This window comes from Miscanthus floridulus, chromosome 7 (assembly GCF_019320115.1).
Source record: "Miscanthus floridulus cultivar M001 chromosome 7, ASM1932011v1, whole genome shotgun sequence".
Taxonomy (NCBI): Eukaryota; Viridiplantae; Streptophyta; class Magnoliopsida; order Poales; family Poaceae; genus Miscanthus; species Miscanthus floridulus.
Window position 1 is genome coordinate 55,697,423 of NC_089586.1, and position 72,089 is coordinate 55,769,511.

At 47.9% G+C, this 72,089-nt stretch overlaps 3 protein-coding genes and 1 long non-coding RNA gene across 4 annotated transcripts; 2 read left to right on the plus strand and 2 right to left on the minus strand.

Annotated features, from left to right (window-relative positions):
• Positions 1–24,393: 24,393 nt before the first annotated feature.
• On the plus strand, positions 24,394–26,586 carry LOC136465539 (uncharacterized). Its single transcript, XM_066464226.1, has 6 exons — positions 24,394–24,804; positions 24,927–25,047; positions 25,169–25,276; positions 25,426–25,612; positions 25,695–25,850; positions 26,324–26,586. Exons 2-6 carry the CDS (start codon positions 25,042–25,044, stop codon positions 26,584–26,586), a joined length of 720 nt encoding a protein of 239 aa, XP_066320323.1. The 5' UTR covers positions 24,394–24,804; positions 24,927–25,041.
• Positions 26,587–27,549: 963 nt separating this feature from the next.
• LOC136463268 (uncharacterized) lies at positions 27,550–34,252 on the minus strand. The gene is made up of 5 exons (XR_010760960.1): positions 33,911–34,252; positions 33,218–33,333; positions 32,624–32,752; positions 28,492–28,616; positions 27,550–28,188 (listed from the first exon to the last, which is right to left on the minus strand). It is a non-coding gene; the product is annotated as an uncharacterized lncRNA (long non-coding RNA).
• A 6,747-nt stretch (positions 34,253–40,999) lies between these two features.
• Positions 41,000–41,563, plus strand: LOC136465540 (uncharacterized). Its single transcript, XM_066464227.1, has one exon. It carries the CDS (start codon positions 41,000–41,002, stop codon positions 41,561–41,563), a length of 564 nt encoding a protein of 187 aa, XP_066320324.1.
• Positions 41,564–47,303: 5,740 nt separating this feature from the next.
• On the minus strand, positions 47,304–48,592 carry LOC136465541 (uncharacterized). Its single transcript, XM_066464228.1, has 4 exons — positions 48,284–48,592; positions 47,905–48,208; positions 47,662–47,766; positions 47,304–47,590 (listed from the first exon to the last, which is right to left on the minus strand). Exons 1-4 carry the CDS (start codon positions 48,590–48,592, stop codon positions 47,304–47,306), a joined length of 1,005 nt encoding a protein of 334 aa, XP_066320325.1.
• Positions 48,593–72,089: the final 23,497 nt, after the last annotated feature.

Here is a 72,089-nt window from a genome sequence, read left to right on the forward strand (position 1 = left end):
ACCGGGAGTATAGCTAGGTTCTGCAGTGGTGCTCGTCTGCTGGCACATTCCTCATCCGCCCACCGCCGCCTCAATCTCCACCTGGATCTTCAGATGGTACATCAGATTCAGCGATTGATGCCATGTAAGTATCTGCCAATTTGTCATCAGGTTCGGCCATTGAACATTTTATCCGAGCCCAACTACAGTGATTGTGGGGTCACTTCAGCCTGTCACCCTCGCTGGGAATCACACGGGGAGAGGCCGAAGGTTTTCTACAGGGAGGAAGTTGACCGAGCGAGCGCGTGCGAGAGAGCGGGAGAGCAAGGGTGATTGAGTTCAAGACAAAAGATAAATGCGGATTAAATACTCATTAAATTATCCGGAAAAGATTGATCCCGTTTTCTCACACGAGCGTCCCAGGTATTTATAGATCATACCCAGGGTCATAGTAAAATTATACAAGGGTTACACTAAAAAAGGCTATTGCTGAACAACGGCCAAGGGTACGGCGGTAATCTCCTCCCCTTGACCAACCACTCCGAACCCTAATTGCCTCAGTGGGGCCGCCGCTGCCTCTCAAACAGTTGCTTTCCGTGGCCGGCGTCGAATCTTCGCACATTCCAGGCGAGGGTCCACCGTTCGCCACCGATCAGTGCTTCGCTTGCCGCAATCCCTCAGCGAGGTGGGCCTTCACACATGACACCTTCACACACAGGACGAATCAAGACAAACAGAAACCCTCACGGCGGGGGGTGAGTACCCGCAGCGAGGTTGGTTAGACAGGCCAGCAAGAGGTCGAGTGCCAGGGTAGGAGCTGTGCCGGGCAAGCCTCCCCCAACAGTGATTTTTATTGTTTGCGTTGAACTACCCGCCATGTGTGATTAGGAATGGAGGATTTCTGTGGAGTGTATACATCTTCAATTCTTTAGTCTATGCAACCATTTGTCTCTATACTGATCAAGAATTCACCATTTTTTCTTGTTGTCATCAAACTCAAGATTTGATTTTGTTGACCATAAGAAAGCAAATACATAGTACATTGCAACTAACTGTTATAATTATAGATTATGATTTATTTCATCCAGCTTGATGAGTACGTAGCATTTGTTTCCATCTCTATTAACTATGGAAATTTGCTATAACTGTGTTCATTTAGGGCTTGCACTTTAATTGTACTCTACATCTTGGGTGCCCTTACAATGACTTCAAGAATAAGCGCTATATTCAATGCTTGGTAGACATGGCTTATAACTAAACGGTAACGTTAAGATGTAAGGAAACATTGATATATATATAGTCATTCTCACCATCGCCATGGATCGAGTTATATTCATTAGCACCTAAGATCAAGCATATCGTACCAACATATACAAGCACAAATCTCCATTACTATGAAGAAAAAATGGTGAATTCTTGATTAGTATAACTCATTGTTGCAATATAAACGGTATCGCACATTGCCCGTGTATTTAATTAAAATTCAGCTATATCGATCGGTATGGAATTATCACATTGCACATTTTATTCATACATAGAATTAAATCTAGTGCTAATATTTCTCAATTTCTCGATGACAAAATTCGGTATAAGATTTCTCAATTTCTCGATAACATCTGGCATGGAAAGAAATTTGCCACATTGCACACCTACCAAGAAAATCATGCCTATACATATATAGTAGTAACAACTTTAGATATTATATCCAGTGATTGTACTATGCTCCTCTGTTCCAAACTATAAGAGACGTATATGGCCCGACGAAGTGTATATAGATGGAGTATATCATCATACTAGACCATCTAAGGTGCTATGTATAACAAGTATGTATGTATACTTAGAGTATATGGTTATACTCGTTTTATATGCTACTGTCATAGTATTATATAATATATTAAAAAATATGTGCTCTTTTGAAAAAAAAATCACATAGTAAAGATCTAGAGTATCTTAATATGAGTATGTCAACATACTCAAACCGATAAATGAGTGTGTACGCATATGCAACGTGATTTATTGATTATGGAAGTAGCTGCTCTCGAGAGTATATAAAATGCACCATATATATATATATATATATATATATATATATATATATATATATATACATATATATATATAAAGAGAGAGAGAGATTTTGTTATACACTTAGATATACACAATGTCTTAATACATAGTAAAAACAATGTATCTAGAAAAGCTAAAACGTCTTAGAGCAACTCCAATAGAGTTGGTAAAAATAGATGGCTAAACTCATGATTTAGTCCATCTCTAAAATAGAAATCCATGCAAAATAATAGAAAACTCCAACAGTATTTCTACTACGGCGAGACAGATGGTTAGCAGCACATGCAAGCTATATTTACTATGTGAGAATTCCGGGATAGATGGCTTGCTATTTTAGAAAGGCAAATGCAATTGTTGGACTCTCTTTTCTTTCTAAAATAGTTAAATATAGATTACACAACATGGATGACTCTTCCGTTAGAGTTGCTCTGGAATAGAGGAAGTAGTTGATTTTTTTGTTGAAGCAGTTGTGCATGCGCTGCCTGACCGAATTTTTTACAATTTAGCCTTTTTTTTAAAGTTTCTCACAAATAGACCCCTAGCGGAAAGAATTCAGAAAATGGACCCTTAGCTCGGCGCCATTGATGCTGGCGTCGAGGTAGGCGCTAGCATCTCTGGCGCCGAGCTCCTGGGCACAGTGGATGACATGGTAGGGAGCTCGACGCCAGTCACTCTAGCACCGAGCTCGGCGCCAAGATCTACGGCGCCGAACTCGGCGCCATAGTGACTAGCGTCGAGCTCCCTGCATTTAACCCTGGCCCAACCTTCCTGCCCGAGCGTTCTTCCTCTTCTTTCTCCTCCATCTCGGGTTTTTTTCTCTCCCCACTTCACCCTACCTCACGAATCAGCATATTGGACCTTGAAAACCTTGATTTGATCCGTAGATCTTCGAGAGCAAGGTATCCTCGCTCCCCTCCTAGTTTTTTTTCGCATCGATTCGGTATATATTAGTCGGATTTTTCAACCTAAGAATCGTCATCACTTAGGGTTTCATTGTATCCCTCAATATATATATTATACAACCGTTGGATGATGCCAAGGCGTGGAAAAAGCTAGCAAAGCTAGGCGCATGTAGTTATGTTATGGGTTCATTGTTGTGCATCAAATGGGAAACCCTAGGTTTAGGGTTTAATGTTAACTACTTTTGTTTCTTAGAACGAAATTGGTTGTATTATAGTTATGGTTCTCATTGACATTTATTTGTGATGTTTTGATTTATGTTTGTTAAATTACATCCGTTTTGTTAGATGCAAGAAATGTTTCGGAAGGAGTTTTGGTGAAAACGGGGTCGTCCTCGAGAATTATACCCCGACGCGTCTAGCAAAGATGCCCCCGTTCCTCCTGACCTCCCTGTCCCTAACTGTGACTATGGTTTCCCGATCCATGTTTTTCAATCGAAACATCCAGACACAGCGGCGCGTTGCTTCTACACATGCAATCGTTTTAATGTAAGAAATTGTTTTCACTATCCTTTTTCTTTATTTGTGTAAGTATGCTACTAATATTTTATTGGAATCTCGTTGTGTAGGACCATGAGAGGTGCTTTTTCTTTCAGTGGATCGACGGTGCAGACAAGTTTGATCCTAGGTACCTCCTTTTTGACGATTGGTTTAGAGGGAGACATCCACGTGAGCACTTCAAGTGGTGGGTTCCACCCCCCCTAACCCTCCGCTAATGACGGCTAAGGAGAAGCACCTAGCCACAGTTAGACGACTCGAGGAACCTCCTCTGTGCGATTGCGGAGATCGAGCTGTGATAAACCCTAAGAATACGTTGGAGTTTGTGTGTCCAAACAAGCACGAAGTAAGTGCAAAGTGTATGTGTTCAAATCTTGAGCTATATGTGTTCATGTACTAATGTCTCATTATTTAGGTGTTTTCAATGGTGAAGTGTCATTTCAAGGAATGGTTGTATGGTCCTAAGAACCAATGGCCGGGAGAACCTCGGAGGGTTAAGGAAAAGAAGAAAGAAAGGGTAATCTACAAAGCACCTCCTGTCATGTGCGAATGTGGTGTTAAATCCAACTATGGCCTAGTCCCTTCGGAGCTTGGAATAGGCCATTATTGCGGCCATATGATTGAGTATGATGAGGTTCGTTATTTTTGTGGTAAACATGGAATCGTATTTTGTTTCTTTTGCTAAGACATATATGATATAATATTTCTTTTGAACAGAGGAGACATGGAGAGGTGGATGACATTAGAGGAGGAGAGGGCAAGGAATGAGGCAAGGGAGGAGACAAGAGTACAGATGCAGGTCTTGAACGAGCATGTTGCTACATTATGTGCCAGTGAGTGCTTGAAAGCCTTTTTTTCGTTGCCTGATTTTAAATGTAATATAATCGCGTTGCTAACTGATTGCATTTTATACATGAAGGGATTGGTTGCAGCGAGGAACATGCCGCAGAGGTGGCTCATGCAAGGTATGAGGAGAAGAAGTTAGATGAGCATAGATCGTGAGCTGGTCACACCGTTCAATCATCGATTGTGTTGTCTGATGAGGGGGACGAGGATGAGGATGACACTAGCAGACTGAGTGAGCTCATTGCTCTAACAGAGGCGAGCATACAAACACAGGAGGCTGAGGATGACACTGGCAGACTGAGCGAGCTCATCGCTCTAGAAGAGACGGGCACGCAGGCGAAGGAGGCTGAGGATGACACTGGCATACTAAGCGAGCTCATCGCTCTAGCAGAGGTGGGCTTATAGGCAGAGGAGAATGACAATGCGTTCTTCACTCAAGCCGCAGTGACCGCAGATGAAGCGGAGGCCTCTTACTATAGGCGATAGGTAGGTTAGAGCAACGCAGGTGATCCTAGCCACAGCAACAGGGTTATGGTAGAGGACTGGTACTCGGATGATGAGTTGCTTACTCAGTACGTTTTAGACTGAGGATTTAAAAGTGCATTTGCCCCTATGTCTACTATCGGCACGTACTCCTAGTATTAATATGTTGTGTAATGTGGCATAGTATTGAACTTTTTATTATGTGGTTGTTTTCATTATTTATGATCTTAATATTCCGCTTAATGATACGGACGTATTGAAATGTGAACACTTGCTACAAAAAAACCTAACGATGCATGACATTATATAAATCAACACACGAAACACATGAAATGGCATGTGACTACATGTACCAAACCTGGGTACAGAGTTTCCTTCGACTAAACCTAACATGCCTTAGGTAATTAAACTAAACAACAAACACATAGATATGGTATGTGAAAAAGATAAAGTCATCCTAGTAGTGTGGCCACATAGCAAATTGTGTTGCACCTTCTCCATAGTAGCCTCCCGTTGTTGTTGGTGGTGGTGGCGGGGGTGACGGGGGAGGTCCCTTGTTGTTGTGGTTAGGGTAGGTGCAATATGGATCATTGCAGAGTGCCTCCTGTGAATCAGCACCATTGTTGTTGTCGTCCTATCCGTCGTCCTTGTAACCGCTGCTAACTTCCCTTTCTAGATCGAAGATATGGTCCTGTAGGTAGTAGATGTACTCCACATGCAGATAAATTGGTCGAGGATCGACCCACCTACTGAACCCATAGTTTTCTTTGGCCAAGGAAGACTACAATAAGTATGTCATGTAAGTTATATACAAGAGAAACATATTGAAGAAACAAAAAGCAATAGCAATTACCCATGCTCGCGGGCATTTGAAAAAATGACGACCTCCATCTATTCCCTCGGTGAACATCTGCACTAGGCAGTCCTCACCATGCATGCATTTTGGCCACTCTTCTTTCCTTTCATCGTATCCTCTTAGTGGTGCCTCTTTGGTGAAATCACTTTTGCTCTCAATTGGGAACCTCTCATAAAGAGCTTCCTCAAAGAAATCAGGACTAAGAGGACCCTCCCACCCCCAGGTAGTTCCCTTCCCTTTCCTCTCCCTCTGGACGACCCTCCAAACATTGGTACTGCAACAAAAGAAAATGCTGAGGAGTGTTCTTCTTCCTTGTTGTGTGTGTGAATGAGAGGGAGTGAGTGGTTATTTATAGGTTGAGAGGAGGAATGGAGGCCTCTCAGTGTGCCATGTTTGTGCTTCCTTGCATGCCAGTACTATGTTAGTGATGTGATAAATCGCTATTGTCCCTATATCTGAAAAGTCTATTTTTATTATTTGAAAAGCATAGAATCATTCACTGTTGCTTGGTAACCCTAGATTCATCTACAAAGCATATGTACGATACGTTTGGATTATACACTTTCTAATAAATTTATAGTTAATTTGTGTACTACATTCACTGTTATTTGGATCATTCACTGTTATTTGGATTATTGTTTCACAAAAAAATTCACAAGAGTTTCCCTTATTTTAGGAGCATCCATAGTTACAAATAGAGACATCATTATATATTCCAAACATTTAATCATCCAAGGAGCAAAATGCAACCACATCGAACATCACAACCAACATAATATATCATGCGTAGTCCAAATAGTCCACAATGTCTATACAGTCCCAAATAGTTACAAAAAAGTAAATACAAAATCCATAATAGTGCATACTAACAACTACCACATCCCTCACTGCCTCCTACTCTTGCCCTTACCCTTGTGACTGAGAGCACTCGTACCTAGAGTGTAAGGGTCACGCGGACGGCGTCGCCTAGTTCCTAGAGGCGGTGTAGGATGAATCGAGCGAGCATCATGGAGCTAAGAGGGACCAAGCTCCTCGTGCCTCTTGTCCACGTCGTCATCGTCGTCGTCTTCCTTGTCCTCGTCCCCATCCCCTGTAGCTGCTTGACTAGAGGAACCCAAGCCTCCTCTACCTATGGAAGGAATGCATGTTGCATCGTGTCTATCCTACAACCACAATGACCAGCCACACGGCGTTGACGATATGATAGCCTCTGTTGTACAAAACTATGTTAACTAAAAGAATCTAACGTATTAATGATATGTTTGAAAGAATATTTTTAATCTTACGTCTAGGAAGCCAAGTATGTAGTCATCATTGACTCTCGGCCAAATGCGCTCGATCTCTTCAACTGAGCATTTGAGTGTATTGCCCTACAACAAAGTTCTCAAAAATAATACTTCTGAACAAATAGAAATAGGTTTTGTTTTCTTTTGTACAAGAATCTAACGTATTATAAGGGTTATACGGCTCGAAGGTTGCACTAACTACAATAGATAACTCCTAATGTCGGTCCAAGAATGCCTAATGTATTGTTATGCAACTTAACGTACAAAAATAAGGCAATTGGCTTACCACTCTGTCCAAGATCGGTCCTGCCTCCACCTGCCTTCCTGCATGAGTCGACTGGTCGTACGCCGTGTCTTCATCGTCGGAGGACTCGATGTCAGTGTAGTTAGCTTTGGTCCACTGTAGCCTCAGCCTGCACCGTGTCGCACGCTAGTACCAAGCTTGGTACCACCTAAACTCATGGTTCATGTGTGGCTTGTTGTTGTTGTCCACATTGTCGTGCATCTCCTCCCATTCCTCAATAAAGGACTAGTGGTGCCTCTCCTAGTCAAAAATCTTCTTGTTCCTCTGACGATCCAACCTGCACGTATGTCATCGTTACTTGAATCCATGTACATGTCACCATATTAATAGAAATGGACCATCATCATGAGACATTTGAAATATCAAAACACTTACTTATGTAAGTCAACCCCAGTAGAGAATAGAGCCATAGGCCAAAGCTGTCTCACTCCAAATTAGCGTGCAACCCTATCTGGCAGATGGTACTCGATAGCATAGAAGCAAATTAGAGGGCACCTCATCCTATATAAGTTGTCATCGGCCCCACAAATGTTGCTCAGCTGAAAAGGAAGTGCGTCCTCTCCACCATACGGCTCCCACTCCACCTACAACATGTCCAAACAAGATGTTAGATGGTATACTAATCCTTTTCAAACCAGCATGGGAAATAAAATTTACTTACACTAGATGCCAAAAGCATGTCTAGCTCATGGGTGAACTCAATGTACGCCCGGTCTAACCTCGCGTACGAAACCCTGGCCTGGTCCCAAAGGTATGCCCACATCGGCTGCCGTCTTGGAGGCTGACCTTGGAACCACTCACGATGATCCAGAACCTCAGGATGGCCAACTGGAAGATGAGCCCACATCCACAGCTATAATAGGTACACGCAACCACCAAGTGATGGGTTTGATGAAAACCGATGACACCCCTTGCACAACTACCGATATAGAAAACACAAGACTGTAGAGCCCCGGCTATAGTGACCCGCCTGGTCCTAGTCACCGAGGCAGTGGATCCACATCCAGGATGCACTGTCACCCATGGCGTCAGGGAAGAGAACGCAGGCAAACAGGTGTAGGATCCACGCCCTGTAGTAGTACCCAATTGTCTCCTCATCTGCCTCCTCGGGGCACTATGCGAACTCTTCCCATAGCCAGGAGATGGGAACTCCAGAAGTGCGAGCCACTTGCTCACCAAGCTCATGCCCAAGGAAGGCCTCCACTCATGCTCTCCAGCCCTCTAACCTGCACTACCCGATGACTAGGTTGCCGTGAATCCTTAGGCCTAGCATCTTCTAACAGTCTTGGAGTGTGACTGTCATCTCCCCAAAAGGTAGGTGGAAGCTGTGAGTCTCCGACCGCCACCTATATTTAAGACAAAGCAATATTAATTGTCAAAAGGTCAATTGCATGAACAAATGGCCATGAATGGAGGCAATGATTCAATTTAATACCTGTCAACCAGTGTAGTTATGGCTGCAGAGTTGAAATTGGGCAACCCACAACAAACCTGAAAAGAGATGACATCCAGGCCAGCTCTTTGCAGGAAAGGAGTGTACCTGTCGTCGTACCGCATGTCCAAGACCCACTGTGGGTTCTAGGACGAAGGAGCGGAAGGTCCTGTATCGAATAAAACATAGTCTCCTATTACTTCACGAACACATGTACGTTCACCAAATTTTGAACAAAACTTATAGATTATTACCTGCCCCAGCGCTATGAGATGTCCTCAGTGGGTTGCCTCGTACGTCGGGTCGAGCAGGTGGAATTGCTCCATCCTACAAAAAAGTGAATGAATTAGAATTTCAATATACAATGAAACATGAACTTACAAATGTATAAGTAATTGACACAAATACAAGCACAAAAAGAGACATGCATAATTAATTAAATGAAGACGACAAATAGAAAATAATAAAATGAACCAATAGTCGCACCTCACTAATCTGCTAATGGCAACTTCATGAATTGTGGCCAAGTCTACCGCACTTGCCGCACTCGTACTGCTCGGGGTCAGTAACAAATGGAGTTCCTCTCCCATGCCTCATTCTTCCGGGTATCTGATCCATAACCATCATGTGCCTCATCCTCTGCCTTGATCCACGCTTGTTCCAACGGTAAGCTAGATCCATGTGGGGATATTAACCCCTATACCCTTACGGCTAGGCCTGGGCCGGCCCAGACCAGAGGGCTTGGCCCGTTAGAAGCCGACGCGTGGCCCAGCCAATCTATTCGGAGTCCCACGCAAGGAATCAAGGTAGATTTGGAGATCAAGCAAGATCCTAGTTGGTTAGAATAGGAATCCTTATCCGGCCACCTATGGCAATTATAACTGGTTAGGATTAGTTTCTAGATCTGTAACCCTGCCCCCGGGTTATATAAGGTGGGCAGGAGACCCCTCTAAAAAACATCTCTCATTGACATACAATAATACAATCAGACGCAGGACATAGGTATTACGCCTTTACGGCGGCCGAACCTGGATAAAACCTTGTGTCTGTCTTATGTCACCATCTTGTTTATAGCTTGCGCATCTGTCTGCCAATAATCTACTACCTTGGGCATACCCCTAGGTAGATTGCCGACCATATTTCATCGATAGTGGCACGCTAGGTAGGGGGTATGCGTACTGCTCTCTAGGCGAACAAGATGGTCATCGTCCCTAGTTCCATGGCTATGCCGAATGGCCTCATGTTCACCATCGGCCAGATCACCTAGACCACTGGATCCGATGACTTCATCGCCATGACCCCAAAGGAGGAGCGGGTTCAATCTGCGCCGACCACTGCTTCACCTGCATCAGCTACGGCTCCGACCACGGTGGATCTAGCTTCGACCACAGTGGATCTGGCTCCGACCACGGTGGATCTAGCTCCAACCATGCCAGCGTTGACTTCATCTACATCGACAACCCATCATCTGCTTCCTCGCTACAAAAGGAGGTAGATCGACAACACCGACCTGCTCGACTCCATCGATCGGGTCAGCACCAAACTTGCCGAAACCCTGGCTCTGGTAAGTTTGATTCAAAGTCAACCTAATGAGAAGATAACTATGATCCACAATAGATCTACCCGACCAGCTTGGGCTAGTCGTCCTGCATGACTCGGTACAGATCTCATGGTCACATCTACTCCTAAAGGGCGCTCTGTTCGCCGCCGGCCAGCCCCTGCGATGGGTCTTCGGCTCTACGAGTATGAAGCCTCGATGGAGAACCCCTAGGCCTAGCCCTATGGCTTGCACAACTTCATCAACATGGTCCGGATTGAGGATTATCAAGAAGGATCGGTCCACATAGTTCAAGAGGGTGGCTCAAGCTCCTCGTCCGGCATCGCATCTAAGGCCTCCGTTCACACTGAGCTCCAGCATCATGACGATGAAGGCGTTGAATACGATCTGGATATCCCAGACCATGCCCCAAGATTCCCACGATTTCCATCCTTCCCACCAAGGTGAGGAGGCTTGATCAATGTTGTTAGTAATGACGAACCACCGACAGTCGGCAAAACAGAACAAGAAAGGCTAGCACGCGAAGCACGCAATATTGACCGATTTAATTGCCGACAAATTAAAGCCGAGGCAGAAGAGGAGGCCCAACGCATAAGGGTCCAGCCACGCGACCTTAACAATGCCTTTGATAGGGTGGGGGACAAGCAGGTCTTTAGGACTCCAAGCGCCAACGTAGCTATTGCTATGGCGACAATGCAACGACTACCCAACACCCCAGAAACACAGGCAGTTCATGATGATATACAAGCTTACCTAACGGCTGCTATGGCCTAGACCGCAGAGATTGTAAATCAAGACTGGGCTCCATCCATCTCAGTCGAATCAAGCCACAGCCGCTAGTACTCAAGTCGCTCACAGCCACCCAACCAACGTGGCTCACGCAACAACGACCCATCAGACAACCATCAAGGCGGAAATGGTGGCCATGATGGTGGTCGGGATGACAACCGCCGTCGGGATGACAACCGTCGTGACTTCTGGGACGACAACCGCCAGGACAACCATGATAATTGCCACGATAACCACGGTCATAGGGTTAATCAGGGTGACAACCGAGCCGTGATGGCAATAACGATCTCCGCCATTACCTCAGAGAATGCGATCTGCGTGATCGCATCAACCAAAGAGCCAATGATCGTGCATCCCACGAAAGCTATCGCCGTATGGAATATGATACTACCCATGGCCCTCCAGGGTTGAAGCAGTTTACTCTGCACCTTCGCTAAGTCATATGGACCAAGAACTTCAAGCTCGAAAAACTTTAGAAGTACGACGGCAAGGAGAACCCCAAATTATGGGTCATGCTCTATGAAACTGCATGCAGATCAGCCATGGCTGACGAGCACGTCATGTCTAACTACTTCCCAGTCACTGTTGGCCATGCAGGTCACCAATGGCTGGTCAGCTTACCGGCGAACTACTTTGATTCTTGGCAAGAGCTCAAGCAAGCTTTCATCGACAACTTCATTGCTACTTGCGAGCAACCCAGCAACAAATATGATCTGCAGCGGATTCAAGACCGGAAAGATGAGCCACTACGTGAGTACGTCTGGTGTTTCTCAAAGATGCACATCAAGGTCCCGTCAATCTCCGACAACGAGGCAATTGAGGCTTTCATCACTGGTCTCCATTTCCACGATGCCCTACGGGACAAGCTCCTCCACAAGAGGCCTGAATCAGTCACAGCGCTCCTGGCCACTGCTAAGAAATGTGCGGATGCCGATGATTCTAAAAAGATAATCATCAAAGAAGCAGCAAGGGTTCCACGCTCCGACCACCCCCCACACCGCGACGACTACCGCAGCAACCGTGGTCGGAACGACAATTTTGATCGCCGCAACCAGCGCAACGACCCCCGCGACCACCGCGACCAGCGTAATCAGCGGCGTAATCACCAAGACGATTATAGGGGCAAGCGTGCTCGGGAAGACGACAACGAGGTCAACACCATTAAGAAAGGTGGCGGGCGTCACAATTACGAAGAAGACTACGCTAAAGCATTGAAAGGACCTTGCCAGCTCCACTCCAAGTCGAACCATACCATGGAGAATTGTCGCGTTCTCAAATCTATCTACACGCGTCAATAGGCTCTGGATACGTCCGACAAGCCTAACGATGCAGGGGAATAGCGCAATGAGGACAATGATGATGAAGACGCAGATCCCCGTCACAAGTACGTCAAGCCAACCGATCGTGTCCACACCATCATTGGAGGCAAAGTGTCCATCGAGACCAAATGGGAACGCAAGCTGCTCGCCCGCGCTTGCTTGAACGTGGCCAACGCCGACAACCTCATCGCTGATCCATGGCTCCCTCCTTGGTCTCACCATGAGATCTCCTTCAGCAAAAAGGACCAATGGGCCACAATACCTGAGCCAGGATGTTTTCCTCTAGTCCTCGATCCTTGTATCAATAGGGTCCAGTTCGACAGGGTGTTGATTAACGACGGCAGCTCTATTGATATACTGTTCAAGAATAGTTTGCGAGCTCTAAAGATAACCCAGGCTGATCTCAAGCCATACGAGGCATAGTTCTGGGGTGTTCTCCCCGGACAGAGCTCTACTCCTCTCGAGCACATCACGCTACCTATGCAATTTGGTACCCCAGACCACTTCCGCACCGACTACGTCAACTTTGTGGTCGCCGACTTCGAAGGCACCTACCATGCTATCCTTGGTCGACCAGCGCTCACCAAGTTCATGGCCATATCTCACTATAGGTATTTGGTGCTCAAGATGCCTACTGAGAAGGGGGTTCTAACTCTCAAGGGCAACATGTACGCAGCTTACACCTGCGAGGATGATAGCTTCAAAATAGCAGAGACTCACGACCTCTCTATTTGCATGGCTGAGACCACGCTCGATGCCAAGAAGACCCTAGCCAACCACCTAGAGATCCCAAAGCTTGAGGCCCCATGCAAGAATGTCAAGTCCAAAGAGCACAAAGTGATCTAGCTGGTCGACGGTGATCCCAGCAAAACGGCCCTTATCGGGGCCAACCTGGATCCTAAATAGGAAGATGCGCTCGTTAGGTTCTTGAGGAGCAACGTGAGCGTGTTCGCATGGAAACCTACTAACATGCCCGGTGTACCTCGGAACTTGATCGAGCACTCCTTAAATGTCGACAGCAAGGCCAAACCTATCAAGCAGAAGCTATGACGGTTTGCTCGCGACAAAAAGGAGGCTATTAGGGTAGAAGTTACATGGCTTTTGGTAGCCGGATTTATTAAAGAAGTGTATCATCTGGAGTGGTTAGCAAACCCAGTTCTTGTACGCAAAAAGAATAATGAATGGAGAATGTGCGTTGATTACACTGATCTCAACAAACACTTCCCTAAAGACCCCTTTGGCTTACCTCGCATAGACGAGGTCATAGATTCAACTGTCGGTTGCGAGCTGCTTTCTTTTCTCAATTGCTACTCTGGTTATCACCATATTGCTCTCAAAAAGGACGACCAGATTAAGACATCCTTCATCACGCCTTTTGGCGCTTACTGCTACACAACCATGTCATTCGGGCTCAAGAACGCTAGGGCTACCTACCAACACGCCATACAGGCCTGCCTCAAAGACGAGATAAAAGATGACCTTATCAAGGCTTATGTTGATGACGTAGTTGTCAAAACCAAGGAAACATGTACCCTTGTTGACAACCTCAAACGCACCTTTGCAGCCCTTAATACATTCCAATGGAAATTAAACCCAAAGAAGTGCATCTTTGGTGTTCCTTCTGGTATACTACTTGGCAACGTCGTCAGTCACAATGGCATACGCCCTAACCTAGAGAAAGTCAAAGCTGTCTTGGACATGAAGCCGCCCAAAAAGGTGAAGGATGTTTAGAAGCTTACCGGATGCATGGCTGCCCTCAGTCGTTTCATAGCAAGATTAGGCGAAAAAGGTTTACTATTTTTTAAGCTGCTCAAAGCATCCGAGAAAGTTTGAGTGGTCAGAGGAAGCAGATGCTGCCTTCACATAGCTGAAACAATACCTTACATCACCTCCGGTCCTCACTACTTCTAGAGAAGATGAAACTCTCCTGCTTTACATTGCGGCAACTAATCAAGTGGTCTCCACTGCCATGGTGGTCGAGCGCGATGAGCCTAGCCATGTCTACAAGGTACAACGACCAATCTATTTTATCAGTGAGGTACTTAATGAATCCAAGACCAGGTACCCACAAGTCTAGAAACTGATCTACGCCATATTGATAGCATCTGGAAAGTTGAAACATTACTTCGATAGATATCGTGTGGTGGTCATGACCGAGTACCCTCTAGGAGACATCATTCGCAACAAGGATGCGAATGGGCGCATCATCAAATGGGCAATGGAGCTATGCCCTTTCTCCTTGGAATTTGCAAGCCGTACTACAATAAAGTCTCAGGCACTTGTCGATTTCATCGTCGAGTGGACAGACTTAAGCACACCTGCCCCTCAGGGGCCCAATGAGTATTGAAAGATGTACTTTGACGGCTCTCTCAACATTGATGGCGCAGGAGCAGGAGTCCTTTTCATGTCACCATCCAAGGAGCAGCTCTGATACGTCCTCAGGATTTATTTCTCGGCGTCTAATAACGCCGCCGAGTATGAAGCATGCCTGCATGGTCTACGCATTGCGGTCAAGCTCGGTGTCAAACGTCTCTATGTCTATGGAGACTTGGCCCTGGTCATCAACCAACTCAACAAGGACTGGGATACGACTAGCAAAAAGATGGATGCATACTGCAAATCGATCAGGAAGCTAGAAAGCAAGTTCTATGGCATTAAGTACACACATGTGGTCCGGGACAAAAATCAAGCAATAGATGCGCTGTTAAAGTTAGAATCATCCTGAGCTATAGTCCCACATGGCGTATTCGTTCAAGACTTGCTCATGCCTTCCATCAAAGAGGAAGATCCCATTGTTGACAAGCCTCCAGACTAGCTTTTGGTGGCTATGGTTCCAGCGTCAAACACCATCGAGTCACCTCCGACCACTAAGGAGCCTGACTAGAGAGTACCTTTCATCAAGTACCTGATAGATGGTAGCGGTTACACTGATCGGACAGAAAACGAATGACTGATGCATCGCAGTAAGCAGTATCTGCTCATTGATGGCAAATTGTGGCGCAAGAATGCAAAGGAGGAAATCCTGATGAAGTGTATAACCCAGGAGGATGGCGAACATCTTCTGGACCAAATCCACTCTAGCTCCCATGGCAACCACGCTGCCTCGAGAACACTGGTCGGTAAGGCTTTCCGAGCAGGGTTCTATTGGCCATCCGCCATAGCCGATGCAGAGAAGCTAGTCCGCCATTGTGAGCGCTGTCAGTTCTTCGCCAAGAGAATCCATGTACCAGCACATGAGATTTAGACAATACCAGCCTCTTGGCCCTTCACATGCTGGGGACTGGATATGATCGGGCCCTTCAAGCCGGCTCCTGGGAAATTCACATGTGTCTTTGTCCTAATCGATAAATTTTCTAAGTGGATAGAGTACATGCCTCTGGTACAGGCATCTTCTAAAAAGGCTATGATGTTCGTCGACCAGGTCATCCACTGCTTCAGCATACCCAATAGCATCATCACTAATCTAGGTACTCAGTTCACCGGGAACGCTTTTTGGGACTTCTGCGATGAAAGGAGCATAGTAGTAAAATACGTCTTGGTGGCACACCCTAGAGCTAATGGACAGGTCGAGCGACCAAATGGTATGATCTTGGATGCACTTAAGAAGAGGATGTATAGAGAAAACAATAAAGCTCCCGGAAGATGGCTCAAAGAGTTACCAGCCATAGTCTGGGGCCTCAGAACCCAGCCCAGCCACAATACCGGCGTATCACCATACTTTATGGTTTACGGCGCTGAGGCGGTGCTCCCAGCAGATATAGCCTTCAGATCAGCATGGGTAGAGAACTTCGATAAAGATAAGGCCAATGAAGTGTGGGAGCTAGAAGTGAACAGTGCAGAAGAGAAGCGGCTCGATTCTTACGTACGTACAGCCAAATACCTTGCTGTTTTACGTAGGTACTACAACAAGAACATTAAGGAGCAGTCCTTCATGGTTGGGGACCTGGTCCTGAAGTGGAAGACGAATCAGGCTAGTGTCCACAAACTTGCAACTCCATGGGAAGGGCCCTTCATGATCAAGGAGGTTACACGACCAATGTCTTACAGGTTAGCTCACCTAGACGGTACACACGTACCCAATTCATGGCACATCGACAAGCTTAGGCGTTCTATGCTTAACTCCTAAGATATGTACCCCTCTTGTACTTTCAATTTAATTCAATAAAGCTATTGTGATTTTTCTGACCACTCTAATGTGTCACTTTGAAGTCTATTGTTATTCTAACTCAACCAGTCAAAACCGACCACCATTCCTTCTTGGGTTTTTGGAGCAGGCCCTATCTTTGGTTCCTCCCAATGCGTGCATAGGATCTGCTCTCTATGCTATGGGTGATCGGTAGGTCCCCTCTGGTTTGACTTGTGTGCATCTACGCGTGCACAGGCTACACACCTCACACTCTAACCACAGGGCAAACCAGATCCATACAAACCTTTTAGGATGACATGTCAACTAAACTGGTACAACTAAACAGAATGCTAACATGTTCTCACTTAGTTACACCAACACGAGATCCAAGCTTAAATATGTTTTCTATAAAACAAACAAGCTTATGTAGATATACAGTTACGTTATTACAAGCTTGCCTAAAAAGGTCCAAATTTACAATAACACAACTACATCTTCTTCTACAGCTATAGCCTATACTATTAGCTAGTCGGGTCACGCGGCACCTTCTTCTATCCTGACATCGTGCTCGAGTCTCGGGGACTCTTGTACTGGTCGAGCTGAAGAAGATGGCCCCGTTGATGCCTAGCTGGTCGAGACCGCAGGCTTCGCCGGTTAGCTCAAAACTGATGGCGCTTCCAGCTAACTTATTGATGGCATACCCTGTACAGGTGCTGTCCCGCCTCCACACAGGTTAATGTCACCAATTATTTTTGCCAACAAGTCCAGCTGGGTCATCCGAAGCTCCTCAGCCTTGTCTGGATCTACCTCCTTCGGGTATCCTGCCTCCAGGCGCTTGAGATCGATCAAGGGGTAGTGAGCACGCACCATGCTTAGCACATGTGCACCTATGTACTCACCCGCCTCCTTCACAAACTCCTAGAACCATCCCCATGCCTTTCGACATCTATTGACTAGTCCGAGCTGTGGCGTCCTTGGCACGTCCTCTGTAAGCGCTGGATCGATAAGGTTGAGGACTGGCAAAATGCCCGTTGCCACTTCCTGTCACCGATTTTTCCATGTGTCCCAATCCTTGGTGATCTCTTGGCACTGCGCCTTCTAGCTGTCATGATCTTTTATCACGACCTCTAGATGCTTCTTCGCATTAACTTTCACAACTACAAACTGCACAAGCTATTACAATGTCATACCACGACAAGATAAGGCGGGCAACAAAAGTGAGCAGAGGGGTTTGGAAAACTTACTTTTTAGTTCCTCTTTCATCTTGGTCGTGTGGTCCTGGAGCTACGACTAGTCATGCGCCAGTTTTCTGTTGTCCTCCTTTAGGCGATCACACTCCATGCCCGCACGACTATTCTCCTCTCGGAGACGGACCACTTTGGCTTCTAAGCCTGCACTACAGCTGTTACTACCAACAACGCAAGAACACTTGTCATGCACTCGTTGTGATAAAGTGACTACTTACTTTTTCTTTCCTCCTCTTTGCTACTGAGCTGGACGACCAGGTTCTGGTTCTCGGACTCTTGCTCCATCCTCTCATGATTGGTGGCTTCAAGTTGGTGGCGCAAGCATTCCACTTCTATCGTCAGCTCTTTATTGCTTGCAGTGATCCCCTCGATCTGGTCGAAGCACTTCTTATGGTACCTTACGGTCTTCATTAAGTCCTATGTGTAAAAGGATAAGTAAGAAAGTTTGACTAGACAACAAAATCAGGTGGTGAAGCAAAGCATACCTAGACCTCCGTCACCAGTCGTTTCATCGCTCGTTCAACTTTCTTGGTCTCTTCGACCTCTGGGATTTCCTCATGAACAACCCACTGGTCGTTCCACCAATGCGACACATACACATGTTGTCGCTTGTCCTGCGAATAGCCCAGGACCTCCTCTACTTCATCCTCTTCGGGCTCTTCTTCGGGTATCAGTGCTGGTCCGGAGTTAGCAGCTTCTGCGATCACTATAGCCTTTCCACGGGTTGCAGCATTGACAAACATGCTCTATGCTCTCACCTCCGACCACTGTTCCTTGGTCTGTTATGTTACCCTTGGTGCTGAGGTGTTGCCCTCGGCAGGGTTAGTGCTCGGAGCACTTGTGCTTGGCTCGGCTCTTCCTTCGACCACCTGCTCAGGGACTGTTGTCTGATTACTTGTTTGCTGAGGCCCCAACAGACCTTCTGTCATGGGTTCCTCGATGGACGGCTGCTGGGCAGTCTTCTCTAGAATTGCTGGTGGAGCCACGCCGCTCCCGGCTAGTTGGTCCGGATTTTCGGTGGATGCCGAACTAGTACATACGAGATAAGTTCAGAAGGCAACCATATTCAACACAAATTGCAAGCTTACATCAAGGTTACAAATACTTACATATTGGAAGCGCGGAATGATGTGGCGAAGGTGCGTCTCTTTGGCCGTGCTTGTTCCACGTGTTGTGCGGGTGACACCGGGTCTCCCTCTACATCCAGCATCGTTGCTGGGCCTTGGTGCTTGACCCCTCCACCACTTGTCCTTCGCATCGTAGTGGTCGGCGATGTGGGTCCTGCCGGCACGGAGGAGCCACCTTGCTCCATCGACTCCAGTTGCCTCCTCCTCTTTTGAGGGACGAGTCAAAAGATGTATGCATCCTCTCCCTCCTCTGCGTCATCGTCCGATAGAGTAAAGATCGCCTAATGACGCTTGCTAGTCGCTGGCCGCTTACCAGTAGCTTTGGCGGCTGCCTCCTCTCCAACTCCGAGCACGGCCCAGTCGACATCTTCGACTCCGGCGCTGGTCTAGGTGGTTGGGTTGGCAACTTGCGGCCAATCTACACCAGGGGGTGGCGACGCAAACACTGTTACTCTATCCCAACCATTAATCTGGGAAACAAATAGGAGATAACACAGTAAGTTCCTATTACAATATAAGACTACGGGTACAAGGCAAGATGAGTTACCTTTGGGGGAGGTCGGGCGAGCTTGAAAGCGTGCTCGATGTCGCTCAATCTGACGTAATTTGGATTAGCTAAGTTAAATAGCTCTCCAATTCTAGCCCTGACTTCGATCTTGTCAAGCGCCTCCTGCCTCGTCCTCGTCGGGTCTATGCTACCTTGGTACTCGTAGCTAGGATGTACCCTCCTCTAGCAGGGCTGGATCTATCGGCTGATGAAGCTCCCGACCATGCTCGGACCATCTAGTTTCTTCCAAGGGATAATCCCAAGTATTTCTAAAATCTGTTCCAGGTGCTCGGGCTTCTTTGACTAGCTGGTCCTCTTCTCTGGAATGAACCCCACATCGCACAGTGTGATCGTGTTCGGCTCCTCACGGATGTAGAACCATTTCTTGTACCAGTCGTCAAGTGATGTGTTCCAAGGGCAGTGCAGGTACTGGGCCTTCATCCCGTCATGGAGGTTGAGGTACACACCTATGGCTATCTTTGAGCTACCACTTCCTTTCTTCCGCAGATAGAAAAGATGGCGAAAGAAGTTGAAATGGGGCTAGAAGCCGCCATATGCTTCGCAAAGATGAATGAAGGTGGAGACAAGGAGAATCGAGTTGGGATGCAGATTGCAAATCCCAATCTCATAGTACATACAGAGACCCTGAAGGAAAGGATGTACTAGAACCCCAAAACCCCGCTTAAAGAAGTCTTCGAACACCATGATCTCACCTGGTTGTGGATCGGGGTACCCTTCACCCTCTGACGCACGCCATCCTGCGAGCTCCTTATTGTGGAGTACTCCCATGGCGACGAGGTCTTCAATGGTCTGCTCGTTGCTTCTTGATTTCCACCACTCCTTTGCCATGACTCCTGCTTTCTTCTATGCGTCACTTTTTGCCATGAATCTAGCCTTGCTGATGAATGAGGAAACTATGGAGGATTGATTGGTGGTGATTTTAGAGGTATTAGGGTTGGCAAGAGGAAGACAAAGGCTACGGCTACGAATGGTAATGGGGTTCAGTAAAAAGAAACTTACCAATTCTATACTGTATTTAACCACGATTTCTACCATTTCATCTACCCGAGATTCTTGGGAGACGTGCGCACGCGCCGCAGACGGTTGTTTTCATAGCCTCAAGATCTACGCCAATATATGCGCCTCTTCGTTATCAGTGTATGCGCCTCTTCATTACCAGTGTGAGAGGGCCCACGCTGATGCACCTACTTACAAGTGCCATGCAACTGTTTGCTTGAAAAGACAAGAAGGCAGTATGATGTGCTATACCTGTCTACTTTTTTGACCAGACATGTCAGGTTGGACTTGACAAGGCGAGTAATTACATAAATACAAAAGATAATAGCACAAGTGGCATATGGTTTTTCGCCGCACTTCTCGTGCTTGGGGACTGTCCAGACCACATCATGCTCGGGGACTGCCCAGACCACATCATGCTCGGGGACTGTGTAGACCACATCGTGCTTGGGGACTGCCCAGACCACATCGTGCTTGGGGACTGCCTAGACCACCATCATGCTCGGGGATTGTTCCGACTACTCTAATGCTCAGGGACTGTCCAGACCACATCGTGCTCGGGGACTGTCCAGACCACATCATGCTCGGGGACTGCCCAGACCACATCGTGCTTGGGGACTGCCCAGACCACCATCGTGCTCGGGGATTGTTCCGACAACTCTAATGCTCAGTGACTGTCCAGACCACTATCGTGCTCGGGGATTGCCCCGACCACTCTTCGAACATTGCTCGGAGACTGTTCTCCTCGGCTACATGTGATTTATACTCATATACAATTGAGAGGCATTTATTTAGACCTTGCTACAAGGCTCATACCTCACCTTCTAGCAAGCTCGGGGACTACATCAGTACGATGCACCTGCCGGTGCATCTCGTATCGCCTGTACGACGATTGGATTCTCAATTTAACTAGGAATTCTTTTTAGACCCTGGCACCACGTGCCTACGTCACCTACTACCAGGCTCGGGGACTAAGTGGGCACACTTCACCTTGTGGTGAATGTGTTTATTTTATCGACCCCTACGCTCTGACTGTTGGTTAGAACCACTATTGTCCAAGGGTCACTTACATTTCTTTTTAGAAATACAAGTGGGCACACTTGATAAGGAAAGAAATCTTTTTCTTTTTTTCTTTAGAGCACCATGCATTCTTCGGACAACCAGAATCTTCGGCTATAATCGTGGTCTACTACTCTCTATTCTGACCAGAGTACTGGCACATTCGATTGGTCAATGTTTCAACCAGTTGGAGATGACATGAAGACGGATTGCATTAGCCGAAGGAGATCGAACGGCGTGTCACAGCATAATACATGGCGCTCGGGGACTAGCTGTGGGGGTATTAACCCCTATACCCTTACGGCTAGGCCTAGGCCGGCCCAGACCAGAGGGCCTGGCCCATTAGAAGCCGATGCGCGGCCCAGCCAATCTGTTCGGAGTCCCACGCAAGGAATCAAGGTAGATTTGGAGATCAAGCAAGATCCTGGTCAGTTAAAATAGGAATCCTTATCTGGCCACCTATGGCAATTGTAACTGGTTAGGATTAGTTTCTAGATCTGTAACCCTGTCCCTCGGGTTATATAAGGCGGGCAGGGGACCCCTCTAAAAAACATCTCTCATCGACATACAGCAATACAATCAGACGCAGGAGTAGGTATTAGACCTTTATGGCGGCCAAACCTGGATAAAACCTTGTGTCTGTCTTGCGTCATCATCTTGTTTGTAGCTTGCGCATCTGTTTGCCGATAATCTACTACCTTAGGCATACCCCTAGGTAGACTGCCAACCATATTTCGTTGACAATCCGCAATGTACTTCGGCCCATCATATGGAGGCCACTCTCTCGGGTCTCGAAAAGGCACGAAGCAGGGGCTCCATGTGTGCACAAGTGTGTCAACACTGAACTCATGAGGTATCCTCCTCTCGATATTATAGTTGTGATGCCTAGCTGCTGCCACCAAATGAGAACATAGAAAGTAGTACTGCCTTGGTTTACCACAAGTGCACTTGAAATCTTGGAGGACAACCACATGTATCCTCGACTCTCAGACCTCACCGTCAGACATTGTACCGCCCCTATGCTCGACCTGATAGGTCCCTGTGGTGTGGTCAAAGCATGCAACCTCATGTGTGTCAGCCCTTTCTCTTGCCTTCTCTAGGTGTGCCTTTGGTTTCAGAGCCTATATCTATCCATCACTCCACAACTACAATGCATGGGCGTGTCTATCGTTGAACTAGGCAACAAGCTTATAGAAGATGAATTGAATGATTGCATTCACAGGCATATCACGTATCCCCAATAGCAACTTATTGAATGACTCTACCATGTTGGCACGGCCGGCCGCTGCAGGTGGTGGGGTCGGCGGTGGCGTGGCCGACGACAGCAATGGCGCGCGGCGGGCACGGGATGCCCGGGGCTCCGTACGGCGAGTCCGGCTTGACGGGTGCGGGAGGCACACCGGCGCTGGACGGTGGCAAGGCGGGGCGAGGCCAGCAGTGGCGGCGGAGGCGGCGCGGCGCGGCACGGCGGCCAGCCACGGGCAACGGCGCGGCGCGGTGCTCCTGCACGTCGAGGCGCGGCGCTGCGCGGGCGGGGGGGGGGGGGGGCGGGGCGGCCTCGGGGAGCGCGCGCGGCCGCGGTGGCGCGGGCGAGGGCAGCGGCGGCGGCAGCGGAGCTCGGCTATCCTAGGGCGAGAGAGGGAGAAGAAGAGAGGAAAGGCGCGGGCCCAATAGGTATTAAAGGCTCGGCGCCATTCACGTTGGCGCCGAGCTCGGCGCCAAGATCTACGGCGCCAAGCTCCCTGCCTGGTCATCCACCGTGCCCAGGAGATTGGCGCCAGAGATGATGGCGCCTATCTCGGCGCCAGCATCAATGGCGCCGAGCTAAGGGTTCATTTTCTGAATTCTTTCCGCTAGGGGTCTATTTATGAAAAACTTTCGAAAAAATAGCGAAATTGTAAAAAAATTCGGGCTGCCTGATATCGAGCGATTTTGAGGGATTCTTTTTTTTCAGGTTATTTTACTTATTTATTTATTATAAAAATTTAAAAAGCATTGTCTAAGATTTATTCGAGCTATTACCTTCTAGGAGTAACATGAGTACTGTAACAAAGTCCATCTAAAAGTATATTTATGAGCTTTGAATTTGAGCGCAAATTGAGAGTTCTAACCATCCTTTAAGTTTTTATCTATTTTAAAAGCAGGCCTGCTAAAATGAATATACTCAAAAAAAAAGGGAGCAACCCATCTATAAAGGGTGCATTTATTTCTCTTCACAAAGGGCTGACGAGGCCGTTAGGCTATAGGGGCGGCGCGAGATTGGTAGCTTGGACCAACTTTCTAGGTAAGCTCGCACGGACCTCAAAGCACGCCGGAGTTGTGCCTCCGGGAAATGAAAGTGGTCTTTGCTTTTCAAGATCCTAGCTCGCTAGAGCGCTCGAGGGAGAAATGCGACCGTAGCTCTCACCTTCCACTTTTTCTCTCGTCTTCTCCTTGCGCGGGTTTCGCCATGGATGACTCCTGCGCGCGGAGCCTCCGTCGTGCCCAACGTGCGAGCCAGGGCACGTGTGAGGCAGCCACAACCGCAACCGCGCCATGCCAGAGCGCGTGAAGGGTTCGCAAGTTGCGCCGCCGAGGTAACTAAGGGTAGGTACATCAGAGCGAAAAATTCGTACGTATAAGCGCCCGTTGAGCTTATCTGAACGGCCCAGGTTCTCACGGATGAGCGCTGGGACCATATCTGCATGCAGCTTTACAATTTTTTTAGTAAGGCAGGACCCATTCTGGTCAACTATGGTTTGCCCTGGTTTCCATGCCTCAGAGAGTGCCTTGTTTTCTTGCCTGGTAAATGCCTGGATAACTCCGCAGATTTAAAAACGCGACTTTGCTTTGTGGACAATAGGGCTATGTTCGTAGTGTTTTAGTTCTACGAATAAGTCGCGCGGAACGGAGCCTAGATCCCCAAGTCGTCTTCTTCCTTCACCTCTCAACTCAACACTACTGAAACCTTAGGTCGACAAATCGTCCAGTTGCTTGGGTTTCAATGAATCCGACCGGCGCAATAGGATTTCCGCCGGATTGGAATCAACCTCCTCCACTAGTGTTTAGAAATATTTCTCCCAATGAGTCGAATCCGAGCGCGCTCGTAGCTGAAGCTAGTGCCAGAGCAAGATTTGTTCATGGTGAAGTTGTCCGATTCAACAGCTCCGACACTAATTCCGGAAACTCTCTGCCGGTTCACTGCATTGGTGCTACGAACAATGCTGGTTGTGCAAGCATACCGGGAATTGTAACGGGCAGACCCCTGGTACCGGGAGAGGGGAGGTATGACTCCATCCAAAAGTTCGTGCGAGGTGCTAATACAGGTAATTTTTTTTATTGCAAAAAGAATGCCTCATTTATCTTGTCCATTGAGTATCTATTAAGAAAGACCATCGGTTTAGTACTATATTGAGAATAATAACGTTCTATTCCAATCTATTTGCAGGATATCCGCCGATTCAATTATTCGGTACCACAGGCATTGCTGCTGGTACAAGCATCAGAGCGATGAATCCAGGCGATGGAAGGTGATTCAAGGCATCAGATCATTGGAACAACTGATGCAAGTTTACTCCTTTCTTTTAGAAGAATAGAGCACTTGTCTTGTACTCTCTAAATCTTTACAGAAGTTTGTCAGTTTCCTAAGATAATAAAATAAACAATATTATGCGCCGATCATTTCTACAGGATCAGTGCCGTTTCAGAGGTATAGAAGGCCCAACGTTGATTGTAGTACAAGCACACCTTGTATACAAGTGGGCAATGCGCAGGCAAATTCGACACAGCACTTCAATGGTAAAATTAATGATGATGCTATTGTACTCTGTTCGTCAGATTCATAGTCAGCTAATATTATGAAATATCACTAGCGATGTCTATTAAATCTGTTAGGATAAGTATATGTTCAAGCATATTCATAGCTGTGTAAATTCTTGGTTGTTTAGGTGTTTTTTTTGGTTCCTCAGCGTATGCCAGACTTGCAACATGGAGGATATTTTTTTGGGTACGGGGCACAGCCACAAAGTCAGTTCGTTCAGAGAGAACCTGTTACACAAAATATAATTATGCAGCCAGGCATTTATTCAACCAGTGAAAGGATGATATCAAATTATCCTCTGGTCAGCTATGGAGGTATTCGACATTTCTGTAGTGAGAAAAATATTTTCATGTTAAAGTAAATTATAATATCCTTATTGAATGTAATTGTTTGTAGGGTCTTTCCAAGAATTACTTCGTAATGTGTCGTCGCCAAATTGCAATTTCCAGCAAATGGTACAATCAAGAAATATCACGGATGGAACACCAAATTGTGTTAGGGGGGATTTATGTGGAGACAATAGACAGAATATTGGTAGTGTTGTTGGAACTGGTATGTTATGAAAATTTTGCTTCCTGGTAATTTAAACATTATGAGTGTAATGTTGTAAATCTGAAATATAAGCATATGAATCAGATGCTCTATAATAATAAAAAAACATGCAACTGAATGGTATGTGCTAAATATTTTGATCGGTGGTATTTTAACAATTATGAGGATTGGTGGAGACTGGATTCGAAATTAATTAGATGATACTATGGTTATAGATGAATGACGTATACATTACTAGATTTGTCATATGAAGTCAATGATACAATACTTTGTCGTAGCTCTATGGTGAAATGATTTTTGGTTGGAATGTAGGTATCTTGTTATACATCAAATCACTGTTATGGCACTGACGTGTTATGTGCTACAATAACTTAACTAATGTGTCCATATGATCAACTTAGATAAGACAATTGCAATGTAATTTGTTTTGATTTGAAACAGACCAATGGGCATAATGTTTTTGAATTTTTTAGACGTAGATAACTATGATGCTGAGGCCTCTGAAGAAGATGATACAATTGATGGAAGTGACAGTGAGGGAGAAGAAGAATACCATGAGGCTGATGATGAGGATTCAGATGATGTTAACGAACAGCATGCAGGAATGCAGCGGCTCCCAGATGAAGACCAGAGAAACATCGATGCAGACAACTCAATTGAATACGAAATGTTTTCTATTACGGAAAATGGGCATGGACGTGTCAAAAAGAGATATATAATAAGTGAGGTTCAATAGAAATTTTAAATTGCTTATAGTCCAAGAAACATTTCACTGTATTATGATTTTTACTTTTGTTTGCACGATAGATTGATAGATAACGTTAGCATACATGAATTTCGCCGTTCATTGCATTCAAATAGTACTTTTGACTTGTTCATGAGCTAGAATTTTGTTATGTACAAGGATATAAATTTCATGTAGAGTAGATAAATAGGTAAATTGAATTACAGGTGAGATTCAAAAAAGGTTATTAATTTAATTGTGCACAATTCTAGAACAGGAAACAATTGTATCTAAAGTTTTACAATATCTTGTAGGCGTCGTTTCCCAAAAGGGTATGTTGTGCCAGACTATACGCCTCCAAGAGATATTGGGACAATTGAAAAGGCAATGAGAATGGTGAGCAAGCTGCCGATTGGAGCACACATCTTTGAACCAAAACTTGGCATGGTTTTTGATTCACTAGGTAGCGTGCCCATACGTTGCTACGGAACAGCTAAACTTTTATACTAAAAACACATGGATCGCACGATAAGATAACAATACTGTGAAATTGAATACCAACGTTAAAGTGATATTTAATTTAAAAACCAAAGTTCGTGAAATTAACACAATCACGGAGAGCGCGGCGTCACAAGCTCACAAACTCTACTGTATAGACCTTTTCGTGCTAAGGCTACATGATATTTCATAATAATACAAATCAAACAAGCAAAAGGCAATGCATATCTTGGTATTAAAGCATAGAATGAGATAAAGTTCTTGGAGAGAGGGAGGGGGAGAAATGGGAGGGAGTTAGGAGGGAGAGGGAGAGAGATATTATTTTAATTTGTCACTTAGCCATACAACGAAGCCTAAAGCACGAAGCCAAAAATCACACAAGCTAAGTGGGGGTGCAAAATCGTAACATTTGAACTTGAGCCTGAACAAAAGCTAACAGCAATAACTTGCAAGATTACTATATTCTCAACGCAGTTCAGCTAGCCATCAATTTAACACTTTCAGAGATGATTTTTTTTACAAAACTACATCCCAATCAAAAGAAACGATATAATTATGGTAACTCAATCTAATATCATAAATGGAGATTCCCCTAAACAACATATAAGCCTTAAAGAGGAGTTATATCCTTCAATCTGAGAAGACTCATTTTATATCAATTAACTCCATCCTTTAAATCTACCAAAATATTTGACAATTCAGCAATAAATCATCGCAAGCACCTGACCTTTTTGCACATTCATTCAAACGCCCTCGGATCCACACCATGCCACACGAAAACTTTATCCGATTCACTCTGATTTTCAGCTAAACGTCTAGCATCTTAATTGATAGAGGAACAACGAACGCACACGGCGGGCAAGGTCGAATTGGGAGAGGATGCTATCAGCAGCCTTGATGGTCATGTCAATGTTCTCGTGCGCCGTCCGGATTGCGTGCGTCCTCACCTGCAACCCCACCAAGCAGAGGACATGTAGATCTATTTCAGAAAAGCTTATGAAACAAACAAAATCTAAATCTCTATCCTCTCCTGGCCGAATGTCTTCACGATGTGTCGAAGCAGGCTCCCCAATGAACTCCCAGTCTTGTCCAGTGTGAGAAGCAACAGCAGACAACCTATCGTGAGGGCCGGTGTAAGTTATAGTTCGTTATTTGTCGCTAGATAGCTCAAAGATCCGAAATGCAATGGATCACTAAAAAGAAATGATACAGCAGTATTGCGTGTGAGTTGCAATGTTATCTTGAATGAAGTCAATTTGAATGGATGATTTAGAGATGCATCACTTCTTGGGAGCAATTTCTTATCATTCATGTCTTAAATCAATTAGAATGCTTGGTTGTAAAGCTAGATATAATTCATGAAAAAGACACTAAACTGGAAGCAGCAGAACAAGGTTGTAAAGAACAGATGCTCCATACCTGTGGGCATAACATGCACTAAAAATTTCAAAGTCTCCACTGCTTGGGATTAACACCTTCCTTTTTCAACTTCTGAATGAGCTACGACCCAAGTCTCTCCTCAGAAACATCCGTGCAGTTGTTTGCTGAATGAAATGTAACATGAAAAACACAGCACACCGATTAAAGGGCAGTTCTACATCTAGTTGTTATAAGCAGAATGAAAATAATGAAATTGTCAAAAAAAAAAGTAGCAGCCTACGTGCTGGAGAGCACTGAAACTGCAGAAAAAGTGATTTTTTTTAGGCGTAGTCAGTGCATATCACCAATTAAAAAAAATTCAAAACAGTGTTTTCAGAACTGTTTCAAAAAATAATAACCACTAAATGTGACCATGCATTTTATAGAACATTTTGTTCTTTCTAGTGATAAGATGAAACATAACTCCGCCTATGGTGGGGCGCCTTTGGTGTCCCAGCATAGCAGGTCCCAAGCCCTGGTAAAGAAGGAGGGTTATGTTAGGCGTGGCGAGCCAATGTAAAAACTTAGTCACTTAAATGGAGATGAAACCCGAAAGAAAATCGTTGGGGCGTAACCCTCTTAGCGACGCGCCATATCGGAACCCGGGTATGGTGTTAAATGGGCAAGGGCCGGATCGTCACCCCCGTGACGCGCCATGTCGTGATCTGGGCATGGTGTCAAGTAACCAAGGATCGGGTCGTCGCTTCCTTAGTGGCGCGCTACATCGGCGCCCGGGTGTAGTGAAAAATGAGCAAGGGTCTTCGCATCAGAGTCGACGGGTACGAAGGGTAAGGAAGCTAGTCGAACCAACTAGGATCCGTTTAGGTAGTTGGAATGTAGGGTCACTTACAGGTAAGTTAAGAGAATTAGTTGATACTGCGACTAGAAGGCGTGTAAATATATTATGCGTTCAAGAGACTAAATGGAAGGGTCAGAAGACGAAGGAGGTGGACAATACAGGTTTCAAGCTTTGGTATACAGGGACAGTCGCGAATAGAAATGGAGTAGGAGTTTTGATTGATAAGAGCCTCAAGAATGGTGTGGTGGGAGTGAGAAGGCAAGGAGATAGGATTATCTTAGTCAAGCTTGTCGTTGGTGATATGGTCTTGAACGTAATTAGTGCGTATGCCCCCCAAGTAGGCCTCGACGAGAGTGCTAAGAGACAGTTCTGGGAAGACTTAGATGGCCTGGTTAGAGCTATACCTAGTAGTGAGAAGCTTTTTATAGGAGATCTTTATGGGCATGTAGGTACTACAAGCGCAGGTTTCGAGGCAGTTCATGGACGTTTTGGGTATGGTAGTAGGAATCAGGAGGGGGAGGAAGCTCTAGACTTCGCGGTAGCTTTTGACCTGATGATAGCCAACACTTTCTTTAGAAAGAGAGAATCTCATCTAGTGACCTTCAGTAGCGGACAACACTGTAGTCAGATTGACTTTGTCCTCGCAAGAAGAAAGGACAAACGAGCATGCTTGGATTGCAAGGTGATACCAGGGGAGTGTGTTGTTTCTCAACATAAGCTTTTGGTGGCAGATTTTCGTTTTCAGATACGTGCCCGTAGGGATAAACAAGCTAAGATTGAAAGAACAAAGTGGTGGAAACTGAAAGGGAAGACGTCAGAGGTATTTAGGGAAAGGGTTATCAAAGGGGGCTCTTGGAAGGAAGAAGACGACATAAACAATATGTGGGACAAGATGGCAACCAACATTCGGAAAGTAGCCTCAGAGGTGTGTGGAGTAACCAAAGGAAGGGGACGTGAGGCTAAAGATACTTGGTGGTGGAACGAGGAAGTCCAAAGGGCTATTAAGGAGAAGAAAGAATGCTATAGACGCTTGTACCATGACAGGAGTGTGGACAACATAGAGAAGTATAAGGTGGCAAAGAAGACTGCAAAGCGAGCTGTAAGTGTGGCAAAGGGTAGAGCGTACGAGGATCTTTACCAACATTTGAGTACGAAGGAAGGAGAGAAGGACATTTATAGGATGGCTAGGGTTCGTGAGAGAAAGACACAGGACTTCAACCAAGTTAAGTGCATTAAGGATGAAAGGGAGCATCTCTTGGTAAAGGAGGATGAGATCCGACATCGATGACAAGAGTATTTTGACAAATTGTTCAATGGTGAGAATATGGACACAACCTTTCAGTTGGATGACTCTTTTGATGACACCAATAGGCGCTTTGTGCGGAGAATCCAAGAATCTGAGGTCAGAGAGGCGTTGAAAAGGATGAAAGGAGGTAAGACGATAGGACCGGATGGTATCCCAATCGAGGTGTGGAGATACCTCGGGGACATAGCTGTAGTATGGTTAACCAAGCTGTTCAACCATATTTTTCGATCGAACAAGATGCCTGATGAGTAGAGGAGAAGTATATTGGTACCGATCTACAAGAATAAAGGGGATATTCAAAGTTGTACAAATTATCGAGGAATTAAGTTGATGAGCCATACTATGAAGCTATGGGAGAGAGTTATCGAGCATCGCTTGAGAGCAATAACGTGGGTCTCTATGAACCAATTTGGTTTCATGCCCGGAAGGTCAACCATGGAAGCCATTTTCTTAATAAGACAAGTTATGGAGCGATATAGGGAGAAGAAGAAGGACCTACACATGGTTTTTATTGACTTGGAGAAGGCTTATGATAAAATACCAAGGAATGTTATGTGGTGGGCGTTGGACAAACATAAAGTCCCAACGAAGTACGTCGGGCTCATTAAGGACATGTACAGCAATGTTGTGACTGGAGTTCGAACAAGTGATGGAGACACGGATGACTTCCCGATTAGGATAGGACTACATCAAGGGTCAGCTTTGAGCCCTTATTTGTTTGCTTTAGTGATGGATAAGGTCACAAGGGACATACAAGGGGACATCCCTTGGTGTATGCTTTTCGCGGACGATGTAGTGCTAGTTGATGAAAGCCGGACAGGAGTGAATCAGAAACTGGAGTTATGGCGGGAGACTTTAGAGTCCAAAGGTTTTAAACTTAGTAGAACTAAAACTGAGTATATGAGATGTGACTTCGGCACTACTACTCGGGAGGAGGAAGATGTTAGTTTAGAAGGTCAAGTAGTGCCTAGGAAGGATACCTTTCGATATTTAGGATCAATGCTATAGAGGGACGGGGATATTGATGAAGATGTTAGCCATAGAATCAAAGCAGGGTGGATGAAGTGGCGGCAAGCGTCTGGTGTCCTATGTGACAAAAGGGTACCACAGAAGCTAAAAGGCAAGTTTTATAGGACGGCGATTAGACCTGCTATGTTGTATGGTGCAGAATGTTGGCCTACGAAAAGACGACATATTCAACAGCTAAGTGTCGCAGAAATGCGTATGTTGCGTTGGATTTGCGGTCATACAAGAAGGGATCGAGTTCGGAACGATGATATACGTGAGAGATTAAGGGTAGCGCCAATTGAAGAAAAGCTTGTCCAACACCGGTTGAGATGGTTTGGACATGTGCAACAGAGACCTCCAGATGCACCGGTGCGTAGTGGAATCCTAAGTCAGGATAGTAACGTGAAGAGAGGCAGAGGAAGACCGAAGTTGACTTGGGTAGAGGCAATAAAAGGAGACTTGAAAGGATGGAATATACCCAAAGACTTAGCCTTAGATAGGAGTGCTTGGAAGACAGCTATTCACGTGCCTGAACCTTGATTGCTTCTGTTGGGTTTCAACTCTAGCCTACCCCAACTTGTTTGGGACTTAAAGGCTTTGTTGTTGTTGTTGTTGTAGTAGTGATAAGATGAAACATCACAAGGCATATAGAGAAATGGGAAAGTAAAGCAATAACGAAGGAGAGAAGTCATGTAAAAATCGGCGGATAGTATGTGGACTGTGAACTTTTGGCAAGTTCATTAACTGCAATTCTAGTTGGCTCCAGGTAGCCTCCGGAACTGTCTAGATCATAGTTGTGATCATGGAGTTTTTAAAAATTAGCATTAAGTGCCTATAGTAAAATATAAATTAGTACATAAATATTCGTTAATACAACAGCCACATCAAGTGTATGATCTGTAAACCCTAAATTATTTAGAAACGAAGCTAATGAGTCTGGCAAACAATATGAGGTCATGTAGATTATACAGTGAAATAAATAGATCCAGGGTAGCACTGGCATGAGTATAACTGAATACCTTGAAACAACCGAGATGTTGTGGCAACAAAGAGGAAGTTGACAGGATACTTGGTTGCCATATCCATGTACCACCCTGTCTGAAAAGGCCGCTGCTTGATCATCCCATAAATCAACAGCTGCATCTTGTCTGTATTTATAGAAAGGAAATGAATGCATAAGTGTAATAAGCAAGTAAAATGATGGATAACCGGTGTATCGAAACATAGCATATGCCATTGCCACATAGTCTCCGTCAATAATAGTGTATATACTCTGAAGTGGTTTTATACACTTTATTCGGCATGCTGACATGAGGCATCTCTTGAGCACTCAATCAGTATCTGGTTAGTGGAATCAGATGCACAACTCAGGAGCAGCAGATGAAGATACCTAGCAGTTAGCACATCGTCATACACACACGTATGGTCTTGCTCTTGGAGCAAGACAAATTGAGGTTCAGCTAGCAACTATACGAATAGCAAAATTTCATAGAAGAGCAAGCTACGTGTTATGAGACGACACATGTTCAGTTATTAAGGAATGGCACAATGACTGTGCTTTGCAGGCTAGTAATTATGTAAGTGCACAACAACTAAATTTATATAGGATATACCTAGTATGTCATATGACAGTGGACAGTCACCGGGAAACACCTTTGAGCTGTGCACGAAATTCCCCAGGCCTGCACCTTCCTACTATACCCGCAAGGTCAGGCAGCACTGAAGAAATCTGCAACAAAAAAAGGCAAAGCAAAACAATGAGGAAAAATAGAATCGATAAGAAAAGGCGTGGCTGAAACAATCCAAAATAGGACGCAAGCATGTCGCCAGGACATCCGCTGTCACCCAGAAGCGGGCGCGCATGGCGGGTTGCCTCGACGGTCAGCTGTGTGGGCAGACGGTCAGCTGTGCCTCGACGGTCAGCTGTGTGGGCAGACGGTCAGCTGTGTGGGCAGCACCGGCGAGCAGCAACGCGTATGGCCCAGCGACGGACGGCGCTATGGCTTGGCCCGTCGCGGTGGCACCACAGTGTTGCTATGCCTTCTCGTCCTGTCGCCGTGTCATTGCCAGAGGAGTAGAGCGGCGCCTTTTTTTTTTTTTTGCCTCGAATACGGCGGCGGGGTTCGATTGAGAGGAGGAAGATGGATCAAGGCGGAGTGTGTAGAATATAAAGAACAACATAAGCGCATATTTGAGATGAGATCGAGATAGAGGAGGAGGGGCCAGGAACCTCGGTGAGGACGGCGGCGAGGTAATGGAGCCCATATTTGAGATGAGATCTAGATAGAGGAGGAGGGGCAAGGAACCTCGGTGAGGACGGCGGCGAGGTACTCGACGACGATGGCGAGGTCGACTTGAAGTACATGTTGGTGGCGGCGCTGAGGATGAGGGTGGCAGCGGGCGGTTCAGGCCCAGGCCCACCTCCGGCTAATCCACGCACGCAGCCGCCGGCAGGGGCTTCCGCGCACCCGCATCTGCGTGCGTCCCCGCCGGTCGGCGCCCAGTGGCCGTATCCTTCCCCGAACTGGGCGGCACAGCGGGGGTGGAGGGGAAGCGGGGGAGAGGAAAAGGTGAGGAAGTAGAAGCGGAAGGTGGAGGCGGAGACGGAGGAGGCGAGGTACACGTACTTTCTCGCGGACGCGTCGAGGCGGTGTTTTACTTCGAAGACGGAGATTTGTTTCTTTTATCCGGATTCGTAGCTCTTTCCTTTTAAATATCGCAAAGACGGCCACATGTGCGAGCGAGGCTGACGATGGATCCACATTAAAATATCATATTAAAAAATATCTACATTTTGTTTTTTTTAAGTTGTAGGAGAAATATCGTAAGGGACGGTCACGCGTCGGAGCGAGGCTACGGGAACGCAGCAGGCAGGACGATGAACCCACGTTAGAATATCGCACCAAAAAATATCCACACTTTATTCTTTTTAGTTATAGGAGAAGGGTAGATATATACAATTTCTACAATTTGTAGTCTTGGGAAGTAGGTTTCGGCATTCGATTAGGGACATTTGCTAGAAATAGAGTAAACAAGATGAGGACAATGCAAGAACTAGTATGTGAAAAGGAGGTAATCTCTTGTATCAGTTTGCTGTTGTGAATTATAATATATAGAATATGATTAGTAAGTAATGCTTAAATGTGATTCCTTAATTCTATTATTGTAAACAGGGATTTGACTCGAGATGCAAGAATAGTTCTAATAGAATGCATTGCAAGGCCAAGATAAGGTTACATAGAACACAGGACCTTGGATGGTATGTTAGTAAACATGTGTCTGAACACAATCATCCTCTATCAGTGTAAAGGGCGTACCCAATACAGAGAGCTCCTGCTCTGTGCGGGGTCTAGGGAAGGATGTCAGTGGCAAGCCTTACCCTTGCCTGTGCAATACGAGCAGACTACGACTCAAACCCGAAACCTTCCGGTCACAGACGGTAAAACTCTACCGCTTGCACCAGGCCCGCCCTTTACATAGTAAGATAGAGGAATGTACTAAGAATATGATCCGCTACCTAAGATATAGTAATGTAGCTCTTAGCAAAGTGCATTGCATCATGGGCAGTTTGTATGGTAGTATGGAGGATGTGCCGTTCAATCAGAAATCTCTGAGAGCTGTGTTCTAGAATTGCAAGGGACCAAAAGGGTGATGATATTGGCAAGACGTTAGAACTTTTCAGAAAAATGCGTGCAGATGACCCTGGTTTCCAATTCAGTGTAGACCTGGATGAGGAAAAAAACGTCAAAACACTGCTTTGGCCGAGTGGGAGGAGTAGGAGTCAGTACAACTTCTTTGGTGATGCAATCACATTTGACACTACATACTGTACCAGCATCTACAATATGCTGTTTGGTATGTTTGTTGTTGTCAATAACCACTTCCAAAGTATAATGTTTGCTGGGGTGCTAATGACAAAGGAAGACACTGAAAGTTTCAAATGGGTATTCAAAGAATTTATCACATTGATGGGTGGAAAGTTTCCAGTAACTATACTCATAGGTACTTTCTAATAATTTTTTCATATGAAATTATTTGTTTTAGCAAAAAGGGATAACAAAATGTACATTAATCTTTACAGACCAATGCAAGACAATGACAAAGGCAATAAAAGAAGTGTTTCCAGATTGGACTACACATTTGTGGTGCAAGTGGCATGTTCTTCGTTATGCACCAGAAGAATTGGGACCCGTGTATCGTCGAAATGGTCCATTCAGGAGAGACTTTCATTATATTATGTCATAAACCAGATGCTAACTATTGACGAGTTTGAGAGGGCTTGGAAATATTCGTTAGAACGTTACTGAAATGACCTGATTTTCGCGAAGGGAAATCCACAGAGTCGAAATGTATTATGACCATTGTAGATCATATTACTCAAATTAGTCAAATATCACGTCCATACAACGATAATATCAGAGTGCAAATAGTGTGGAATTACATAATTTATTACATCGCCGCATTGGCGGAATTAAAAGTAGCATTCATTCATAATAGCTTGAAGATAAGATCGCCAAACTCGAGCGTAGGAACGAACCCCTCAACTGTCAAACTCCTCAGAGCTATACTCCTCAGCAGAACCTATGTGCCAAAATTTATCAGTACGATTTGTACTAGCCACCCCACCCTATGAGCATTGCTTTGTGAAAATTGGATGCAAGTTGGATATAATCAAAAGGAACCTATAAGGTTGGGTTTTCTATGTATTAGCATATCAAGTATATAATAACAGTTGGTCAAGTTCTAACACCATTCCCACATCCATTCCACCCTATTTCCGTCCAAAGCCAGGTTTCGATCCTGGGATCGATATACCACCATCTCCACATCATCACCACATCACCACTATACCATCGCTCAATCGATAGGCCAACTCCCTCTCGGCACTGTCTCATGGCCCGTAGCCCCTGGCTACGACCGAACACTCACTCACAGGGGAAAGAAGAGAGAGACTCATCTCACTATCTAGTTTAAGCGAAACTCAGGAAAGGTCCATAGCCGACACATCGGCATATGTATTGATCGATTAACCATACACTTTGCAGAGGTTTTTACATAACCACAAGATCCGCCTTCCTCGCTGACCGTCGTCAACTGGGCTGATTCCGGCCGCTTGCTAGCCTAGGATAATGCCACTCTACCATTCAGTCCTAGTACACCCCAAGTCTAGTCTGGGGTGGCTGAAACTATGAGTCATGAGCCGGGTTCACAAGGTCTCCATGAAGTCTCGGAAGGGTGTGAGGGAATCCTCCGAGCCCCGTACCTCCTCGCACTGTCCGCTATCAACCTAGCAGTAGTGGCAATATCCTACCAAGCAGTCCGGCCGTCCCGCACCATATAGGGCGAGTGGTACATAAGGCTTCCCGGTGAATCTGAGTACTAGTAAGTCCTTAGGGATGACCAAGCCAGAATGTCTTCATTAGGGTTTCCATTTACTGTGCCACCACAGCACCTCCACCCCGGGCTCCTCCCATCACAGGTTCACATCCAGGGCCACCTCTTATACTATTTACCCACTACAGGTATCCATTCTAGGGGTGCCCAGGTAGCACCTCACGGCAAGACTTGCCCTAGGCTCGTCGTATACTCCAACTTGGTCGACACAACCCTTACCCTCCACGCACCTAAGTCACACACGCAACACTCTCCCCATAGTCCAGATAACACCAGTTTCCACCACGCATTAATGTAGTATAAGCATAGTAGAAGCAATAAGCAATGAAATATAGCGGTAAGCGTGTGTCTAGCCTAATAGCAGGGTAAGCAGGGGTAAGGTTGCATCAAGATAAAGGTCATCAAGTAAGCATACTACCATGCAAGTCCTATCATAGTATGATTATAACAGTAAAGTAAAGCAATAGCAGTTCTATATTAGCCATGCATAATAGGTGCTACGAGATTGGGTGGGATGTGGCACCTTTAGTGAAGTCGTCTCTGTACTCCTCATGGTACTCTCGGTCCTCGTCCGTCTGGTTCTCCTCCGAGTCTGCAAATGATCGCATTATAGTCATGTTAGCGACGTCTATAGAATAGCACAAAGAAGCAATAAAAATTCAAAAGAGCCAAATGCACTCAAACATGGGTTCATTACGTGGAGCCCGATTTTAGATGAATTTTGGTCCTGGTCTTGTATTTTTCTGAGGTCGTATGAATTAGTTATGAATTTCCGAAGATTAAATCCATTTCTGAAAATAATTAAGGCTGATTAATTCAGGGCGGGCACGTGTCACACTGTGACTGGTCCACGTGGCATGCTGATGTCAGCATGATGTCAGCATGGCGTCATCAGAGCCAAACCCCGACTGACAGGTGGGGTCTAGTCAACTATCAATGTTGACTGGTCAACGGTCAACCCTGACCGGGCTCAGTCTGGGCCTGATGGGCCGGGTTAGGGCCGGATATGGGCCGGGCGGCCCTGACATGTGTCATGCTGTGAGGCCATCCACGTGGCTCATCTAGGCCCCAAACGGGCTGAGGTCCACGGGGCTAGTCCATGGTGGACTTGGCCATGCAGGTTCATGGACCGCAGACTAGGCTCGCCGTGCCCCGCGTCCACGCAGGTGTTGGTGCGTGTGGCGCACCGTGCGCCAGGCACACGTAGCTGTGGGTGCATAGGGAAAAGGGGAGAGCTCCGGTTCCCCTGTTCTTCTCCGGCATCTCGCCGGCGACAAACTCGCACAGTTGCGACTTGCGGTCCGGATAGGCTGGGTATGGGTGCTGCAGCGTCGTGAGGTCACCAGGGAAACCCAACGAAGGGCTAAAGGCGGTGGCTTAGCTCTCCTGGCGGCCGACGCTGGCGTCACGGCAAGTAGGACAGCGTGGAGTCAGCTGCGAGGTGGCTGTGAAGCGCCAGTGGGGCTCCGAGTGAGGCGCTTCCGTGTTACGGTGCTCCGACGAGCGCGTCTAGGGTGCTAGGCAGAACTCTAGGGGCTTGGGTAAGGCTATCCGCATCGGCAGCGATGGTGGCTTGGCTGCGACGGCGCGTGGCGGCGAACGTGCGGCTGCGGCCTAAATTGGGCCAAGGGGCGCCTCTTTTTCCTTCGATTGGGGTCACTGGCGAGCCAAGGGATTCGACAGTGACGACAAGAAGGGTGCGACGGAGTCGACAGTGCGGCATGGCATGCGGCAGAACTCTGGCGGTCTCGCGGCCATGGCGGCTGGGGCAAAACAGAGGCTCCCTGCCCCTTCTTCCAAGCGGCTGGGTGTGTGAGGTCAAGACGAAGCTCGACGGCCAGATTCCCTATCGCGGGGTGGCCAGAGACGGCGGGGAGATCCATGGCACGACGGCGCTCTGGAGCGCGTTCACGCCAGTGAGGTCAAACGGCTAGGGTCTTCCGAGGCTCGTCTTTAGTCGCCAAGGCATGCATGGCATGCGCGGCATCGAGGCGTACACAATGGTGGACGACATGGGGGCCAAGAGTCCACAAGGGCCAAGATGGCGCCTGTGGGGGGTACGACCTCGGATACCCATGGCAGGTTACATGGGCTATGCCTCCAGGGGCAGCCCAGCCTGTAAGAAGGAGACTTACGGGGCACAATTCTGCTCGGTGACCCCTGCAAGGCACGAAGAGGATATCCTAAAGATGTTACAAGATCTGATAGGATATGTACGATCCCATGTTTCTTGTAATCTATTATTACTTCTCGGTTATCTCTCAGATCTAACCGACTTGTAACCTTGCCCCCCAGACTATATAAGGCGGGCAGGGACCCCCTACGAATTCATGGCAAATCATACGATAGCTAATGCAAACCAATAGACCACAGGAGTAAGGTATTACGTCGTACCGACGGACTGAACCTGTATAACTCGTGTGTCTCTATTGCCTTCTTGTTCTTGATTACACGCTCCTCTACCGATCAATCTACCATCGCGGGGTGCCCCTCGGTGGACTGCCGATGATATTCTATCGACAGTTGGCGCGCCAGGTAGAGGTGTGCGTGCTGTTTCCTTGTCGAACAAGATGGTTTTTTCCGTAGGCTCTTCGTCCCTCCCGCAGCCCGGCCAGATCTTCATGGTTGGATCCATCACGTGGGTCATCAATGCCGATGGAGTTGGAGAGCTTCTCGAGCCGGTGTAGATCTATTCTGCACCGACCACCTTCGCACCTACAACTGCAGATCCAATCTCGAAACCACTTTTGGGGTCGACTCCATTAGCCACCCACCGCTCGCTTCCTTGCTACTAGAGGAGGCATGTCAACAACGATGATCTGATCGAATCTATCGATCAGGTCAGCCTGAAACTCACCGATTGCCTCTCCATTGCTGAGTCGGCTCTGGACACCCTTGTTCAGCACCGAGCACCCTCCGATCCTGATCTATCAACGTTCAATGCTCGGCAGGCTCCAGGGCCTGCCGCCCTACCTTTCGGGCTCGCCAACACCGCAACTACATATCAGGACGCCCTGAGGGGCAAATTCACCGACCAGCTCACCGACCAATTTCCATCAACCGTCAACATGCTGCACGCCGGCTAGGGTCTCGGAGCATCTCTCCAAACTATCCTTGAGGAAAATCCAGACTCTGAATCTCAAGGATCCACCGAGCCCCTCGCTGAGACCTTCACCAAGCAACCTCCTCTCCTGCCTTTCTGGGGTGGTGCGATTTTCAATGTCAGTATCGACAGCCCCCCCCGGAATGGCGAAACAGACAAGGAACGCGCCGCCCGTGAAAATAGGAACGCCAACCACGCGCAACGGCGTGATAATGAATGCGCCATCGCAATGGCCGAGGCCACTCATGATAACCAGTTCGATTCACAAGGAAGGCCCCTCCATTGCAACCTCAACGAAGAATTCCTCCACGTTGACGGCCACGATGTTTTCAAGACTCCGAGTGCTAATTTGGTCGTGGTCGCCAACGAACTTGCTCACCTCCCGCAGATGCCTGAGCTCACCAAGGTCGCCACTATGCTTAAAGCGGCACACTATCAAGTTAACGAGATTCAAGAAGTTCAGAGACCTTCATGCTCCACAAGCGTGATCCACCGATCAGTTGATCCTAGATCCAATCGCCGCCCCAATCAAAGCCACTTCGCCGACCAGTCACCACCTCCCCAGGGGGGAGTTGGTGGCCACCGCATCGAGCATCATCGCCAGCACGACCAAGAGGTCGAACAGGACACCCGAGTGCACCTCAGCAACCTTCGGGACGCACGACGGCGTATCGACCAACGACGTTTCGGGCGCCATGAAGATGAAGTACGACGTCGCCAAGAGTACGAGCAGGAATACGGCAACCCAGACTCAGCTCTAGAGCTGATCGTCACTAGCAATACTACCGATGTTGGTCTCGGCAGCCCGGAAGGGCCCCCTGCGTTCACCAGGGCACTCCAAACGCTCTAGTGGCCCCGTGGTTTCAAAATCACCGGAGTCGAGCCCTATGAAGGAAGGATGAACCCAACTCAGTGGCTGCAGGCTTATGCCACCGCCATCTGTACCGCCAGAGGAGACACCAACGTCATGGCAAACTATCTCCCTGTTATGCTCACGCCAGCCGCCATGAGCTGGTTCAGAAGCCTCGCCCCGGACTCCATCGGCTCTTGGGAAGATCTGAAGAGAGTTTTCACCGACAACTACATGGCCACTTGTAGGCGGCCATGCACCAAGCACGATCTCAACCGCATCAACCAAAAGCCGTCTGAACTACTCCGCAGCTACATTAGACGCTTTTCTGAGATGAGGAATTCTATTCCCAACATCACGGAAGCCGAAGTCATCACCGCCTTCATCCGAGGACTTCATCATCGAGAACTCTGTTCTAAGTTCAATAGAAAGCCACCTATCGGCATCGGCGAGATGATCATAACCGCCAACCAGTACGTCGACGCTGAGGAAGCAGAGGTGCGTTTTAACGAAGATACGGGCACTAATCGCCCGCCTCACCGCCACGACGACCGGAACAACGACCGACAGCACAACGTTCGCCGCCACGATGACCACAACGACAACCGATAGTACAACGATCACCGCTACAACGACCGTAGTTTCCACCGGGACAGTGAACATGATCGGCCAGATGGATTCAAACCTGGTCAGAATCACCGCCGCCGACCAGATCACTTTGTTGCCAACGTCAATGAGCCACGCGCAAAGCATAACTACGATGAGCAGTACAAGAAGATCCTCGATGGCCCGTGCCCCCTGCACAAAAACGCCAAACACAAGATGAATGATTGCCTTGGTTTGGCTAAGGAGTTCCAGGAGAAAAAGTACAACGACGACAATGGTGGGAACGGAGGACGCCGATCACCAGGGGATAATAATAACGCCTTCCAGGACCACGATAAGGTGGTCGTCACCATCTTCGGGGGTTTCGCCTCCAACGAAAGCAGAAGGGAACGGAAGCTCGCCGCCCAACGAGTGCTCGCTGTAGTCTCAGAAGAAACTACTGCCAACCCCAGCTATCATCCATGGTCCGAAATCTCCATCACCTTCAGCAGAGCTGACCAGTGGGCGGACATACCCTACATAGGGCATTTTCCCCTTGTCCTTGACGCGACTGTCCAGAAGGTGCTATTCAGAAAAGTCCTCGTCGACCGTGGGAGCGCTTTGAATCTACTCTTCGCCGGGGCGTTAAGGGAGCTCGGACTCAGGACAACAGACCTCACGCCCTCAGACTCCTCCTTCTAGGGCATGGTACCTGGCAGGGCATCTAGACCACTTGGGGAAATTACCCTACTAGTACAGTTCGGCACGGCAACCAACTACAGAGTGGAGCATATAAACTTTTATGTCGCCAACTTCGACACCGCCTACCACGCCATACTAGGGCGTCTGGCTCTGACCAAGTTCATGGCCGTTCCACACTATGCATATCTAGTGTTGAAGATGCCTTCGCCTATAGGAGTCCTATCTCTGCGGGCCAACCTCTCTGTCGCCTATGCCTGCGAGACGAAAAGTCTCGCCCTTGCCGAAGCCACCGACCTCTCCATCCAGATGGCCAATGTGGTCGCCGAAGCCAAGACCGCATCTGCTGATGACATGGAGATCCCAGAGCCTCCCCGGGCCTCCGCCAAGTCCAAGGAAGTCAAGGAGATCGGCCTTGGCCTCGACGACCCTTCCAAGACGGTGAAAATCAGGGCTCACCTTGACCCCAAATAGGAAGGCACACTCATCTCCTTCCTACGTGCCAACGCCGATGTGTTTGCTTGGAAACCTGCAGACATGCCGGGGGTACCACGAGAGAAGATCGAGCACTCCTTGAATGTCTCGCCGACCACTAAGCCGATCAAGCAGAAACTTCGCTGATTCACGCTGGACAAAAAGGAGGCTATTAGGGTAGAAATAAAACGGCTTTTAGCTGCCGGATTTATAAAAGAAGTGTATCATCCAGATTGGTTAGCTAATCCTATTCTTGTTAAGAAAAAGAATAAAGAATGAAGAATGTGTGTTGATTATACTGATCTTAACAAACACTGCCCTAAAGACCCCTTCGGTTTGCCTCGGATAGACGAGGTTGTAGACTCCACCGCTGGCTGCGAGTTGCTCTCCTTTCTCGACTGTTACTCAGGCTACCATCAAATCTCTCTCAAGGAGGAAGACCAGGTTAAAACATCGTTCATCACGCCTTTCGGTGCATACTGCTACACCACTATGTCCTTCGGACTAAAGAACGTTGGCGCGACCTACCAAAGGGCTATCTAGACGTGCCTCGACCAACAGATCAGCCGCAACATCGAAGCCTACATCGACGACGTGGTCGTCAAGACTAGAACCGCCGACAACCTTATCACCAACCTTGAAGAAACTTTCTCCAACCTAATCAAATACCGATGGAAGTTGAACCCTTCAAAGTGCATCTTCGGAGTTCCATCCGGAATCCTGCTCGGCTACATCATCAGCGCTCGGGGCATCGAACCAAACCCTAACAAAGTCTCTGCCATCACCAACATATAACGGCCGACGTGTGTCAAGGATATACAGAAGCTTACAGGCTACATGGCTGCGTTAAGCCGATTTATCTCGCGCCTCGGTGAAAAAGGGCTACCTTTCTTCAAGCTCCTCAAGGCCTCTGAGCTTTTTTCTTGGTCGGAGGAGGCAGACACAGCTTTTGAGCAGCTCAAGTTGTTTTTAACAAAACCTCCAATCATGACAGCGCCATGACCAGATGAAACTCTGCTGGTTTACATCGCCGCCACTTCTCGAGTTGTCAGTATGGCTATTGTCGTCGAACGCGAGGAAACTGGACACGCCTACATGGTACAGCGTCCGATCTATTTCATCAACGAGGTACTTAATGAGCCCAAAACTCGTTATCCTCAGGTGCAAAAGCTGTTATATGCAATTTTAATCACCACGCACAAGCTCCGACATTACTTCGAATACTACAAGATCGCCGTGGTCACTGAGTTCCCTCTGGGAGACATTCTCCGAAATAAAGAGGCCAATGGTCGTATCATCAAGTGGGCTATTGAGCTCGGCACCTACTCCATTGACTTCAGAAGCAGGCCGACCGTAAAGTCACAGGCGCTCGCTGATTTCATCGCTGAGTGGACCAAAATCCAAGAACCCATCGCCGCCACTTGCCTTGAGCACTGGGTGATGTACTTCGACGGTGCCCTTAATATCAATGGGGCCGGTGCGGACATTCTGTTCGTTACACCGACAAGGGATAAACTCAGATATGTTCTTCGCATACACTTCGCGGTCTCCAACAACGCCGCGGAATACGAAGCATGTCTCCACGGCCTCCGAATAGCCGTCGAGCTCGGCGTAAAATGCCTCATGGTATACGGGGATTCCGCGCTGGTTATCAATCAACTTAATAAAGATTGGTCCTACTCCAATGAGAAAATGGATGCTTACTGCGCCGAAATCAGGAAGATTGAAGGGAAATTCTACGGCATCGAGTACCATCATGTGGTACGGGATCAAAATCAAATAGCCGACCAGCTATCGAAGATAGGATCTTCTCGCACTACGGCTCCGCCGAGGGTCTTCGTTTAGGACCTCTTGACACCATCCATTAAGGAAGACAAGGAAGTTGTAGAAGTAACCCCTGCCGAGCAGTTGGTACTCACGATACCTTCGCAGGTCACCGATTGGAGGGAATAGTTCATCAAATACCTCTCCAACGGCGAAGTACCTGCCAACAAAATCGAAACCGAATGATTAATTTGCTGAAGTAAGCACTATGTGTTGGTGGATGGCAGCTTGATGAGGAAAAGTGCCAAGGAAGGGATCCTGTAGAAGTGCATCATCCAAGATGATGGCGTGAAGCTACTATCTGAAATTCACTCTGGCTCCTATGGCAATCATGCGGCTTCAAGAACACTGGTCGGCAAAGCTTTCCGGGCAGGTTTTTACTGGCCCACGGCTATTACCGATGCAGAAGATCTCGTTCGATGATGTGAAGGGTGTTAATTTTTCGCCGAACAAATACATGTGCCGGCACAAGAATTACAGACCATTCCAGCTTCCTGGCCGTTCGTGTGCTGGGGACTGGATATGATCGGGCCTTTCAAACCTGCGCCAGGAGGTTTTCGGTACATGTACGTCGCCATTGATAAGTTCTCCAAGTGGATCGAGTACAAACCACTCGTCACAGCTACTGCTAAGAAAGCAGTCGGGCTCTTTGAAGACATCGTACACAGATTCGGTCTCCCGAACAGCATCATCACCGACCTCGGGACAACTTTTACCGGCCATCATTTTTGGGACTTCTATGAGGATAGGTGCATCTCTGTTAAATACGTTTCCGTTGCTCATCCTAGAGCTAACGGTCAGGTTGAGCGAGCTAATGGTATGATCCTCGACGCCCTCAAGAAAAGGCTCTATCAGAAAGAAGAAAAGCACCCGGGCAGATGGCTCAAAGAACTACCAGCTGTGGTCTAGGGACTGCGCACTCAAGCTAGTCACAGTACCAATGTATCTTCATATTTTATGGTCTATGGCTCAGAGGCCATACTTCCAGCAGATATTGCATTCCGAGCACCCAGAGTAGAAAACTATGATGAAGACCAAGCCACAGCTATTCGGACAGAAGACATTGATCGGGCCAAGGAAGAACGTCTGATTACTTGCGTTCGCACAACCAAGTACCTCGAAGGTCTGTGGAGGTATTACAACCGTAACGTCAAAGGACGTTCGTTCGCGATCGGCGACCTCGTCTTACGTCGGAAACAAAAAAACGAAGGGCTTCACAAGCTGTCTTCACCATGGGAGGGCCCTTACATCGTAAAAGGTGTTACTCGACCAGGGTCTTATCGCTTATGCGACTTAGATGGACTCAATGTTCCCAACTCCTGGCACATAGAGCACCTTATATGTTTCTACCCCTGAAATAACATAGACATGTATTCTTTACTTTAATATTAATAAAGTTCGGGTCTCCATAATTTCTCTACATTTTTTCCTTCATCATAAGCTTCAACTACCGTTAGCGGGATATAAGCCACTCCGCGACGGCCTCCAATACGCTCGACTAGTACGGCAACTCCAATTCGCCGAGCACGATTACTCCAATTCACCGAGCACGATTACTCCAATTCGCCGAGCACAATAACTCTAATTCGCCGAGCACGATTTCTCCAATTCGCCGAGCATGATTTCTCCAATTCGTCGAGCACAATTACTCTAATTCGCCGAGCACGATAACTCCAATTCGCCAAGCATGATTTCTCCAATTCGCCGAGCACGATTTCTCCAATTCGCCGAGCACGATTTCTCCAAATCGCCGAGCACGATTCGTCCAATTCACCGAGCATGATTTCTCCAAATCGCCGAACACGACCTCTCCAATTCGCCGAACACGACCTCTCCAAGTCGCCAAACACGACCTCTCCAATTCACCGAACACGACCTCTCCAATTCGCCGAACACGACCTCTCCAATTCGCCGAACACATTAACTCCCAATCACCAAACACGATTTTTCCAAAAATCGCCTACTATGCTTCCTCCGGGTCGCGTAGGTTTTTCTACAAAAACAACGGCGGTGTTGCACTTCCAATTTTCGCAACATAGCCCGTCGATCGTCAAACAACACACCTTTTTTCCTTCTGTTTTCTATGGAAATGACCCAGTCCCAGACTACATCCTACACGTGCTTAGGGGCTCCACCCACTGCGTTACAGTTGGTCGGCTGTGGTTCCTTGGCAATGCATGTTCATCCTACATGTGTCAGCGCCTTTGTGCTCGACGTTATGGACTATGGGCTAGTCAAGGCCTAGAATTCAGATATGAACTAACCGCTCAGACGCCGCTTTAGCCATTTCTCTCGCCACGTTACTCAAGTTGGCTGCTGGGCAGAATGTTTTTTCGCAATAGTAATTCTGGAGGACACCAAGGCTCTAACATCCCACCAAACGTACCACGAGCTCGGTGCTCTATGTGTTGGGCAGTAGGACACGGTCTTATGACAACGCCTATTTCTCCAACATAGGCATGGGCTCCGCGTTATGCGTTATGGATCACGACCTAACTAAGGCATCTAGTTCAGTGAAAACTAAACGATCGAACACAGCTTATATTGGGAAAAGTGCATCGGGTTGATAATACACAGATTTTTCATAGCCAGACAAATCAAGTATTACAGGCGGTAATATCCAAGCAGTTCTTTAAGCTTCGCCAACAGCTTTTGTCTCGCCAAACAGGTCTATATCGCCGACAAGCACTTTCGCCACATCCTCAATGTCATCCTCCAGCTGCTGGGTCTACGCGTCGCTCAGCCCATCGGCGAACCCACCACCTATCGACTAGATGTCGACGGACGGATAATGGGACTGAACCACCGCAAGGGCATGAGTAGCGGCGGTCAAAACGGTGTCGCGATTGAAGTTTTTGAAGTTCTCCCACGCTGCCTTGCATCTCTGAACGATGGTGTCTAGCCCTTGCTGCCTACCATCAGGACGGGGCGCCAGTTCAACATCGACGTAGTCCAGCACTGGTTTTATTGTGGCAGTTATAGTGTTGAAGTTGTCCTTCTGGACTTTGGCTTCTTGCACCAGCACATCGAACTGTGCCTTGGTTTTATGTTGATAATCTGCAAGAATTACAATGGTTCGTCACGGTAAAAAAGTATTACGGCGTCACTTCTGATCAGGGGAAACCTACCTTTCAATTCTTTGGCCAGTTTGTCGGCTCGCTCCGACTCTTTTGTTTTCTCTTGTCGGATTTGTTTGATGGTTTGGCGAAGCTGGTCGAGTTCTACATCTTGCTCTGCAAGCACAAAAGATAAGAAACGGAAAAATATACGGCCACTTACTACAAAGCACATTATGTGAAAAAGAATATCGGATTTTAGCTTGGATACATCCTCCAACTGTTGGCACTTCCGGTCGAGCTGTTCAGTTTTACTATTGAGTTCCCCGTTTTTCTTGCTCAACTGCTCGGACATCTTCTTAAGTTCCTTGGATACAATTGCCAGCTCCTCGGATGTCTTCTTTAGCTGCTTGGACGAAGCCATTAGTCGCTCGGACAGAACCCCATTTTGAGGTTCAAGGTCCCATGAATTCGACTCCGCAAGGTCCCGCTCACGCTGGGCCCTCTGAATAATTTTCTCCAATAGACTTAAAGCCTCCCGGAGTATCTTATTTTCCTCGGCGAGGGGCTCCATCCTCTTTATCAGTTGGTGCCGTTGGTCGGCTGTCCGAGCTATCCCCTATGGATTAACAATGCAAGACATAAACCTTGATCTTCCGACAACATATATCGGCGTTATTGGCGTGGCACTCACCTCGATTTGAGTCATTACTCCAGCGATGGCGGATTTCAACCTCTTTATCTCTCTAGTGGTGTTTTCTTCCTCGACGACTACCACCTCTTCCCTGCATTTCCGGAGAATCCGGACGGACTGGGGCTCAGGCGCGGCACGCTCAATCTCCATGACCTCATCCTCCTCCACCATTGCTTGAGGCACCTTCGGGGGGCTCCATGGTTGGACCGCCGCTCTGACCACTCCTGGCACCTCTGCGGGTGACGACGTTCGCTCCTCAGCAGTTGATAGAGTCGCATCTATAACCTCTGGTGCATCAACAACAGCCATAGTTTCCGCTTCCAAGGTAATGACTTTTTCGGTCGTAGCCGCGGTTGCGGTCATCGACACGCTGGTCGTGTGCTCCAACGATTCACCATCACTGGGTCTACTAGGAGCGGCGGCTGGCCCACCCACTGTTCATCCAGCACTAGGGGACTCCTGGACGGGCGCAGTCGTCATTTTTTCTTTTGAGGTCACAGGCCTCGGTGTCGCACTGCGTAATATCGGCTTCTCAGAAACAAGGTGAAATCAAAGAACAATATAATTACTCCAAGGCGAATATACTCACGGTTTGGTCTTCCGATTGATTTTCTTGAATCGGCAATGCCTGCCTGACCCCCTAGGCATGGCTGCTTGGTCGGCCTTGTGGGAGGACTCCTACGCCTCCACAGTGGGCTGCCACTCTTCTTGGTGCTCGGAGGCCCCCACCTTCTGTGCGTTGTTCGGGGACTTCGGTAGTTTGCATTGCCGGGGCTTCTGCCGTTGCCCGACCATAACTTTCCCCTACTCGATGCTTGGGAGCGACATCATCCGCCGGTACCTCCGTCGTGCTCGGCAGAAGTGCTGACTGGTCCTCACCATCGTCCGACCACTCCAGCACAGCAGTTCGTCGTGGCCGAACTGCTCGGTCCTCTCCAAGAGAGATGCCTCCTGGTTTATGTGCATGAGAGCTGGCGGTTTTTCTCCTTTTTTGGACTGGCTCATCTACTGTCGGTCTCTTCCCACAGACCTTCTTTGACACTGGGGATGGACTATCTGACGAGGAGCTTGGCTCACCCTCTTCATGCTGTAGTGGTCGTCGAGGATCTACTCCTTTTGGCCAATTGGCTCTCGGCACGTCTGAAAAGTATATTGCCCTATCCTGCGAATGAATCTTTTCATAAGTGAGTTAGTCCTATGCTCGGCAATTAATGCCTGATAGATGTGAAGCGAAATGGTTACCTGAGGAGGCGGGTTGGTGCAGTTGAAAGCCTTCGTTCCTTTTGGCTAGCTGAACGAGACATTCAAAGTAAATAGATCCATGGCATGGTCCATCACTTCCTTCTTTGTCAGACGGTCTGTGTTTTCACGGGTACCGTCATTGTCACCTTTATAGTCAAATGCCGGGTGGGCCCTCTCTTTGCAGGGTTGGATGCGCCGAACTATGAAACTAGCTGCAACCAGTTCACCCCTAAGCTCCAAGCCTTTACTCAATTCCAGAAGTTCCATTACTTGCTCCATGTCAGCATTGTTGGATTTCTCCGACCAGTTACTATGGTTAACCGGGATGTGGTGGACGTCGCATCGAATCAATGGGTGACTTTGTTTGATATAGAGCCATCTAGAGTTCCAACCCTTCAGGGAGGCATTCAGCGGAACGTTGATATATTCGCTGGCCATCCCATCCCTGGGCTGCAGGTACATGCCACCGACCACCTTGGAACCGCTACCCCCCTTCTTCAGACAGAACAAGTGCCTAAAGAGGTTGAAGTGCGGCAGAACACCGAGAAATGCCTCGCAGAAATGGATAAAGATAGAAACATGTAGAATGGTGTTGGGGTGCAGATTACAGAGGCTAATCGCCCAAAACTCCATAAGATCCCTCAAAAAAGGGTGGACAGGAAACCCTAATCCTCGCCAGAAATAATCCTCAAATACTACAGCCTCATCAGTATGTGGTGTCGGGAAGGGCTCACCACTAGCTATCCGCCATCCAATAGTAAGATGGTCGAGGAGAACGCTCGCCGCCACCATCTTATCGAGATCCACCGCCGACGTCTTCAACGGCACCCACTCCTCGTCGCGGCTAGCTCCGGTGGCCACTTTCTTTGGCTTTGCAGCTCCTTTTTTCGGCGCCATCTCCTATGGTTTGGTCCTCGAGTTGGAGGCGAATGCTCACGATTGGTGCGGAAGGTGAAGCACAGGGATTGCGAAGGTAGGAAGTAGGGTGGCTTGACAGAGGTAGGAGGTGATGTGTGTGGCGGCGCGGTTATAAAGCACTTCCCCCACTCTGCCTTGACTCTGAGGGTTTTTGGGAAACCGTTCCCACGATCAGCGCTACATCGATTCCTCCAAAATGGTTTAATGGGCCGCAACTTGGGCTATCGCATCATAGTAGCCCATGCCGCTCATTTATCGCTGCCACATTCTCCAAATTCTCTACATTTTAATGAGGCTTAGTAACTGATACTGTATGGCCATTACTCTGAATTTCTTGCCGTGATTTGATTTATCCGATATCTACGCCAGAAACACGGGGACTGGCTACCTGCTCGGACGGTTCACTAATTTCTAAGCCTGGCACCACGTGACTACATCACCTACTGTCAGGGTCGGGGACTAAGTGGGCACACTTCACCTTGCGGTGAATGTGCTTGTTTTTTGTCTCGAGGCTACGCTTAGGGACTAGCTACCTGCTCGGACGGTTCACTAATTTCTGAGCCTGGCACCACATGACTACGTCACCTACTGTCAGGCTCAGGGACTAAGTGGGCACACTTCACCTTATGGTGAATGTGTTTGTTTTTCTGAAAGACTCCGAGCATCCAAAGGATAAACCAGGTATCTTTACCATTTGATTTCGGATTCTAAGTGGGTACACTTCACTTAACCATGCAGGAATTTTTAATTTTGGATTTGAGCTCCTTACACCCTTATGACAAGCCATGTTCAGAACATACATCGGCGATGTTGTATGCTGCTCGGCAGTTTCTCACAACTGCTCGGCAACTCCTTATGGTGGTCGGATCATGATTTGGACAGCTCGGATTTGGTTCGCACCTGCTCGGTAAGTCTAAAGACGGCGTTGCACAATGGGTACAAGGCGCTCGGGGACTAGCTGTGGGGGGTACGACCCTAGATATCCACGGCAGGTTACATGGGCTATGCCTCTAGGGGCGGCCCAGCCTACAAGAAGGAGACTTGCGGGGCCCAATTCTGCTCGGTGACCCCCGCAAGGCACGGAGAGGATATCCTGAAGATGTTACGAGATCTGATAGGATATGTATGATCCCATGTTTCTTGTAATCTGTTATTACTTCCCGGTTATCTCTCAGATCTAACCAACTTGTAACCTTGCCCCCCAGACTATATAAGGCGGACAGGGACCCCCTATGAATTCATGGCAAATCATACGATAGCTAATGCAAACCAACAGACCATAGGAGTAAGGTATTACGTCGTACCAATGGCCTAAACCTGTATAACTCGTGTGTCTCTGTTGCCTTCTTGTTCTTGATTACACGCTCCTCTACTGATCAATCTACCATCGCAGGGTGCCCCTTGGTGGACTGCCGACGATATTCTGTCGACAGCGCCTCACCGCGACATGGTGTGTTCACGGCGATCAGCATGGTAGGCATGACTTTACCGGCGTCATGGATGCCTATGGTTCAAGGGGTTAAGGCCGGTCTTGTGCGTGTGTGCGCGTGTGTTCGTGAGCCAGAAGGGGCTTTGGCCTTGCGTCCCATGGTGTGGGACGCGGCGATGGCCATGAACGTGATGCGACGGCGAGTGTAGATGGCTGGGCAAGGCAAGGTGGAGGGCTCACCATCGCTGTCAAAGGTGAAAGGATGGTGGTGTTGAGGCAGCTTGTGGCCATGTAGTCGGAAGAAGTGCAGTGCTGACCCATGACAGTGATGAAGATGATGGCGTCGTCTTTGACTCCGACGACTTTGGTAGCACGCGGGTGGCTCCGATCCTCCTCTCCTTGCTCCTCTCTCGTTCCTTCTCCTTCTCTTCTTCTCTATAGCTTGGTGTGGTTCGGGAGAGGTCACCGCATGGCGGCGGGGCATGGGAACGTGCTAGGGCACCCGGGGCTAGGGCTTTTATAGCCAAAGCTCAGCCATGGCATGGAATGAGCGGCTGGAGATGGCCAAAGGGCGCGCGGAGGGCTGTGATCGCGTCGAGGCTAGGGCTTTAGGGTCGTGATGTGGCTGCGAGTGCGATGGTGAAACCGATTTCACGCTCCTTAGTCAAAAAGGCGGGAGACAGGGAGGGGGTAGGTGCATGGCATGGCCATGGCGAGTTGGCTCGCGTGGCAGTAGTCATGCACCGTGCGTGACCCTATCGGGGAGCCGGTGCCAGCATGGCACCCATCCCATGGGGTCTTGCAGTCGGTTGTGAGGGCACGAACGGCGGGGAGGGGCCGAGGTGGCATCGGATTTCCCCCCACGGCACCTGTGCTCTGTTTTCTAAATGTAGAGGAGGGGACCAAGGAGGGGGATGACGAGGGTGTCCCACCCATCGGCCAGCGTGGGGAGGAGGTGATGATGTCGAGCTTGCTAGGCCACGCATGTGAGGCCAGTGAGGCTGGGAGGGCGAGCTGGGCCAGCAGCTAGAGCACGTGGGGTTTGGGGGCGAGTTGGACCTACTCTGCTGATCGGCCCGGCAAGGGAAGGAAGGCCTATGCTGGCTAGGCCTGTGGGTTGTGTGCGCGGGCCAGCGAAGCGGGGAGGGAGAGATGGGCCGGCTGGTGGGGCCCACATACTTAGGTGGTACTTAGGTGATTAATTTATTGCATAATAAATTAATTATAGGTAGTCACTTTTATTTGCATAACAAAAGATCAATAAAAGGCAACTCGCTCGTTTAGAATTAAAATGCATGCAAGAATGTAGGCGTTAGGGGTTTTAAACACACACATATACAACAAGTGACATGCTATGCTTATGAGTTTGTTCAGTTGGATTACGACTAATGCGACACTTAGGGTTGGCTCCTACAAATGTCACTCATCATCACATGGGGTTTTGAAGAAAAAAATTTGTAGTTAGGATTTTTGGTGTGTGGATTTTTAGGTTGTTACAGTCCTACCCCCTTAACAGAATCTCGTCCCCGAGATTAAAGTGTAACGTACCCTTCGAAGAGATAAGGATAATGTAGCCGGAGGTTGGACTCTTTCTCCCATGTTGCTTCTCTCTCAGTGTGATTGCTCCATTGGATCTTGCACATAGGAATAGTTTTGCTTTGGGTTTCTTTGGTATCTCTACCCAAGGATTCTGATAGGATGCTCTTTATACTCAAGAGTATCTTGAATGTCAAGTGTATTAGTTGGAGCTACTTCATCGGGCACTATCAAACACTTGCGTAGCTGTGAGACATGGAATACGGGATGTACACCCGCCAATTCCTTAGGTAGCTCAAGTTTGTAAGCGAGTTTTCCAATTCTCTTGCGTATCTTGTATGGCCCCACAAATCTAGGGGCAAGCTTGCCTTTCACATGGAATCTGATGGTTCCACATAGCGGGGATACCTTGAGATAGACAAAGTCTCCCACATTGAACTCAAGTTCTCTTCTTCTTTTGTCAGCATAGCTCTTGTATCGACTTTGAGCAATTCTCAAATTCTCCTTTACTTGAGCAACTCCTTCTTCGGCATCTTGAATCTTAGCAGAGTCAAAGAACGATCTTTCCCCTCGGTTGAGACCACATCAAAGGTGTCTTACAAGGTCTGTCATACAGAGCTTCAAACGGTGACATCTTGATACTGGCTTGGTAGCTGTTGTTGTAAGAGAACTCTGCATAGGGTAGGCATTTCTCCCAATCAGAGCCATAATTTAGTACACTAGCGCGAAGCATGTCTTCTAAGATCTAATTTACTCGTTCAGTCTATCCATCTGTCTATGGGTGATAAGCGGTACTGAAAATCAAGTCTGGTTCTAATGGACTTGTGCAGGGCTTCCTAGAATTAGGACATAAACTGGGGTGCCACTGATCAGATACAATACTAGAGGGAGCTCCATGCAGTCTGAGAATATGCTCAACATATAAATCTGCTACCTTTTCGGCATCAGGTCTTGGTCTTAACTGGTACAAAGTGAGCAACCTTGGTCAAACGATCAACAATCATCCTAAATGGAATCATTGCCTTTCTATGAACGGGGCAGTCCAACTATGAAATCCATGGATATGCTCTCCCATTTCCACTCAGGGAACGTCAAGAGGCTTTAACAATCCTGTAGGCCTTTGGTGTTCAGCCTTGACTCTATTATAGGTGTCACATCATGCCACATGTCCCTGCAATGTCTGTCTTCATGCCTTTCCACCAGAAGTGTTTCTTCAAGTCTTGATACATCTTTGAACCTCTAGGGTGAATATAGTACTTAGAATCATGAGCTTCTGACAGAATTTCCTCTCATAGTGCTAGATCAGAAGATACACAGATTCTGTCCCTGAACCAGATGGTTCCTTCTTCATCTTCATGGTGGTTGGTCTTGTAGCCTAGTTTCATCAGACCACGGAGATATTCGATCTCTTCACAATTTTTCTGAGCTTGATGGATGCGATGTGTGAGTTCATACTGTATGTGGAGCTCATTCAACAAGCCATGTGGTAGTATCTCAAGCTAGAAATCTTCAATCTCTTCGTTGAGCTCAGGTGGTACGAATTCAGTGATCAAAGTGTGACAGTAACTCTTGCGACTGAGAGCGTCTATGACTACATTAGCTTTTCCCAGATGATAGTGAATTTCTAGGTCATAGTCCTTAATCAACTCTAGCCAACGGCGTTGCCTCATATTCAAATCTTCTTGAGTGAAAAAGTACTTCAAGCTCTTGTGGTCGGTGTAGATATCACACTTGTTGCTTATCAAGTAATGCCTCTAGATCTTCAAAGCATGCACAACTACTGCTAACTCAAGATCATGAGTAGGGTAACGGTTCTCATGTTCTTTCAACTATCGAGAAGCATAAGCTATCACTCTTCCACCTTGCATCAATACACAGCCAAGTCCTTGACGGGATGCATCACAGTAAACCATGAAATCTTTGCTGATATTAGGCAATGCTAGCACAGGAGTTGTGGTAAGCTTCTATTTCAATCCTTGGAAGCTTTGCTCGCACTCGAGCATCCATTCAAACTCCTTAGTCTTCTTCAGAAGGTTGGTCATTGGACGGGCAATCTTGGAAAAGTTCTCGATGAATCGGCGGTAATATCCAGCCAATCCCAAGAAACTTCTGACTTCTATCACATTATAGGGGTTGATCCCACTCTTTCATAGCTTCAATCTTGGCTGGGTCAACTACGACACCTTTAGCTGATAGTACATGGCCTAGGAAGGCAACTTTCTATAGCCAAAACTCGCATTTGCTGAAACTTTGCGTAGAGCTGATGTTGGGCTAATTTCTCAAGCACAGTTCTCAGATGATGTTCATGTTCTTCGGCGGTGGGTGAATAAACAAGGATGTCATCAATGAATACTACCACGAACTTATCTAGTTCATCCATGAAAACCTTATTCATCATGTTCATGAAGTATGCGGGAGCATTCGTGAGTCCAAAGGACACCACAGTGAACTCAAACTGCCCATACCTAGTCACAAAAGCTGTCTTCGTGATGTCACTCTCTCGAATCTTCATCTAATGATAGCCAGATCTGAGATCAATCTTAGGAGAAATACTTGGCACCTCGAAGCTGATCAAGCAAATCATCAATCCTTGGCAGGGGGTACTTGTTCTTGATGGTGACTGCGTTCAAGTTCTGGTAATCGATACACATTCTCATTGAGCCATCCTTCTTCTTAACAAACAGAATAGGGGATCCCTAGGGTGAAGCACTGGGTCTGATATATCCCTTCGAGATGAGCTCATCAAGCTATTTCTTGAGCTCGGCCTAGTTCATCAACTAACATGCGATAGGGTCTCTTGGCAATGGGTCCTGTCCCCGGCAAAAGATCAATGATGAACTCTACATCACGGTCTGGTGGCATACCCGGTAATTCTTTAGGGAATACATCGGAATAGTCTCGGACCACAGGCACATCATGAACTGTCTTCTCCTCTTTTTGTGATTCTAAACTGGCTTTAAGGGCACATAGGATAGAAGTGGACTTTTCGAACTGAGGTTCACTCCTAATAACTTGGCCTGATGGGTGGGTCACTTGGACGTATCTAGGTGAACATGATATGATACCTCGGTGAATGGTTAGCCAATCCATACCTAAGATGACATCTAGGCTCGTGGAAGGTAACAGGGTTAGGTCAGCTTCAAAGATAAGACCCTCAATGGTAAGACTCACTCCCTTACAGATGTGGGTGCACTTTAGGTCTCCTAAAGGTGAGCTGGTGATGATGGGCTTTCCATGTGGGGTTACAGGCAGGTCATGCTCTCATGCAAACTTGGATGATATGTAAGAACAAGTTGCTCTAGAGTCAAATAGAACTGATGCAGTATTGCCATTAACTAAAAACATACTATACACAATGTCAGGGGCAGCCTGTGCTTCCTCGGCGTCTAGATGGTTGAGACGTCCACGAGTAGCAGATCCCTTGAACTGAGACTTCTAAGCGGCTGAGTTCTGAGGGCACTCAGCAGCTTTGTGACCCGGTTGGCCACAAGCGAAGCAGGTGAAAGGCGCACCACCTGTAGGGGTTGGCGCGGGTGCCTTCCAGTTTCCAGTGCTTGGTGTAGAGCGGTTCTATGCTGGGCGTTCATTCGCTGAGCGGGAATGGTTGGAACGGTCCTGAGTGTTGCAGTCCTGAGCATAATGGTCCCGGGTGTAGCGATCCTAAGCAGGGCGGGAGTATTTGGTGGTGTAGCCTCCACCACCCCTACTCGATCCAAGGTTGTCATCCCTATTGTGGCGGGAGCGTTCCCTGGATAGTGCATCTCTATAGAACCTCTTGCGTTCACGGCCACGGAAGGACTCCTTAGGCTTACGCTTCCTCTCCCTGTACTCCTCTCTAGCTTTAGCATGGTCCTTCTCAATCTGGATGCAGCGATCCACCAGAGCACGCAGCGTGCTACTCTCAATACCGCCAAACTTTAGCTTGATGTGCGGGTTAAGTCCCTTGCGGTAATAGTACAGCTTCTCCTTCTCAGAGTTCACAACATAGGAAGGTGCATAGCATAGAAGGTTGGTGAAGCGAGTGGTGTACTCAATCACCCTGTCCTTTCCCATCTTGATGTTGTAGAACTCCTCGGCTTTGGCCTCCATGATACCCTTGGGAATGTGATACTCAGTGAATGCTTCGGCAAACTCATCCCATGAGATGTTGGTAGGGTCCTCATGGGAATCACTGAAACTGTCCCACCAGGCGTGCTACACCTATGAGCTAGTGTGTGGCAGCTCCAACACACTCATCGTCGGTGAAGGTGGTGAGGTCGAGCTTCTTTTCCACCTCCTTGAGCCAGTCATCGGCTACAAGTGGGTCAGGGTCGGTGCCATCGTAGGTAGGTGGCCTCAGCTTCAGAAATCCCTCCAGTTTCCTTTGGAAGTCATTCTGCTGACCCCCCTGGCGGATGGTTTGCTCCGTCCACAAGAGCTGCAAGAAGCTAGGTCTGTTGCGCCATTACTTCAGCCAGGTTTGGTGGTGGTGGCGGCGGAATGTTCTCCTCATCAAGCGGCGGGGTATTCTCCAGGTTGAAGGGTATCCCTCCATGTCCATGGCCTGGCCACGAGTTGTTGCCACCACGCCCCCCTATTTGGCTCGACTGGTTCGGGGGTGGGCGCACGTCCACGGTTCATTAGGCGAGTAGATCGGCGGTTCAGCATCTGCAACACGGATCATAGGAATTTTAGTGTTTGTGCCATAAGTGCTTACAATTCAGTATGATTTCATGATTTTGATGATTTAAAGAAAAGCATTTATACTATCCAACACTCATTACAAAGAAGCAATAAGATCCATAAGATGCAATAAGATCCAAAACATTCATTACATGGGTTTTATTACATAGCATCATCTCCAGTAGCTACACTTGGAGACTCGCGAGAATCGTACTATGCATAGTGTCTCTTATTACATCTCATAAGGGGTACATCATGGGGTACAACTTATGGAAGCCACTAACATGACTCATGACCACGTAGGGTCATCTACTCTAACTCGTACACTATAGCTGGGATACGACTGTTCTCGATCTCGATCTCCTCGTCAGACTTGTGAAGTCAGGACACGTACTTCAAGGCCTCGGCGAGCTCCTCAGTAGGCTTGGCTCTAGGTAGGGTAGGGCAGGCATCCAGGTTGAGGCAAGTCGTGGCTAACTCAAACTCCTCTATCCTAGGCTTCATCTTGCTATGAATCTCCTTAGGTAGCTGATCCCACATACCCTTCATCTCCCTGAGACGCTTCTTGTCAGACTTCTGCCAAGCCTGCCAAGTCCTCTCACACTTGTCCTATAGGTACTCGTTCTACCTGAGTGCCTCGATCAGGTGACCCTAGTTGTGAATGGCCTTCTTCCTAAACTCCTCTAGCTTTTGAGTCATGGTCTTGTTCTGAGATTGGATTTTTAGCATATCAATCCCCTTGGACCTCTCTCTGTCTCCTCTACGGTTGAACTCGGCCTTCTTGTCATCCAACCCTCTCTGCAACTCCAAGACGTTACTGTCGAGGTAGCAGTTCCTATTGCCTAGGTCAGCGGCTTTGTCCTGTAAGTCAGCGACCTCAGCTCTGTGGACTTCGTCATGATGGTTGAGCTCGTCTTGTACCTTGGCGACTGTCTTAAGCAGACTAGCTCGCTCCTATGCTCTCTGCGAGTCTCGCTCCTAGTACTCCCATAGAAGGGCTTGGTCTTGATGCCTCCTCTGCTCAAGCTGGGTCACGTACCTGTCCTGCTCTAGTAGGTGGATAGCCAAGACACAAAGGCATCTGTCCTCCTTGGCAAAGATAACTCTACCGGCTGTGAAACTTTGCTCACTAGGGGTAGGGCTAAGGTCGAGGGCCTAGGGAAGTAGACGGAACTCTGTCATCTTCAGGTGCTCATAGTGGTCCCTCATTACTCTACGAAGTGCCTTGTGTGAGATAGCTCGCAGTCCCTCCTCAACTGTGTCCTCTATAGTCAACTCGGTGAAAGCTGGACAGAAGGTAAGGTAGTGCTAGCTGGGAACTCGACTGAGGTGACAACCGGTCCTTTGATTCCTCCTTCCTGAGCTGACTTCCTGGTGCAGGTGACCTTGACAAGCTCATCAGGGACTCCTAATGTGATGAGAACTCGGCAGAGGGTCTGTGCAAAACCCCCGAGCTCACGTAGGTCGAAGGTAAGCTTGGCGTGGTCCAGAGGTAGCGGTCCTAGAGGCGGCCATTCGACGTTCGTTGCCATCTGCATGTTTTAAGGAACCAGGTGTTAGCAGGTCAATAAATAGATAAGCCTTTGCATAAAAGTAAATGTAGGGTCAGTATATAACCGAAAGAAGGGCTGTTCACATCCTATTCTATCGTCCATTTCTGAGGGTTTTGCCCTAGGGTCAAGTATGGCTCTGATACCAACTGAAACGACCTAATTTTCCACGAAGGGAAATCCACAGAGTCGAAGTGTATTATGACCGTTGTAGATCATATTACCCAAATTCTAGTCAAATACCACATCCATACAACGATAATATCAGAGTGCAAATAGTGCGGAATTACATAATTTATTACATCACCGCATTGGCGGAATCAAAAGTAGCATTCATTCAGAATAGCTTGAAGATAAGATCGCCAAACTCGAGCATAGGAATGAACCCCTCAACCGTCAAACTCCTCGGAGCTATACTCCTCAGCAGAACCTGTGTGCCAAAATTTATCAGTACGATTTGTACTGGCCACCCCCACCCTATGAGCATTGCTTTGTGGAAATTGGATGCAAGTTGGATATAATCAAAAGGAACCTATAAGGTTGGGGTTTCCTATGTATTAGCATATCAAGTATATAATAACAGTTGGTCAAGTTCTAACACCATTCCCTACACCCATTCCACCCTATTTCCGTCCAGAGCCAGGTTTCGATCCTAGGATCGATATACCACCATCTCCACATCATCACCACATCACCACCATACCATCGCTCAATCGACTAGGCCAACTCCCTCTCGGCACTGTCTCATGGCCTATAGCCCCTGGCTACGACTCGAACACTCACTCATAGGGGAAAGAAGAGAGGGACTCATCTCACTATCTAGTTTAAGCGAAACCCAGGAAAGGTCCATAGCCGACACGTCGGCATATGTATCGATCGATCAACCATACACTCTATAGAGGTTTTTACATAACCACAAGATCTACCTTCCTCGCTGACCATCGTCAACTGGGCTGATTCCGGCCAGCTTGCTAGCCTAGGATAATGCCACTCTACCATTCAGCCCTGGTACACCCCAAGTCTAGTCTAGGGTGGCTAAACTGTGAGTCATGAGCTGGGTCCACAAGGTCTCCATGAAGTCTTGGAAGGGTGTGGGGGAATCCTCCATGCCCCGTACCTCCTTGCACTGTTCGCTATCAACCTAGCAGGTAGTGGCAATATCCTACCAAGTAGTCCCGGCCAGTCCCGCACCATATAGGGCGAGTGGTACGTAAGGCTTCCTGGTGAATCTGAGTACTAGTAAGTCCTTAGGGATGACCAAGCCAGAATGTCTTCATCAGGGTTTCCATTTACCGTGCCACCACAGCACCTCCACCCCGGGCTCCTCCCATCATAGGTTCACACCTAGGGCCACCTCTTATACTATTTACCCACCATAGGTATCCATTCTAGGGGTGCCCAGGTAGCACCTCATGGCAAGACTTGCCCTAGGCTCGTCGTATACTCCAACTTGGTCGACACAACCCTTACCCTCCATGCACCCAAGTCACACATGCAACACTCTCCCCATAGTCCAGATAACACCAGTTTCCACCACACATCAATGTAGTATAAGCGTAGTAGAAGCAATAAGCAATGAAATATAGCGGCAAGCGTGTGTCTAGCCTAATAGCAGGGTAAGCAGGGGTAAGGTTGCATCAAGGTAAAGGCCATCAAGTAAGCATACTACCATGCAAGTCCTATCATAGTCTGATTATAACAGTAAAGTAAAGCAATAGCAGTTCTATATTAGCCATGCGTAATAGGTGCTACGAGATTGGTCGGGATGTGGCACCTTCAGTGAAGTCATCTCCGTACTCCTCATGGTACTCTCGGTCCTCGTCCATCTGGTTCTCCTCCGAGTCTACAAATGATCGCATTATGGTCGTGTTAGCGACGTCTATAGAATAGCACAAAGAAGCAATGAAAATTTAAAAGAGCCAAATGCACTCAAACATGGGTTCATTGCGTGGAGCCCGATTTTAGATGAATTTTGGTCCTAGTCTTGTATTTTTCTGAGGTTGTATGAATTAGTTATGAATTTCTAAAGATTAAATCCATTTCTGAAAATAATTAAGGCTGATTAATTCAGGGCTGGCACGTGTCACACTATGACTGGTCCACGTGGCATGCTGACATCAGCATGATGTCATTAGAGCCAAACCCCGACTGACAGGTGGGGTCCAATCAACTGTCAATGTTGACCAGTCAACGGTCAACCCTGACCGGGCTCGGTCTAGGCCTGATGGGCCGGGTTAGGGCTGGACATGGGCCGGGCGGCCCTGACACGTGTCATGCTGTGAGGCCATCCACGTGGCTCATCTAGGCCCCAAACGGGCTGAGGTCCATGGGGCTGGTCCATGGTGGACTTGGCCATGCAAGTTCATGGACCGCAGACTAGGCTCACCGTGCTCCGTGTCCACGCAGGTGTTGGTGCATGCGGCGCACTGTGTGCTTGGCGCACGTAGCTATGGGTGCATAGGGAAAAAGGGGAGAGCTATGGCTCCCCTGTTCTTCTCTGGCATCTCACTGGCGGCAAGCTCGCACAGTTGCAACTTGCGGTCCGGACAGACTGGGTATGGGTGCTGCAGCGTCGCGAGGTCACCAGGGAAACCCGACGAAGGGCTAAAGGCGGCAGCTCGGCTCTCCTAGCAGCCAACGCTGGCATCATGGCAAGTAGGATGGTGTAGAGTTGGCTGTGAGGTGGCTGTGAAGCGCTAGTGGGGCTCTGAGGGAGGCACTTCCACGTTACGGTGCTCCGGCGAGCGCGTCTAGGGTGCTAGGCAGAACTCTAGGGGCTTGGGTAAGGCTGTCCACGTCGGCGGTGATGGCAGCTCGACTGCGATGGCGTGTGGCGGCGAACGTGTGGCTGCAGCCCAAATTGGGCCAATGGGCGCCTCTTTTTCCTTCGATTGGGGTCACTGGCGAGCCAAGGGATTTGACAGCGATGATAAGAAGTGCACGGCAGAGTCCACAGTGTGACATGGCATGCAGCGAAACTCTGGCGGTCTCACAGCCATGGCGGCCAAGGCAAAACAGTGGCTCCCTACCCCTTCTTCTAAGCGGCTGGGTGTGTGAGGTCAAGACGAAGCTCGACGGCCAGATTCCCTGTCGCGGGGTGGCCAGAGACGGCGGGGAGATCTGTGGCATGGCAGCACTCTAGAGTGCATCCGCGCTAGCGAGGTCAAATGGCTAGGATCTTCCGAGGCTCATCTTTAGCCGCCAAGGCACGCATGGCGTGCGCAGCATCGAGGCGTACACAACGGTGGACGACATGGGGGCCAAGAGTCCGCAAGGGCCAAGATGGCGCCTCACCACAACATGGCATGTTCGCAGCGATCAGCATGGTGGGCATGACTTTACCGGCATCATGGATGCCAGTGGTTCAAGGGGTTAAGGCTGGTCTTGTGCGTGTGTGTGCGTGTGTCCATGAGCTAGAAGGGGCTTTGGCCTTGCGTCCCATGGTGTGGGACACGGCGGCGGCCATGAACGTGATGCGATGGCGAGCGTGGATGGCTAGGCGAGGCAAGGTGGAGGGCTCATCATCGCTATCGAAGGTGAAAGGATGGCGGTGTTGAGGCGGGTCATGGCCGTGTAGTCCGAAGCAGTGTAGTGCCGACCTATGACAGTGATGAAGACAACGGTGTCGTCTTTGGCTCCGATGACTTCAGCAGCACGCGGGTGGCTCCGATCCTCCTCTCCTTGCTCCTCTTCATTCCTTCTCTTTCTCTTCTTCTCTGTAGCTTGGTGTGGTTCGAGAGAGGTCACCGCGTGGCGGCGGGGCATGGGAACGCGCTAGGGCACCCAGGGCCAGGGCTTTTATAGCCGAAGCTCAGCCATGGCATGGAACGAGTGGCTGGAGATGGCCAAGGGGCATGTGGAGGACTGTGATCGCGTCGAGGCAAGGGCTTCAGGGTCATGACGCGGCCACGAGTGCGATGGCGAAACCGATTTCGCGCTCCTTGGTCAAAAAGACAGGAGATAGGGAGGGGGCAGGTACATGGCATGGACATGGCGAGCTGGCTCGCGCGATAGCGGTCACGCACCATACGTGACCCTGTCGGGCAGCCAGTGCCAGCGTGGCACCCATCCCATAGGGTCTCGCGGTCGGTTGTGAGGGCACGGATGGCGGAGAGGGGTCGAGGCGGCATTGGATTCCCCCCATGGCACCTGTGCTCTGTTTTCTGAATGAAGAGGAGGGGACCAAGGAGGGGGATGACGAGGGTGTCCCACCCATCAGCCAGCGCGAGGGAGGAGGTGATGACGTTAGGCTTGCTAGGCCACGCGTGTGAGGCCACTGAGCGCTAGCAGGCCAGCAGGCTAGGAGGGCGAGCTAGGCCAGCAGCTGGAGCACGCGGGGTCTGGGGGCGAGCTAGACCTACTCTGCTGATTGGCCTGGCAAGGGAAGGAAGGCCTGTGCTGGCTAGGCCTATGGGCTGTGTGCGCGGGCCAGCGAAGCGGGGAGGGAGAGATGGGCCGGCTGGTGGGGCCCACATACTTAGGTGGTACTTAGGTGATTAATTTATTGCATAATAAATTAATTATAGGTAGTCACTTTTATTTGCACAACAAAAGATCAATAAAAGGCAACTCGCTCGTTTAGAATTAAAATGCATGCAAGAATGTATGCGTTAGGGGTTTTAAACACACACATATACAACAAGTGACATGCTATGCTTATGAGTTTGTTTAGTTGGATTATGACTAATGCGACACTTAGGGTTGGCTCCTACAAATGTCACTCATCATCACATGGGGTTTTATAGAAAAAATTTTGTAGTTGAGATTTTTGGGTTGTTACAGTTACGGTCTTCAAGAAAATGAATTCATGAAGAGAACGTATGAGACGAGGCATATGTGGGCAAAGCCTTGGTCTAGGAGTACTTTTTGTACAAGGATGGCAAGCACACAATGCTCTGAAAGTGCGAATAGTATTCTAAAAGGTTGTGCCAGGGAATTCATCAATGAATAGGTTTGTGGAACAGTATAACAAATTGCTTTTCCTAAGAGCTAGTGCAGAGCAGAAGGCTGAACACCAAACAAAACAGGTAAAAATAAAATTTCCTGCAATAGTAATTATTGGTTGAAGTTACTGGATTACAATATTTATAATGATATAGTGTGGAAATATATGTCAGTGTAAAAAGGCAAATTTAGTGGGCAAAATATATGGAAAGCCAGTAAAATTGAACTTAACATGACATTAAATCTATAAATATATAAAAAAGGGGAGTTTATTTATATATGTATGGTCAAATTTGATGCATTTTCTGTGTTTTAGTATTAGTAAATATTGTTGTTAGCGATGATTTAATCAGGGGATACGTTTATTGATTTTACAGTTCGTCCATCGTACAAAAAGGATGTATGCGTTGGAAAAGCATGCTATTACCATATACATGAGAAATTGTTTCCAACTTTTCAGCGAGGAGGTTGATAAAGCAACAGAGTTCAAAGCGATTGACGGAAGAGAAGAAAATACATACATAATTATCCACAACAATGCTGAGACAAGGAAACATTGGGCTAGAGTGTTTTTCAATGTTGTTGAGGATGATGGACAGAAGTACTTATGTGAGTGTGGTAATTATGATCATTTTGGGATGCTATGCTGCCACGCTATTAAGGTAGTTCACATATAAGAACTTCTCATATATGGTGATTAATTAAAAAGTAACAATATGCTTGAAATGAGTATAAATTTGATGGGTTATGTTCTGTAGGTTATGATACATTGTGGTGTCAAGAAAATACCAAAGGCTCACATAATGAAATGGTGGACTAGAAATGCATGTGACTACCAGTACCCAAATGATGTCTGCACAATAGCAGGGGAACAGCTAGGGCAGAGCTTGTTGTATGCTAATGCTCTTGATGTAGTTAAGTCAACTCAGAGAAACAAAAAAGCTAGAGAAATTCTGAATAGGCACCTGAACATGGCAAGAAAAGAAATTGATGGGTTGGATACTAACATTTGCAGCGAAGTGCGCACATCAGATGGGAACATGATAGTAGGATACATTTCTAGATTAGCAACTAAACTAGACAATAGTGGTTATGACTCAGACAGAAACCCTGTAGTTAGGAATAAATATGGTGCTGCTGGCTCCAGTGCATACATGAGTGATGTGGATGTAAGTAAGATCCAAGCTCCTATTATTACACCAAAATCTGGGAGAAAAAAGGAGAAAAGGTACAAACCATTGTTTGAAAGGAGTCAAAAGGGCAAGAAGAGGTACATAGGCTTCCCAGTAATTGTCCTGTTCCATGGCTAAAAGTACTGATGGCTGATTTGTTGTGAGAGCAAAATATTATTCGTTGGCTGAAAAAGTACGGCTTATAAGCCAAGCGAACAGGGCGAATATCTAAAGACTATGATGAGGATGCTAAAGCTAGAAACACGTGCAATACGGAAGCTATCGAAGAGGTAAAAGAGAAAGAGAAGAAGAAAAAGAATAAGCGTACTAGGAGTTAATTATGTTGATCAGAGATTAAGGAACTTTTGTGTTTTGCTGAACTCATGTTTAAACTATGCAGCAGGCTTTTAGAGACTATGTGTTGGTGTTTCATAAACCAGACTAGTAAATTTATACGATTGCCGCGCTACTCTAGGAAGACGATGGTAGCATCCAATAGACACGAGGATTTATACTGGTTCAGGGCGGAGCTCTACGTCCAGTCTCAGAGAAGATTGAGTGCGTGTTCCTCGCTTGAATGCTCTAAAGTTCTTACACTGGAGATGTGCAAGAATGGTGAAGGAGGTGGTAGAACCTATGCTAGATGAGGGACAGCCCAAAGAGAAGCTCCAGAAGCCCTACTGATATGGATGGAATGGTAGAGGATGAAGAATGTCCCGATCCCCGAGATGGGAGCTATGGCTGTCCTTATATAGAGTTTGGGGCGAGGGCTTGTTACAAAAGAGGAGGTTCCCCTGATCGAAGGGTCAAGAGCCTAAGGGAGGTCCTAGCTAACTTGGCTTACAAGCTACGCCGTCTTCTGGTGTTCGTCCAAGCGTGACCATCATTATGGTCTTGTGGCCACGTTGCGGTAGAATGAGACATGGTGCTACTGTGCCGACCGTGACAAGCACTGTAGACACATCGGTGGTTTGTCAGCTGCCTTATGCAACACGACATCTATTATGGTCTTCGTCATTGTCTCTAGGTTTCCTGGGACGTCATACTCATAGTAGGTTGCTACCCCAGGTCATTGTTCGCTTGATCGCTTTGTGGGGCTAAGGGCCATGACCCCGATCTTTGGGGTTGGGGCACTCCGCCAGCTAGGAAGGTCTTTAGGTTGAGACCCTTGCCCTAAATCCCATCCCATAGTGGGTGGGATCATGCGCATGTCCTGTCGGTCCATACCTAGATGGTGGGTGTCGTACCTAGTGCCGCCATCATGCGATATTGCCTTGTTCATGCAGTATTGCGCCGGGTTGGCGTCGGATTGGACCAAGGTGATTGCCGTCATGTCGGTTCTTTTGGGGTCAGCGCGGCGTGTTTGTCTTCATCAGAACAGGCACTTCATGTGGGGCTCAACCTCTTCCTATCTCTCTCGGGGGTCATGATGAGGATGAGGTCATGTATTTAAACATCACATGGCCTAATGTTGGAGGAAGGGATCATGATCGCCCCCGGCCTTAGTGCCTGGCTTGTTCTGCTTGGCTTTTGTAGGGCCTCGATCATTTGGGCCCTTGCTGACTGTTGCGTTGTAGGTCGTGTGCCCTAGTAACTAATTGGTGCCTTAAGACACCCCAAGGTCATGACCCCGATGTTGGTATTTCTTAACGCATACAGAAATAATCCGCAAGCGCATGAAATTACTGTTGTAGCACTTCACCCAGAAGTATTCAGGGTATCATATTTTCCATAGGGAATGGAGATACTCTTCTAGCTAGTTCGTCCAAGGACAATACAAGGGTAGAATTAGCAGAGGTTGAAATGGATTCCTATGGTTTTATGGTCTAAGGATTGATAAACATGACTCCTACTTGCTCACTTCGGGCGTCGGCTTACACCTGGCCTGCCAAGCGATACTGGCCTTTGCTCTACATTGAACCTAGATGTGGGGGAGTACGAGGGATAGACAGGGCTGTCACCACCTGCCGTCTACCCCTTAACCATGGGGAACGAAGCAAACGAAGATAGCTTCTAGCCTAGACACCACATCTACGCTATCAACTATTACTCTAGCATGCATGCAAGGGTTTTCCATCTCTATTAGGGCCCTTCTACTAGAGCATCCACCATGGGGACGGACGATGAACCCACAAACAAGTAAGAGTATAGCTTAACTAGTCAAAGACTTTATACTAAAGGAATCACGAATACTCACTTAGCGGGAAAACCCGTTGAGGCACAAGTATCTGTTGAGGTATAAGGCGGGGAGACACCGACAAGCCTGGCTCTTCCCCAAACTCTCCCTCACATCTCTCTCTTGTAACTCTAGCTAGCTACTAGGGCCTAAGCCCTTTGAAGTGTTGCTCTAAGTCAAGTGAGGAGTGCTCTTCTTCCTTGTTGTGGTGTCTAGAATGAGGAGGGGGAGGCCCCCTTTTATAGGTGGAGAAGGCGGTGTGTGAGTCTATATTTGGCGCGAAGCCTAGTCTCCACCGCCTCTGCATGGCACCATGTGACTACCAATCAAAGGAGTGGTAGAGAGGCACCAGGGAGGGGACGGGTGACCCCAGGGGTCAGTTGACCCTTGACCAAGCCCTCTTGCCACCGCCTTGGCGTGGTGGGCCTCTGGGGGTGTATAGGCCATGCCCATAAAGTTTTACACCAATTGGAGATCATTTGATTTGGGTTTGGGCTCTCTTTCTCCACATGGCTGGGCCCTAATTTGGCTTGGTAGTGGGCCTTCTCCTTCTGGGCCCTTTTTGCTTTGCATAATACCATGTCATACTTTGTTTCTTTGTGCATTTTGAATGTATTTTCGATGGATTCCATGAATGCCCTCCTACAAATGGTCAAGCACCAAAACTTATGGAGATTGTTAGTTCTAAAACCCTATGTCTAAGCTTGGTGTTTATTTTAGCAGTTGTTATATGATAGTTGGCGGTTAGAAATGTGAGTTAAGCACCGCCAACACCCAACAGTAGCCCCTAAGCTTTTTTCAATCATGAAGTGATTGGGAAAGCGCTGATATGCATGCTTGTATGGAACATGGGCTCATGGTCGTGGCCCACTCGAGCTTTATTGCTCGACCCCTTGCGAGCTGACGCATTCAATGCGGCGGGTGGCCTTTATGATTTGTCCTGTTAGGATGTCCTATCATCGTGGTACATGACTGTCGTGCCTTGTTGTGTCAGTGGGCTATGTACCGGGGTTTGTGATCCAAGCGGGGACTAGCGTTCTCATTGGCACTGCGTCGTTCTCGCCTTTGGGAAGATCTTGATTTTTCCTGACCTCACGTGGGTATTTGACGTTGGCTATGACTCCCCATGGTTCACCACATGGCACGGGGGTTTTAAGGCCGTTGGATCTGCCTTCAGACCTATAAATAGGGGCCTTCCTTTTGTTTGGTCGTTCTGCAGCCATTTCAGTGAGTTGCTTTCCTAGCCCCTTCGAGGGGCGTGAGTTTGATGGAAAGAAAAGAGAGAGATTATCAAGGTGAACCGTGTGGTTCTGCTCATGTAGCCCCTCGAAGATCGCTCCCCCCAATGCCTAGTGTTAGAAGGTAATTTGCGAGTCGGAGGGTACGAGAGAGGTGACCGGACCGCTTTCTGGGCCCAGTGGTTCCCGCAGCCACAATCTACATTTTCGAGAATTCGAGGGCGCTTTGCCGCTTCCCTCTTATTTCCCAGAGCAGACCGGCGGTGGTCACTGGCCTCGGTGACCCCAACCTCTCTCACATGTCCTTGTCTAGAGGTTGTCGAGGAGTTCATCGCCGACTCTTGCGCCCGTGGAGCTTTCCTCCGGATTGTGTTGTGGTGTCACCGTGGTGACACTTGGTCTTAGCACCCTGTGGGCGGTGCACCTGTTCTTATATCGGTGGGTGCTATGCGGGAAGGGGCTTTCCCTAAGTTTTGGGATGTCCTTGCTGTGCGCCCTTGGGGCGTGCCTTTGTCCAAGGTAGCCAGATAAATCATTTGATGCAAGGAACTGTGTCCCCAATCCCCTTTTCGTACGTCCACGAGGCTTTTTGCGGTCGCACATCGGCTTGTAGGTCTTGGACCTTTTGTTTCTTCTGCATGACCGAGCCATGATCACGCTTTGGGCTTTCTTATTGTGTGTCACCTTGACCTCTTTGCTTTGTTAATCTCTCCTAAAGAGGTCATGGACCCCTGACGGTTTGTGAGTCACTAGAGCAGGCCTTAGGTCTGAGACCTAGGACGTAGGGCAGAGTTGGTCGAGGCTTGGCCCTAACCTCTTTTGGGGTCACGAGGACCCAACTCTGTTTTTCCCTAGCATCCTTGCCGACCTTGAGAGGCCGTGTTGCCTTGTAATAGGCAGGTGTGGTTTCGCCCCACGTGGGGAGAGGCATGTCCACCATAACCACGTGGTTGGAGCAGTGCGCCTCATCGGGGTCCATGGGTAATCCGTGTGGGACCCGATATCCTCCCCAATCGACGTGGAGTTTGGCTGTGCCTCATGTGAGACGTCCCATAAATCGTTGGTTGTCAATCCTGTTGGTCCCCAACAACCTCCGCAGCGGCTAGAGGGCAAGATGCCTCCCCCTAGAGAGGGTCCACCTAAGAGACTTCGAAGAGAATGACTCAAACATAGGGAGAGATGGTCATGTGGCTCCACACCACTGATTAGAGCTATGGGGGCCCATCTCCTTCCTGCCCTATCCCTTTTGTGGCCTCAAGCCCTTCTAAGGGCCGACCTAAGAGAAGGTTTCCTAAGCATGACATGGGGTCATGGATGTGGAGGGTCACTCGATGTGTGAATCTGGGGGGTTGTCGACCTCCCTTGGCCACGTTGCATCTTGGTGGTGCCCTCTTGTGAATGGTCATGCGCCATAAATCATGGGCACATGAATCAAAAGATAGTGAAGGCAAAAGGTTCGAGGCTTACTTGGGATACTTTGCTATGCTGGTGCCCACTGCTTAATCTTTCGCCCGACCACGTCCGCCTCCCCTGCATTACGAGAAGATGGTTAGTAAATGAAGTTGAGTATGCATGCGCGTGAAGTGTCCCATGTGGCTAGTTGGTGGAGCTATAAATTGGGAGGACCGGTATGGCAGAGGGGATCGCTCGCTTTCCGGCGCGTGCTCGCTCCTTCTTCCTTTTTGCCTTTGGGTGCTCATAGTTTTCCTTCCTCTTCGGGTTGATGGATCGAGATAATCATCAGCTGGAGGGGTCGCCGGAGGCTGGTGGTCCACCGCCATGTCTCTGAGGTCTGCTGCATGAATAGGGGTAAGCATTTAAGCAATGTTTTGAGTTTTGGTGTTAACCCAAGTTGACTACAAGAGCTCCTTAGGGCTGTCTCTCATGCCGCGTCGGGAAGGGTCGTCGGTGCTATTGGCATTGTTCCGGCTGGGGCCCCGCTAGGGGCGGGATTGAGATCATCTTCATCATCTCTGGGCGACCATTGAGAGTTTTGCCACCTCATCCATGAGGCGGACGAAGCTCACCGGTGGTTTTCCATGGCCGCACACGAGGCGAGGTGGCTGGAGTTCGACCTTGATGCCACTAAGGTCACTCTCGCCATCTCAGAGGACGAGTGTGCCACTACATTGGCAGCGACCGTCGTCGCCTAGACCCACATCATAGGTAAGGGTTTCCTTCATCTCGACGCTCAAACGAACGTCTAGAGCTGCTGATCTTCATGTTGTCTTGTTGCCAGTGTTGGAGGAGCGGCTAGCGGTTTCTTGCCACAAGGAGGAGGCGGCTTGCCTTCGGGGGCTCATCATGGTAGAGGATCGTGAATAGGTGGTGGTGGCAGGGATACGGCAAGGGGGTGACATCGCCCTTGCCACCATGCAGTTGCGGATCAGGGTGAACCTCCATCGGGTGGTGCCTGGGTTCTCGGAGTGCGTTCGGCCAAAAGAGCGGGCTGAGCTGGTTAATGATTTCACTACCACTATAGACACCATTATCGTTGCCGTGGATGTAGAGGAGGTCATCCATGGTGATGGCTGAGAACCCTGAGGTGTGCCCGAGGTTCTTGGAGAATTTTTAAGTGAAGATGTTTATTTCAATTCGTGTCTTGGAATTCGATTCTCCTATGTGATGCCGTCTATCTGTGACCACCATTGGTCTAGTCATTCAAATACCATGGCCACGTAGCCTTGCCTAGGGATCAACCCATGAGTTTTGGTTTAGTGCAACCCTATTTTTGCGACCTAAACGTTCGTAAAATAGGTTCAGCGGCATCGCGCCCTTCTTCGTTTTCCGTCGGGTGGTACGGGCGTCTTCTTTTCCCTGCTCCCATGTGGTGCATAGCCTTGCCCTATTTTGGTTACTATAGTTTGGCTTTGTGTAGTCCCCTATTGTGCATGACCTGGTGGCATATTGTGATGTCGAGGTGTTCGCGCTAAGGCGAC

Excerpts from the sequence above, each read along its gene's own strand:
- LOC136465539 (XM_066464226.1), top strand. Across the intron at positions 25,277-25,425 it reads TTCGACACAGCACTTCAATG|GTGTTTTTTTTGGTTCCTCA; the intron begins GTAAAATTAATG and ends TTGGTTGTTTAG. Across the intron at positions 25,613-25,694 it reads TCCTCTGGTCAGCTATGGAG|GGTCTTTCCAAGAATTACTT; the intron begins GTATTCGACATT and ends AATTGTTTGTAG.
- LOC136465540 (XM_066464227.1), top strand. The coding sequence starts at position 41,000 with ATGAACCCAACTCAGTGGCTGCAGGCTTATGCCACCGCCATCTGTACC.
- LOC136465541 (XM_066464228.1), bottom strand. The coding sequence starts at position 48,592 with ATGGCTGTTGTTGATGCACCAGAGGTTATAGATGCGACTCTATCAACT. Across the intron at positions 48,209-48,283 it reads GAGTAATGACTCAAATCGAG|GGGATAGCTCGGACAGCCGA; the intron begins GTGAGTGCCACG and ends GTTAATCCATAG. Across the intron at positions 47,767-47,904 it reads GAAAAACGGGGAACTCAATA|AGCAAGATGTAGAACTCGAC; the intron begins GTAAAACTGAAC and ends TTGTGCTTGCAG.